The following is a 72,089-nucleotide window of genomic DNA, read 5'->3' on the forward strand; positions in this document are numbered from 1 at the left end:
GAAATGTACCTACTTTTAATGAAGTCATACTTTATACAATATGTTTATAATATATTTATTTTGTACAATACCTCACACACTACTGACGTTTCACATTGTTTGTTTTATTTGTGATGTGTTAAACAGGGCCTGAAGATGGCGCTGAGGCAACGTCGAAACTAGTAGCCAAATAAATATGAAATCTTAAATACAGCTGGAGGATTTTCATTTTTAATAAAAGTTATACCAGCTGATGTCCTACCATCATCCAATTTAAATATGGATGAACGAAAAAGTGTTACAAAGGTTAAACAACAGGTCGTAGCTTTTTCCATCAAAGCGACGACGAAAGCGAAACATGTTATTGCTGAGACGGCGTCACACAAAAGAAAGACAAAAGCAGCATTAAAGAAATTCGAAGATCATACATAAAAAAAAAACAGAGAAAAACGAACACCAATTTAAACGGCTGCGACCAGAAGTTTTACGTTCGATCGACAGTCTTGGTGACGTAGAAAGCGTTAGTGAGGTGTCGAAGACAACCACAGAATTCACTCTGGTGTCGGTAGATACTACTGTGAAGACTGCAAAATCAACAGTTGCCGATAATACGACAGAAAGGGTACGCGAAATTACGTGTGAGGTAAGACGGAAAGGCACTTATGGATGCCAGTCCGGAACCGAAAACCGCGGACGGGAAATTAGTGCAAACCAGCGTATGCCAGAAAATAACGGTAACCGTAGAGAACAGTGTGGATTGCTACCTCTTGTTGAAGGAAGAGTAACAGGATAATTGGGAATACAAGAGTATGCTTCACAGCAAGGTTCAGTACGTCAAGCACAAAGCGTGACATACGCTGATCAAACCACAGAGACGCGTTACTCAACGCCACTACTTGTAGGACGAATACCGACGGGTTACAGTACGGCGCCTAACGAGACAGAATTGCTTACACGTCAAGTTAAAGAGACGGTAGCGGGCGTTATGCACGCATATTGCGCATTGAGACCTGCAAGTGATTCTATGGCACAAATTTCACATAATGAATCAAGTTACACACGTCTGCGTAGATTTGACGCAAACCAAGGACTGAATTCCAGTCTTCAAAATCCAGAAGGTACAACACAGAGAGAAGCGAGAGGTTTTGATGATATGATGATAATCACTTACTTACAGTGCGGAAATACCAGCACTATAAGGAAGATGAAAATATTCTCTATCCCCGCACATTTATTGACAAATTTAAAATAGGAATTTCGACACATTGGTCATTGAAACAAAAGTTAGATTTCATTTGTGTACATATGAAGTGTTGCTGAAACTATGCAGAAGGTAGCAGCAACTTGCGATTCATATAATTCGTTTATAGCTGCCTGTATAGCAAAATATTGATCACCTGAGGATTAGATGGGAATAAAATTTGGATTATTACAAAATGTCTCATTTGAAAATTCGCGTGAGAAAACAGCAGTTAAATCCTTTGAGAGTATGTCTAAAAGGAATCAATACTTAGATAACCCATATAGCGACGGAGAATTGATTCAAATGTGCAAAACGATACTGCCAAGGAAGTATCAGCAAACCTTGAGAGGACGTGGAGGCGATAATGAAGAAACTTTCAGAGGTGTTTTGAGAGAAGTAGAATTCATGTATGAAAACGACACTCAAAGACGTCGCGGTTCAGCACAGAAACAGCGGAGAAACGAACCACAGATAGAGGTTGAATTACGACTACCAAATCCTGGGAAGCGGGGAAGCGTGAGGTTTGACTGACGATAGGTATTGAAGGAATTCAAACAGATAACACACTTTCTTAAGGAGCGGATGACAAGGCGACTGCAGCAATAAATAGGTTAAGGTACGATGTACAAGAATCGGAACTGCGCACAGGAGTGATAGAAAGATCATCAAAGGTGTCCGTACTGATACTGCGAATAGGGAGGAAGTCACAACTGAAGTGTTGGGACGAGATAGGTTGGATTGACAATGACGATAAGGATGAACTCCCAGCATTACCTAGTAATGAACCAATTGATTATGACGAAGCATTAATGTATATGGTGCAGATGTTTGATTCTGCACAGACGAAAAATGATTTTCAGGAGGATAATACATATGCTACTGTAACCTGTAACGCTACGATTGATCAAAACGATAGGTTTAACTGACAAAAAACGGCTCATACAGGTCATAGAAAAAAGAGGGAAGTACGGATAAGAACACCTGATCAAAAGTTCAACACGCTACAATATCTACTAAAATCCTTCCATGAAACCATGGAAGAAAATCAGAAATGATCAGAGACATCGTGGAGAACGGGAATCGAATAAAATCGGGAAGAACACGTAGATAATGGAGAGCAAAATGACAGGGAAAACATCCCGAGTGGATCGGAAAACGAACCAGATTATAAAGTATGTGAACAATCTGATAAATCAGATTCAAAGGTACAGAATTTTGGGACATACGAGGACATCATACGGCAATATTACCGAGACTATGTAATCATCACACCATACACAGAAAACAGCGTCGTAATAAATGGCGACACACCTGAAAATTTGAATCTGCAACTGCCAGTGGCAGATAACAAATATGGTAACGAGTTGGGTCAGGGTGCGAGTACAGACACACTTAACGTAGAATCTGACGACTCCCCAGAATCTAAGTGTGAAGTACAGTCACACTTAAAGAATACTTTCCACGCTCTAAAATCCCAATTTAACACGATTAAACAGATGTGTGACAAGGAGACAAACTTAAAGGAAGTAGCAAGAGTGAATATGAGGATTTAAAATCTACATTGGTTACTCTAGAAGCTGATCTAGAAGCAGTGAGACTACAGTTGGACAATTTAAAAAAAAGGGAAGTGCTTCTACCCAAACTCTCAATGAAGATCATCAAATGTTGATGGAAAATGACGCAACTATGGAAGTCCATAAACATCCAATTGTGACGGAACAGACACACATACATCGGTTAAATCACGAAGTAATTGAGGACATATTACTGGAGGAAGTCGAAGACGAGAGTACTTCAGAGATAAGTCCGATACTTCGTGTAAAAGTCAAGGGTATTGTCGTTAACGCAATAGTACACAGTAGGAGTGAGTTAACAGCGATATCAGGGCCGTTATTCAATAGGTGCAATAGTGACAATGAATTATTAGTGTTAAAACACGAAAGGTCAATGTACGCGGTCCAATTATGGGACGTTCGTCGAACTTCACAAGGCAGAGAAGACTTGCATTTGACTGCCAGCGTCATGTAATAGAAACGAATTTTGTCATTGTACCAAAGATGCTAGTCAGTATTATTATCGCAGCTGACGTCCTCAATCAACATAAAGCAGTGATGGATATTAGTAGACGAAGTGTCACCTTAGGAGAAATCACCTTAAAATTAGAGGAAAACCTGAGACATGAAGAAATGTATGGAAATTATTCACAGTTACAAATGCAAGTAGATGAAGATATTGCTTGTCAGAATAATCCGTGATATGTAAGGATGAACGAATCAGTGCCTATGGATTTGGGAATACTTGAAGACATTTACACGGAGATTAAAAAAAATGCGACGTTTAGAGGGGTTAACAGATCAGCAAAGGTTGGAATTAGATGGAATATCACGCAAGCATGTGATTGTATTGAAGGACCATAAGCCTTTTAGAGTATCTCCATATAACATCCCAATGAGATGTCAATGTGCTGTGATATTGGAGTTGCATAAGATGGAACAAGGTGGTGTTATTGAACAGGTACCGTCAACTTACAACAGCCAGTTATGTGTTGCGGAAAAGAAGGATGGAACGATTCGTTTGGTGTTAGATTCCGGACAATTTAACACAACAAAAGTTCCAGACACAGATCGTCCCGAGCGACTAGGAGATTTGATCCAAAAATTTCATAATGTACAAGTGTTCTCGTCACTCGATTTACGATACAGCTTTTGGAAAATTGAATTAGCTCCAGAATGCAAGAAATTTGCTGTATTTACTGCTTTTGGAAGGTGTTATAGGTTTAAAAGACTCCCCTTCGGATTGAACATTTCATCCGAAGCTTTCGTTCAAGGTCTAGGAAGTATTTTAACTATTGAGTTACAGGAACGATTGACATGTTATGTGGGTGACATCCTCACAACAGAGTTATCATGGGAGAAACATAAGGAAATTTTGGATACCTTACTAAAAACCCTTAAAGAACATGAGGTAATGGTAAACATGGAAACATCCAAATTTGGAACATCACACATAGACTTCTTAGGACATGTGATATCTGCACAGGGAATAAAGCCGAATCCAGAGAAACTAGAGGCAATAAGAAACTTTGTAGCACCATATCATAGGAAGACACTCAAAGGGTTCCTGGGACTAGAAACCATCTTTAAAATGGTCATCTGTATAGACACTCTAGCTACACACCGATTATGCAGTTTAACTGGTAAAAATACTCCATGGATATGGTATGATACTGCAGAACAAGAATTTCAAGAGTTGAAAAAGACGTTAGCGCAAGTACCGATACTGTCACACCGAGATCGTACCCAAGATTTTTGTATGGCAACAGACAGCGCCACGACTGGGTTAGGCATAGTATTATTTCAACACTACAAACAAGATGGACAGATAATGCATAAAACCATTGCATCTGTTAGCCGTGTGTTATCAAAAAGTGAGAAAAATTAGACCATTACCGAGCTGAAAGCATTAGCGGTAGTTTGGGGTTTCCAAAAGTTTAGGTACTTTCTATTCGGAAGAAAAACTATTGTATGCACAGATCATAAAGCTCTTGAGATTTTACTCACAGTGAAGTTGACACATTGTAGGCTAGCAAGGTGGATTTTAATCTTACAAGAATATGATTTCTGTGTAAAACATATCCCAGCATCGGTAAACACCTTGGAAGATTTTCTTTCCTGGCGTCCACATGGTGTAACCACCAGCAACACGAAGTTCGGTGCAGATAAAGACCATACTGGTTGGGTTGGGTTGTTTGGAGGAAGAGACCAAACATCGAGGTCATCGGTCTCATCGGATTAGGGAAGGAAGTCGGCCGTGCCCTTTCAGAGGAACCATCCCGGCATTTGCCTGGAGCGATTTAGGGAAATCACGGAAAACCTAAATCAGGATGGCCAGACGCGGGATTGAATCGTCGTCCTCCCGAATGCGAGTCCAGTACCAAATTGGTATATATTATATACGAGGAGTTCATTTTGAAAACTACATAACAACAGCTTTCTCAAACATTTGAAACGAAGAGAACAAAGACCCTGATGTGTTAAGGGTCAAACGTAAGTGGAAAGACAAGAACTCGGTTGACATTCGTCAGCATTATTTGCTGAAGAATGACGTGCTGCTCTACAGACTAGACCCAAGTACAAGTTTATTGACAGAATGTGTTCCTGATGAACTCGTGAACAAGTATATATGGTACACTCACTTAAATAATGGGTACTTTGAGGCAAAGAAATGTTTTATGAAACTCAAAGAGACTGCACAATTTACAAACACGGAAAGACGTTTTTGGCCATTACTCAAGAAATGTAAGCATTGCCAACGTGCCAAACACGTTAGTTATTAGACTAGACCACCATTATTACCCATAAAACCGAAAAAACGGAAATATCTTGCAGCAACAACAAGTTTGATGGGACCGTTACCAAGGGAATGGAATGAGAATACGTTTTTATTTGTAGTTTTAGAGTTAACATCAAAGTATATCACTTTGACACCTTTGAAACCTGCAACTGGTGTTACGATCAGTAAGGCACTACAATGTGATTTCCCCAAGCAGGTGGGGCAAGTAGAAAAGTTTATTTCAGATAATGGGCCCCAATATAGATATAACCTTGGTTGGAAACTTCAAAAATTCATTAAATTAAACACATCTTCATATGCAGGTACAAATCAAGCGCCAGTTGTGCAGAGCGAACGGTGAAGGATATTGGGACGCGGTGTCGTCTGTACTGTAGTTCACGACATACGACATGGGATGCCAATTTCCATCATTTATGGAGTATTACTAACGAAATGCCACACAGTACTACTCTCTTATCACGTCACAGTGCTCAAAAATAAAAGACCATTGAATAGGTTAAGAGAAGTTGTACAGTTCCCACCATCCAGAATATCATCATACCAGCAGATAGTAAAATCAGCACTCAGAAACATCGAACGACCAGCTGCAAAACAGACAGAGGTGACTCTACTCGGGTATTCACTGTGGGACAGTGGGTTCCTGTTAGATCTCACTTATTATCTAATACAGGAAAACCGGTTGATCATAAATTTTATCCCATTTATAAGCGACCCATGTTAATTAGTAAAGGGATTCATGCAAATGAGGAAAATATATGGGTCTACATCAAATCAGCCAGCTTAAGGCTGAATGATAATTCTTGCAGTGGTCATACAGCAATTAGCCATGAAAACAAAATTACAAATTGGTCACAGATGATACAGCAAAAGAATGTAGATGTATTTCAGGTAGTAGCAGATCTCCAGAGGCAGACGGGACGAGCCACACACATGTAAATATTCAAATATAGGTACGATAATACTAAACATTTAAATCATCAAAGTAGATAAGAAAAAAATAGTGAAAAACTAATTGCATGATGTACTAATTAGCTAACCTACATATCATCAATACATGCTCATTCAAGAAGTAAAGGAACTGTTATAAAATATAGTAACTTTAAGTGTAAATGAAAATTCTTATGAAAAAAAAACCATTTAAATATTCATTGTATTATTCATGTAAATATTCCAATGAAAAACGCATTGTAAATTTAGGCAAGGAAATCTCTATGTAGTAGCATTAAGCAAAAGTCACTGTAAACAGATGAAACAAAGTCACTACAATCATCTGTTGAAGAAAGTAAAGCAGATAACAAAAGTGGAAGGTCGACAGGACGCTATGGTCTGAGTGTGAGAGTTTATATTAGTGCACAATATAGCATTGGTGACAAACTGGAGACAAAAGTAAGTAATTTACTGACTCATGCTTTACATTAATGTGGAGACCCAGCCTGGTGTGTTTTGAAGAATACTGTCTCACGCCTCACCCCAGTAGTGAGAGGATGCGAAAATCCAGCAACAGCGAGGAACAAAGGACACACCTGCGAGGAAGGCGAAGTGACACCATTAGTAGGACGCACAGTAGCAGTGACTAACAGCAGCAAACCATCAGAAACAGCTCTGTAGTACAACCACCTGGAAAAATAAACTCAGAATATTTCTCTCAATACCAGGTGGAGAACTAATAACTGAAAACAGATACATCACTTCCAAAATTATCTATTCAGACTTGACCATATCTCATAACATTACTGGTAATCCTTCCGAATCGAAAGGGTGCTGAATCATTTTAGGCGGCTGCGGTGGCTGGGTGGTTCTAGGCGCTTCAGTCTCGAACCGCGTGTGTGCTACTGTCGCAGGTTCGAATCCTGCCTCGGGCATGGATGTGTGTGATGTCCTTAGGTTAGTTAGGTTTAAGTAGTTCTAAGTTCTAGGGCACTGATGGCCTGAGATGTTAAGTCCCATAGTGCTCAGAGCCATTTGAACCATTTTAATAGAATTTAATCTCAAGTACTAGAGAGAAAATGTTGTCAGATTTGTCAAATAAGTGTTATAAAGTACTGTAAGACACAAAATAATCACCTAAATAGAAAATTCCATCTAAATCAATACATTTCAAATAAAAAAAAAAATCAAATGGGTCTGAGCACTATGGGACTTAACATCTGCGGTCATCAGTCCCCTAGAACTTAGAACTACTTAAACCTAACTAACCTAAGGACATCACACACATCCATGCCCGAGGCAGGATTCGAACCTGCGACCGTAGCAGTCACGGGGTTCCAGACTGAAGCGCCTAGAACCGCACGGCCACTGCGGCCGGCTCAAATCAAAAGATAATGTTAAAACGACATCATATAGCATAAAATAGAAAAGTTGGTGGACAATGATTAAAATTATTTTAATTTATAATTTTCCACTGCAATGAGCAATGCCTCGACCTTATATCACAACAGCACAAAATTAATTCGGAAGGGATAGCATGTGTAAGGTGTCCAGATTCTATGGATCTTACATGAGCTTGATCCATAATAACACTACGATACATTATGAGATCCCAAAAAATAATATCATATTATATCAACAAAAGGCAATTGCAGTAATTTCATGTACCGAAAATTAATAAAACAATATGTACCAATATATGAACAGTGGCGCGCACAAACAAGTTAAAGGAAAATGAATTTTTTGCTTGAACCGAGCAGGTGGTTAATAGCATCAGAAAACCCCACTTAACAAGAGATCGGCATCCTTCAGCTAAGATAGAACAAACCATTATTCCTTTTCAAGTAAATATGGCCAGGACCGAGGGTAAGTTGCTGCATTGCATTAACAGGGCTAGGCTGCGAAACAGAAAGAAAAATAAAATTCACCTATAGCGAGACGGCGATTGGCTGAAGCCATACTGGGCGATGCAGAAGCGACAAGGTGGGGAGATCCTCATTATATAAAAGTGTTTTGAGAGCTAAAATTCCTTTATACACCTCTCATCTCACGGCAGACCGCACAAGTGTGGGAAAATAGCGACTGCGTTGAGAGCTTTGCTTTCTACGTAGTGTGGATGATATTCTTCATGTATTGTGGTGACAGATAGCAAAGAGGTAGTTAATTATTCATGTGGGAATTTTTGCAGGCAAAGAAATTGTGCACATCGTTCCAGCTCTTAACGAGTGTGCAATAGCCATTATTTCGTCTAGGGAGAGATTAAAGTTCTATGGAATGCAGTAAAGTTGAGACTGAGTGAATTCAGTCTAGGCCCGAATAGGGAATTAGCATTTGAGATCCAGCACAGAGACAAAGCCATTCCAGATGCCACTTGGTGAAGTATCATCGCGCATTAGGCCACAGTGAACGTTGAGTCGAGACTTTGCTCACTCCAACTTCTGTACGCTTTGGCCATTGAATATCAAAAGCTTGGGTACTAACCTAACCTCACATTGCGTACCTGTGAGTTTTTTCATTGGTTCAAAAAGTAAATTTATTCCCCAACAACTCAGTCCATTGACCAGCTACGATAATGTAAACGTAAATGAGCTGATGAAGATTTTAAATCATTCTTTCTTCTGATAAAAAGTTTTTCATATGTAGAGATAACGATTTTAATAATCGTCAAGTCAATATGCCCAAGAGTTAAGTATTTTCTTACTGAGTGTTGAAAGAAACTGAACATGATTGTTGTGTATCACTTGACCCCTGAAAACACAGTTGATAAATTACACATAGAAAAAGAGGGGAGAGCTGTTTTGTCTTTCTAGAAGAGATCCCAAGCTTTCACTTTTATTAATTCATGCTTGTAGTTAAGTGACAGCAGCATGTCTACTGAGTTTTCTTATGATCTGTCCCTTATATTAGCACCCTCACAGGGCCAGGTTCATATTTGTTTAACACCCTGGGCTTGAGAAGACAGTTCAGATGATATGTCCATTAGCGTGCTAAGTGGTAAAACTAAGTTAGCTCATCTTAGTACACTCACTCTGCAGTCACAAAAAGTGTGGACACTGACACCTTTCTTGTTCCACTCCCAAATGCAGTGAAGGAAACTGTCTGTACGAGCCTTGATTTACCTTACCTTGCTACGCAGTCCTTAAACAAAATGTACACTATGTGGTCAAAAGTGTCCTGAGACCCCGCAAAACACATGTTTCTCATATTTATTGTGTTGTGCCGCCACTTACTGCCACGTACTCCATATCAGGGACCATAGTAATCATGAGGCAACGTTGGAGAGCAAAATGGAGCATTCCGTGGAACTCGCCGTCTCTAAACGTGGTCTGGTGATTGGGTGTCACTTGTGTCATATGTCCTCGCTCTTAAATATCCCTAGGTCCACTGTTTCTGATGTGATATTGAAGTGGAAACGTGAAGGGACACGTACAGCACAAAAGCATACAGGCTGAACTCGTTTGTTGACTGCCAGACAGTCAAAAAGACATTTCTCGGTAAAGAAGTCTGCCAGCCTGACACATGGGCCTTTGAGGAACTTATGTCTGGAATGCATCATTATATGGCAGCGAATCGTGAAATGTGGGAAAACATGAAAAGAAGAGACCGAATGAGTTTTAGATGAGGTGCTGTAGAAGATGTTGAAAATTAGGTGCGCTGAATGAAGTTGTCTGCGGAATCGATGAGAGAATATGTATATAACACTGACAGGAAGAAGGGGCACGATGATAGGGATACTGTTAAGATTGTAGCCAAAAGTGGCCATGGTACTAGGAGGAATGTATTCAAGACGTAATTGGGAACATGTGCTCCTCTGAGATGAAGGGGCAGTCTCGGCGGGCCGCGTCAAACCACTCAGAAGAGTTACAACCCAAAATAGAATGAGAAAAATATAGTAAACGAAAATGCATTCGTAATAAAGAAAACAAAAAAGTAAAACAAAGTTTCCGCTATGAGCTTTTTGAATTCGAGCTGGTGTAGGTAGATAGAGTAACGCCCGTTTACAAAAATCATAGGAATATTCAGGACGAAATCTTTTTAATATGAATGCCTCAGGCGAATTTAAAAGAAGTCAGAAGAAGAACGGAACCCTATGAGCAGACAAATATGCGTCTGACAACCAAAACCGTGGTACCGGTGTTCCGAATTCCTGTCTAAAGCGCAGGCCGGGAGAGTTCGTTTGAGCAACGGGATCTCCTCTGCACGTCGCTCTGTACGGCGGAGATGACACAAGAGTTCCGAGAGTGGGTTCTGTAGAGGCCTGTCGGCGAGCTCTCAAGAGCTCAAGTGGGATACGTGTCGTTCGTTTGGTCGTTGGCAAAAAGAAAAGCGTAGGGCTTCACATAGCCTGTTTATAGGTGGAGCGGGGAATTGGATCAGAATGAGTTCGCGTCTCGTGTTCTGTTATATACCGAGTGTAAAATGAAAGATGTTCAGTTCTGGGAGTAATTTGGCTGACCAGGAAACTGTCCAGAATGATGCTATTAGTAGTAAGATTTTTCAAAAAGTCTGATTTAAAAAAAAAGAAAGAGAAAGAAAAAGAGAAAGAGAAAAAAGGAGACGTCCTTCTTGGGCAATAAATATACATATTAATTTATTATGGAAGTTAACAACAATCTAAGTAATTTACATGATTTATTATTCCCACTTTTTTTAAAAACAGTTACCTAATGAATTTCGAGGGTAGACACCAGATGTTTCACTTACTGCAAGTTTCTGTGTAATGAATATTTTATGTTTATATTCAGAATTGACATTGAAAATTATTTTGTATGACATTAAAGAATGAAAACCAATAATTAAGCCAATTCTGACACTTAAATTACCAAAATGAGCAATTGGATGTAGACATAATGTTGAGTAGGTCTAGTGTAATTGCAGTTTCTGATCGACATGCATTCGTAGGAATCTTCAGCCTTCAGTTCTACTGTGCTCTACTTTTATTTTGATATATTCTACGTAATAGAGAAGAGAATGCAATACATGTTTTTTAAGTTAAGTGATAGCCCATTTTCCGAGATACAGTCAGCAGTTTTTCTAGTTTTCACGTTTTTTGTTCCTACTTTTGTCGCAAATCTGTTGTTCTTGATTATGACTCACCAGTATGGATCACAAATTCTGCTTTACCAGTCACTTATACACAGGTTGATTCAGCTGGCCGTGCCCATGGGTTTTATGCAACATACAGCACCTTCAAATGCCACACACAAGAGTTTCATACGCTCTCGCTCCCTTCATGTAGACTATTAGCCCTAAAGAAAAAATAAAAAGGACATATTAATTGTATGAAATTTAATCCAGCTAAATTTTGTACAAGGATACGTTTCTACTAGAGGCCATAGTTTTCCAATTATTTGAGAGAAACATACAAAAGTGACCTTCAAATGCGCTTTTCTTGAATATTCAAAAATCGTGGCTTCCAGCGTATCCCAATACAAAATTTAACCAGAATAAAATTCCTATAAAACTATCCTGTTCATTTTTGCTGTGGGACTAGCAGTTTGTGCGTAACGAGCAAGTGAATATGAAACTCTTTCACGTGTTATTTGAAGGTACTGCAGGTTGCCTATATCAAAGGTGGGGGCAGCGGATTCATTCCAAGGACAGGAGTGTTCGAAACATTGAATCTTGTCGAACACCAGCTATAATCGGTAGCCACTTAGAGATTAATTGTGAAAACTGCACAATATTGTGTTTTTGTTAAACTACGCAACAGTTTCAAAAAACCATTGCCAGGCTTTTTGAAACACTGTAAGCATATTAGTCTGTTGCTTTTTTCCCGTAATGTTCTCGCTTTTCAGATACCTCTTGTAATGCCTACATATTTTATTTAATCATTGATATGACATACGAATTTTTGTACCTGGATAGCTGTCCTGTCTCCCCATCCTCACGTTAGCACTCACTGTTAATCGGTATGCCGCTCTGTGTATAACTAGCACTTTAAGCATGTAAATAATTGGTTCCTGGGTCACAAAAAGGGAACCCGCGTGCTTTTGATCATTGATACAAGAAAAACTTGATGATACCATATCGTGGCCTTAATGTCTTCTAGCTAAATGAGAATTAAAACGGTGTGTACGTTCGACAAAAGAAAAATAGTTACTGTTCAAAGTGCAGTAAACATATACTGCAAATCATTCTCCTCTATGCGGGGTGTTGTTAGTTAGCATACACACAGAGCGCAGTTGGTGGGTGTGCTTGAGAATACATTCCCTGCAGGTAGCCGATAACTGGTATCAGTTGTCAGTGCGCTGTGTAGTTATTCGCCACGTGGTCGCCTCAAGAAGACAAGCGGGTCCAAACTAACTGCCAACTGCCGCAGTGCGCGTCCGGAATGTGCGACGTGGCTGAGCAGCCACAGATGATGAAATAAAGACACAGATATGTATTAAATGATATATACTGAAACAGGTCGGAGTCACACCCTCCGTCCTTCTTTGTAAGTCACATTCTCAGTCAAACACTAGACCTGCCAGTTGCTTGTCTGCTGAGCTTAGCGTACCTTGCGAGTCAACAGTAGGCGGCAAAGACTGCATCGATCTGCGTGTCACATCCATAGCCCAGGTACTTTGACTGGCACGGGCCAGTGGGACGGCAGATTGACAAATCCAGCTGTACCAACATGCTCTGAAAGGAGTAGATTAGGTACTTCTTCCTCCTGCTCTGATGTAGTTTAGACGATCTGGAGGAAGATGGTGGTGTTTTGATGCTGCATAACACTATTTGGTATAATTTGGTAGTACGGGATATTACTGGATGACTCAGTGATTCATCAACTTTCGAATTATTTGTACTGATGATCTTTACTCTCCTTGTGTTCACTTAGCAACGATCTTTCAGCGTACAAGTAAGGACTGTGTGACGCAGATCCTGAGACTCAGTTTTCAATAGAAGTTTACTAACGTTCAGATCTGCCACATCCCACTGTTGGTAATTTCAGGCACAAAAGTCATGTGGTATCTCTTAATATGGTGTCAGACCTCCTTTTGCACGGTGTACTGCAGCAGCTTGACGTGGCATGGACTCAAGACCACCGCAGAAATTTTGAGGTATGCTGCCTCCATAACCGTCCATAAATGCGAAAGTGTTGGCGGTGCAGGATTTTGCGCACGACTGATCTCTCGATTACGTCCCGAAAATATTCAATGGGTGGCCAAGTCATTTGCTAGAATTGTCCAGAATGTTTTTCAAATCAACAATGGTGGCCCAGTGACATGGAGCATCCAAAGTTTTTTGGAAACTTCAAACCCATGATTCGCTACAGGTAGCATTCACGTAGCTGAACGTTAGCATTTCCAGTCAATGATCGGTTCAGTTGGACCTCATGCTCCACGTCCATTCCATGTAAACACAGCCCACACTATTAAGGAGCCAGCACCAGCATGCACAGTACCTTGTTGACAACTTGTGTCCATGGTGCAAATGGCTCTGAGCACTATGGGACTTAACATCTGAAGTCATTAGTCCCCTAGCACTTAGAACTACTTAAACGTAACTAACATAAGGGCATCACACATATCCATGCCCGAGGCAGGATTCGAACCTACGACCGTAAAGGTCGCGCGGTTCAAGACTGAAGCGCCTAGAACCGGTTGGCCACCACGCCCGCCCTTGTGTCCATGGCTTCGTGTGGTCTGCACCACACTCGAACTCTGCTATCAACTCTGAAATCAGGACTCATCATACAAGGTCACGGTTTTCTATTCATCTAGGGTCCAACGAAATTTTTCACGACCCCAGGAGAGGCGCTGTGCACGATGTTGTGCTGTTAGCAACGGCACTCTCTTCGGTCGTCTGCAGCCACAGCCTATTAACGTCAGCTTCCGCAACACTGTCCTAATGGGTACGTTCATTGCATGACTCACATTGACGTCTGCGGTTTCGTGCCTGTTAGCATTGACCACTCTGCACAAACGCCGCTGTTGTCCGTCGTTAAGGTCAACGGCCATTGCGTTGGCAGTGGTGGCAGGTAATGCTTGAAATCTGATATTCTTGGCACACTTCCGACACTGTGGATCTCGGAGTATTGAACTGATTAACGATTTCGGAAATGTGACGTCCCATGCGTCTAGCTCACACTCCTATTCTGCGTTCAAAGTCTGTTAATACCCGTTGTGCGGCTATAATAACGTCGGAACCCTTTTCACATGAATCAAATGATAGCTCCATCGATGCACTCTCATTATATATATCTCATGTACGCAGTAGTACCGCCATCTGTAATGTGCACATCGCTATCCCATTAAATTTGTCACCTAATGCTGCATTGGTAAAATAGTCATTAGTATTTTTTATTGGCCTACATACAACACAGTTCCTCCAGTCTTCTTGACTGAGGTTCTCTATGTGTCCCTTAATAAATAATGCCAGTGATGGTTCACCTAGCATTGCCGACGAGGATTCCCGTCCCTCTGCAATTCGAGATGATGTAGTCGTCTTCAAGATGATTCAGAGCAGAACGACCACAGTGTTATGCTTATCTCAAGCTTGGAACACGATACAAATAATTCAGTAACTATAAAAGCATCGAAGTGCAAACAACTTTCACTTCGAGAACGAAACGATGTGGGATATATCACGTTATGTTGGCTTTCTCTCATAATCAAGTTACATCTTCAGAAGTTACCGCAGCTCAAATTCTTGAATACTATTCTACGCAAAATTATTACATACTTTGAGGAGGCTTCTGTAAGAGTGTTGGTCAGCAACCTATCATGAAGCCTTTGGCAGAAGACAACACCATAGTAAATAGTCTAAGGATTTTGAAATCATGTGTCTCACATTGTCAGCACGCTCGGCAGAATCGGTGGACAAATAAGATAATGAAATGAGAGTATAGGGATGTATATTAATGTTAGACCATGTTTGCACTGAATTATAGTGAAAAGAAATGGAAAGTCCTGAAAGCAGGAAGATGAAGTACGTTTGTGGCTTTTATTACGGTCCATTGTATAGCAGAGACACTACCCGCTGCCATTGGCTATGTCGTCTCGTGTTTTAATGTACCCACTGCTGGCCACCACTATATTGTGGCGAGGCCCATTTCCAGCAAACGTTCGGAGAACCATACCGGACGGACGAGCGCTGTGCTGGGTTACTGTGCCATCTAAAGTTATGCGACCTCCGCTGTTACGTAATGCAGCATTCCTCAACAGCAATAGCCGCCTCAGAGTAACGATACGTCCTACATCTGAGCGCTCCTAAAATCTATGGAGCTCACGTTAATGACCAAGTACGTCCTGTACATATGGCAACTCACAACACCCAGCACAGAGGAAAAAGTTTTCACAGTATATGTTGGGGGTAGTTTGAATAGCTACGAGTCATCGAGTCCTTCTCTTTATCGACTGTATATACCGTTTTAAATTTCATTTAGCTAGAAGACAAAGGCTATATACGACATCACCGGCTTTGTTTCTCATCAAAAGCAAGCGGTTTCCCTATTTGTGATCCAGGGACTAACTATTTAAATGCTTAAAGTGCTAGTTATACACAGGGTGGCTTGTCGATTAACTTATTTGCGGAAAGTCTAACCGTATACCGAAATGCTAGGCTAACGATAAATGCTGTGTTGCAGTAGATAAGAAACTCAGATACAACGAAATTGAAACCGCACTCGAAATTGTCTGGACAAGATTTAGTATCAAGGATGGGCATACATTTGCATCCGGATCCAGCTAACGGCCATCCGACATATCTCCTATTCCACAGTCGTATAGCTTACGTACTGGGTATCTGAAAACTGCACAATGGGATTAGCTCTAACAGTGAACTAGAATTGCCTCCCCAGATACTGAGCAAGCAGAGAAATGTACAAGGTACCTACCCACGATAATCACCTATTATATGGTCACCATACTCCTCCATCATGTCTGACGTCCAGGAAAAAATTCATGTGGACAACATGTCCATCCAAAGCGTGCTCTACAGATTTTTGATCGGGGGAGTACGCAGGCCATACTATACGTTCAGACGTTCAGTATTTTCACTTTCCAGTGTGTCCGACACCTCAAAAATCCTGTGAGCCCGAGCACTGTCGTCCATAAAGAGAAAGTCGGGATCTACCGCACCTCTAAACAGATGGACATGATCCAGAATATTCTCCCTGGGGTACCACTGTGCTGTAGCGCTACGTCGCGCAAAGGTGTGCAGCGGTGTTCGGCTGCTGTGCACAATGCCTTCCCACGCTACAGCGCGCAAGCCACACCAATGACGTCCATGAACATGGTACGGTGTTTAACATGTTCCCTTTTATCTCCGTACTAATTGGTGGCAAGAGTCATTAGCCACAGTGAAACAAGATTCGTCGGAGAATATCACTATAGACCACTGCGGATTGACCCCAACCAACACATAAACGTAGACTTCCGCGGCCATTGTAACAGCCAATAAAATTTTTCTGGGTTCGTGACCGCATGGTCAGTATGTAAAATTACAGACGTTTCGGTCACTGTTGCAAGTAACCTTCTTCAGGGAGATTTTGTTTACACACTGAGGAAGGTCACTTGCAACAGTGACCGGAATGTCGGTAAGTTTACATTTTGACCATGCGGTCACGAATCCAGAAAAATTCTATTGATCCAACCAACATGCTCCCTGCACCAACGAAACCTTTCTTGACGAAGCTGTAATCTGATGCTGTGACACTAATAAACAATCCTTCAGCTTTAACCGGAAGGCTTAAGGATAAGTTTTCCAACCATACAATCATGGTTAGGAGTGATTTTAATCACCCAAGACTCATTTGGGAAAATTATACTTTTCTAATTGATGGGCGTGCAAACCATTACTAAATGCGTACCAAGGCCGGGATTCAAGCCAGGTCTCCTGATCACTAGGCACATCAGCTAATCACTACGCCGCCCTGCCACAATTGCTTTTCATAACGCACAGATTACCGTAGCACGCCTCCCTCCTCAATCCAGATTCCCATTCACGCCTCAGCACGCTTGGTATTCCCCTAAACTCGAACTGCATTGCAGGGGCTCTCCAAATATATTGGAATGGCCCTCCAGCACCGAAGAAAACGGGGGATCCTGTCTGAAACCCAGGCATAGGTGCTTTAATCAAATGAAACTACATGGTTCCAAGCATCTATGATGCATACTGAAGCTGCAGCCGTCATCAAGAATCGGTGGATCAGCCGAGGTAGCCCAGTGTTCTGGACACGCAAATCACCTGACCTCGCATGTTGGATTTCTTCCTCTGAGACCATATGAAGCAGCTCATGCAGGAAACGGTTGTGGAAATAGAAAGAGACCTCGTCGCTACAATTGCCGTCCATGCTGGCCCCATTGCGGAAGTGCCTGGAATCTTAGAACGAACACGACAGTCAATGGTCCGGCGATGTACTACGTGCATACAGACCAATGGTTACACATTCGAGAAGTGCCTGTGAGTGGCATTGTTGTAATTGGCGTGCCGGCCGCTGTGGTCTCGCGGTTATAGGCGCTCAGTCCGGAGCCGCGCGACTGCTACGGTCGCAGGTTCGAATCCTGCCTCGGGCATGGATGTGTGTGATGTCCTTAGGTCAGTTAGGTTTAAGTAGTTCTATGTTCTAGGGGACTGACGACCACATATGTTAAGTCCCATAGCGCTCAGAGCCATTTGAACCATTTTTTTTGTAATTGGCGTACTAAACAACCTTCTGTGAAAAATTCCATAGCAACAGCAATTACCGTCAGGGACCTATGTACCTTAACAAAATATATTTGTTTTGATGCTCTCTACCTTCTATATCAATCTGAATGAATAGTTTCTGAACATTCTGCATACACAAGGTGTGTCAGGATGACTGGTCAGCATTCAGGGATATGACAAGAACGATCATCGAACAAAAACATTCCAATAAACGTGGGCTCTAAATAGCATGTAATAAGAGTTACGAGCAATTTTTCAGTAGAAATGTGTTACACAGTAATCAAGAGAAAAAGTGCTCATAGCTCTTAAGGTAAGCATTTTAGAGCCAATGTTTACGACATTGTTTTGCTTCGTATGATCGTTTCCGTCATATACCTGAATACTGATGATTCCTCCTGGGACAACCTGTATAATAAGACATTTTTGGAATTTTAGAAAGAGCCCCGACCATTGTCTTCTGCGATTTACGGAACCCACAAATAACCAGATCTGATGGGCACGTCGAAACCTGAATCCCATTACTCTCGAAGGCTGTTCTAGTGTCTTACCACTGCGTCACCTCGATCAGCCACGTGACAAATGAAACATACGAAGTTGTGAAGTCGAAAGTTCTTGAGTAAATTCACTTGCACCTCGTCTGAAGGGGTGCTTGACCCTTTTAAAAATCCATCTTCTTCTCATATTTTTCTGTGATGGAAAGTCTAGAAACGGGTCCACTCTGGATCGTGAGGCAAACGAGAAGCTGCGTGGAAAATGTACGTACGTACAGACATGCACACCGTCTAAGTGGCGTCAAATCGAAAGCCTTCACCGGATAGAGAACCGAACAACATAAGATAGTTTCTAGTGATGTTGTTGTTGTCTTCAGTCCTGAGACTGGTTTGATGCAGCTCTCCATGCTACTCTATCCTGTACAAGCCTCTTCATCTCCCAGTACTTACTGCAACCTACATCCTTCTGAATCTGCTTAGTGTATTCATCTCTTGGTCTCCCTCTAAGATTTTTACCCTCCACGCTGCCCTCCAATGTTAAATTTGTGATCCCTTGACGCCTCAGAACATGTCCTACCAACCGGTCCCTTCTTCTTGTCAAGTTGTGCCACAAACTCTTCTTCTCCTCAATTCTATTCAATACCTCCTCATTAGTTATGTGATCTACCCATCTAATCTTCTGCATTCTTCTGTAGCACCACATTTCGAAAGCTTCTATTCTCTTCTTGTCCAAACTATTTATCGTCCATGTTTCACTTCCATACATGGATACACTCCATACAAATAGTTTCAGAAACGACTTCCTGACATTTAAATCTATACTCTGTTCTTCAGAAACGCTTTCCTTGCCATTGCCAGTCTACATTTTATACCCTCTCTACTTCGACCTTCAGAAGTTATTTTTCTCCCCAAATAGCAAAACTCCTTTACTACTTTAAGTGTCTCATTTCCTAATCTAATTCCCTCAGCATCCTCCGACTTAATTCGACTACATTCCATTATCCTCGTTTTGCTTTTGTTGATGTTCATCTTATATCCTCCTTTCAAGACACTGTCCATTCCGTTCAACTGCTCTTCCAAGTCCTTTGCTGTCTCTGACAAAATTACAATGTCATCGGCGAACCTTAAAGTTTTTATTTCTTCTCCATGGATTTTAATACCTACTCCGAATTTTTCGTTTGTTTCCTTTACTACTTGCTCAATATACAGATTGAGTAACATCGGGGAGAGGCTACAACCCTGTCTCACTCCCTTCCCAACCACTGCTTCCCTTTCATGCCCCTCGATTCTTATAACTGCCATCTGGTTTCTGTACAAATTGTAAATAGCCTTTCGCTCCCTGTATTTTACCCCTGCCACCTTTAGAATTTGAAAGAGAGTATTGCAGTCAACATTGTCAAAAGCTTTCTCTAAGTCTACAAATGCTAGAAATGTATGTTTGCCTTTCCTTAATCTATTTTCTTAGGTAAGTCGTAGGGTCAGTATTGCCTCACGTGTTCCAGTATTTCTGCGGAATCCAAACTGATCTTCGCCGAGGTCGGCTTCTACCAGTTTCTCCATTCGTCCATTCTCCATTCGTCCATTCGCGTTAGTATTTTGCAGCTGTGACTTATTAAACTGATAATTCGGTAATTTTCACATCTGTCAACACTTGCTTTCTTTGTGATTGGAATTATTATATTCTTCTTGAAGTCTGAGGGTATTTCGCCTGTCTCATACATCTTGCTCACCAGATGGTAGTTTTTGTCAGGACTGGCTCCCCCATGGCCGTCAGTAGTTCCAATGGAATGTTGTCTACCCCCGTGGCCTTGTTTCGACTCAGGTCTTTGAGTGCTGTGTCAAACTCTTCACGCAGTATCGTATCTCCCATTTCATCTTCATCTACATCCTCTTCCATTTCCATAATATTGTCCTTAAGTGCATCGCCCTTGTATAGACCCTCTATATACTCCTTCCACCTTTCTGCTTTCCCTTCTTTCCTTACAACTGGGTTTCCATCTGAGCTCTTAATATTCATACAAGTGGATCTCTTTTCTCCAAAGGTCTCTTTAATTTTCCTGTAGGCAGTATCTATCTTACCCCTAGTGAGATAAGCCTCTAGATCCTTACATTTGTCCTCTAGCCATCCCTGCATAGCCATTTTGCACTTCCTGTCGATCTCATTTTTGAGGCGTTTGTATTTCTTTTTGCCTGCTTCATTTACTGCGTTTTTTTATTTTCTCCTTTCATCAATTAAATTCAATATTTCTTCTGTTACCCAAGGATTGCTACTAGCTCTCGTCTTTTTACCTACTTGATCCTCTGCTACCTTCACTTCTTTATCCCTCAGAGCTACCCATTCCTCTTCTACTGTATTTCTTTCCCCCATTCCTGTCAATTGCTCCGTTATGCTCTCCCTGAAACTCTCTAAAACCTCTGGTTTAGTCAGTTTATCCAGGTCCCATCTCCTTAAATTCTGACTTTTTTGCAGTTGCTTCAGTTTTACTCTACAGTTCATAACCAATAGATTGTGGTCAGAGTCCACACCTGCCCCTGGAAATGTCTTACAATTTAAAACCTAGTTCCTAAATCTCTGTCTTACCATTATATAATCTATCTGATACCTTCTAGTATCTCCAGGATTCTTCCATGTATACAACCTTCTTTTATGATTCTTGAACCAATTGTTAACTATCATTAAGTTATGCTCTGTGCAAAATTCTACGAGACAGCTTCCTCTTTCATTTCTTAGCCCCAATCCATATTCACCTACTACGTTTCCTTCTCTCCCTTTTCCTACTCTCGAATTCCAGTCACCCATGATTATTAAATTTTCATCTCCCTTCACTACCTGAATAATTTCTTTTATCTCATCTTACATTCCATCAATTTCTTCATCATCTGCAGAGCTAGTTGGCATATAAACTTAGTTGGCATATAAACTTGTACTACTGTAGTAGCCATGGGCTTCGTGTGTATCTATTCTAGTGATACTGGTGTAGAAATCTGTGGAGGGGAGTCTGTTTTACTTCCAGTCGAACACGAGATAGGGACGGAGAAAGAGAATGGATATTGCTAGTTTTCCGTGTCTGTTCCTATGGAAACATCGTCACTCGATTTAGGGAATGCAAGGAAAACTTAATTCTGTATGAACTGTCAGGGATTTGAACCCACGCCTTGAGGATACGAGTGTGGTGCACCACCTTGCTATAGGAGAGACGTCGTGGATTCAACCCAATGAATTTTATGTGTTTCGTATGTATGCCGGTGTGGAAAATGGATTATAGAGGAATGTATGAATATTTGGTATCAGACGCATGTGGTAAATTAGTGCCACAATTACATCTTAACTACATATTTTGCAAGTGCATATTTCTGTAGCTAGCGAGAGCACTGTACTATCAATCCAAAACAAAACTTAATATTGCCATGACAACGCTAGCTGCTAAATACACATCTCATGCCCATCCCATGAACACAATTTGAAATGCAAACACGAAATAATATTCATGATGATTATAGTACGACCGACGGACCGAGAAATGGATGTTATAATGCGTCACTGATGAAACACCGTTATTGTTATCTGTGAATTATTAATTAGTCGCTGTCCTCGAAATAACAGTCCGTATGGTGGAAGTAATACAGAGAAATGTGACTAGTTAACATTCTGAACCAATGTTTAAAATACTTATTAACTCGCCCTCGTGCAAAGCTCACTCACAGCAAATTCGCTGCATAAAATGGGAACTCATCTGATAATCTAACGCCTTTCTCCACCACGGTGTTCGTGCGTTATCCGATATTCCAATTAACGCGGTATTCTCGAAACGCAAACCTTACTTACAGGCAGTTCGCTTTTAATTAAAACATTGGAAGAAAGATGTGTTTCAAACGGGTTTCAAATAAAAATTTTAAATGAGGTTTACCTTTTTTGTATTTTTTCTCTAACTAGGCAATTGTCATTTTGGGCAGTCCGTCAGATAGTTGATACTAACTGCTCTTTCCTGTTTAGAGAACGATGCGTGTATAACCAATGTTATTGACAAACTCGAAACGCTTCTTGCATATTTTTCTATGTAAGATAAGCTGCAGTGATACAAGAGCTGAGTCCCTCATATTCAGTTATTGTCTGTACGCAGAGTGTGCAGCAGGATATAGAGATTTAACGAGTTGCGAAATACTGCAAAAATGCACAAATACAGGAAATAATATTTGCATATATGTTCCAGTTATGGACCGCAGTTTTTAGGTCCGGTTATGAATTTCAGTCTATGATGAACATCTTCAGACCAGAGTACAAAGAATTTTTCCAGCATATCATGCCAACATATTTCTTTTTTTCTTTTAACTTTCACTGCAGCATATTTCCATATGTTAGCTCGATTAGATCGAAACACTGTTGGTACTCAGGTGATACTTGATTGAAATTGATAACATGGCGAAATAAATATAAAATTAATTTTATATGGAACTCTTCCGCGAACAGGTTTTTAGGTAAGAAATGCAGAATGTTTTGTAAAGATTACTGAACCTGAATATTTACATGCTTTTCCTGTCCCATTTTGGATCGTCAGTTCATTGCTGTCCTAGTTTCAGAGATGAAAAATAACTTTAAATATGGAATACTCATGTAAAGTAGTCCCCAATAAGATAGTTTTGAAGAAAACAAATTTCAGACACAAAATGGCAGCTATATGCTTTATCACACCCATCTCCTCTTATTAATCTGCTAAATTAGTTAGTTACATGTTCGATAGATCATTTGAACGATTCTTTGATCGAAATGACGTGGGCAAAGATATGTATACTTGATTACTGTTAGCCTTAACGAAATTATTTCCAAGTCCTACTCGTATATTTACACTTAAAAACAAGTTTCCTCTTCCTTTTTTAAATAATGGAAGATTTAATAATGGCTACTAAAGATTGTGTTCCCTATAGTGTTGTCACGTCACTGTTCTTCTCAAATTATGGTGTATTATTTATGGCAAATTTAACTGGCACTTATCTGCATTGTAACAGCGCAGTTAAAATGCCAAGCTTCTTGAATAGGTACCTACATGACCTCCGAGGATTATCGCATTTATTATTGCTCGCTTTTGTGCCATCAATACTTTCTTTCTAAGTGGTGAGCTATCACAGAAAGTTAATCCATAGGATATTACCGGGTGGAAAGATACAAAATATGTCATGATGTTAATTCATTTGTTTCCATGACTAGCAATTATGCGGAGAGCAAAAGTATCTGAACTTGTTTATTTGGGCAGCTGAGTAATGTGGTTCTTGAGGTTCAAGTTTTCATCAATATGTGCATCCAAAATTTTGGGGCATCCTACACTATTTACTGACTCCTATTCATGTTCTACATCAGTTATTGGTATGACTCTGTTTGTGTTGAACAGAACTGAATATAGTGTGTTTTCTTTTTAAATTTTGGGGGAGGCCATTTTCAGAGAACCACTTCATAAATCTTTGTTAAATCGTTAACAATCACTTCCGTTGATTTGTCTCTAATGGAATTTCTCTTAGCACTAGTATTACATCGCATAACAAACACAGAAGACGAATAACATTGCTAATAAGAATGACATTCAGTCACGTTCATTACCTAGTCATTTACATCGAGTCAACGTTACTGAGTCCCCTTGTTGTGTGACGGAGTATCAGTTGCAGATTCGTAGTACAATTTTTATTTTCCTGCCGAAGCGCAACAATTACTACTGACTTTTTCAATAAAATCTGCTCAAAAGTCGTAAGCTGTTGTCGACTACTCTCCAGGCACTAACAATCCGATAGTGTAAAAAAAAAAAAAAAAGGGAAGTTTTAAAGCAAAATGTAGCATATGCATGAAGAGATAATTTGTAATGTAATGGTGTTAAAAATCCTTGTATGACGTGGATGGCTATCTTGGTCAATCTGAAAAAGTATTAAACCTAAAAAGTTTCGCACCAACGACGAGATGTCAGCTGCAGTTTCCTTGTTTCCATCACGGTGTGTAGTACGGGCGTTTTTCTGTTCTCTCGCTATAAAATGGCCGCTTCGGCGCACAGTCCGTAGCACATATATCTGTTGTCACACTTTCCAATTTATAAGAGCACTTGGATGAGAGAGAAAAAGATATGGATGGAGTAGACACAGATCTTAGTCCACACATCAAGCAACTGAGACACAATCATCAAAAAGGATATGTAACAAAAATGCATGGAAACGGGGGGAGGGGGGGGGGAGTATGTCTTGAGTTATACATCCAGATGGAGACAGGGACACTGTGAGTGTCGTTTCACCTTTGCCACTAACGTTATCACTATTCACGGAAGGCGCTACTACATCATCATTGATTTCGTTATTTATTTATTGCGTAGTCAAGGGTTGACGATGAAGATTTTTGTATTAAATGAACAGGACAGATGCACGGACATCATAAAGTTCTTCAGTACTTCATAGGACTCCACCGGGCCAAACATGTTCCAAATGGCGACTTCGTCGCATTACGTTGCGATCGTCGTAAACTCAGTGCTCTAAGTCGAGAAAGAAATTGCATTCAAGATTCATTTTTTAAGATAATGGTGCTCTATGTACATAAAATAGAGCCGTCATCATGTTACGTAAGAGCCCTGAAGCAAATTCGTGTAAGACCAAACAAGAGGACCTAATAACTAATAACAGATCATGAAGACACAAATTGATAGCAAGAACGAATTAAAATTTCTTAGGAGTTATGAGTAAAAAAGACAAACAAAAATACATATATACGTGTTTCTGACTTTCACTGACTTGGGTTTACGATTGTTTTTTAAATGTTTGGGCGCTACTACTGTGCAGATGTGTCAACGACCTACAACCATCAACACTTTTTCAGCCGTTTTCTGACTGGTTGTGAGACCCACCACGAATTTCTCTCCTGCGCCAAGTTCTTCATAGCAGTACTTTCATTTAACTCCAATAGTTGTTTTTTGGGTAAATTCCTATCTTTGTCTTCCTCTACACGTTTCATCCTCTACAGGCCCCTCACGTACCATGGAAGTTATTCCTTGATGTGTTAAGACATGTCCTGTCGCCCTGACGCTTCGTCTTGTCAGTGCTTTCCATATGTTCCTTTCCTCGCTAACTCTTCGGAGAACATCCTTTCTAATCCGCCCAGATAATTTTCAACATCCTTCTATAGCTCCAAGTCTCAAAAGCTTTGATTGTTGTTTTTTTTCGGATTTACAGTCCATGATTCATTTCATACAGTTCGTTGCTCCAAATGTACATTTGCAAAAACTTATTCCTCAAAGCAAATTTCTGATACTATTTGATTTATTTTGGCCAAGAATGCCCTCTTTGCCTATACTTGTCTGTTTTTGATGTCCTTGTTGTTTCGTATGTGAAATGTTATTTTTGCTTTCAGTGTAGTAGAATTCTTTCACGTTGTCTATTTCGTAGTCCCCAATTTTGATGTTAAGTTTAACGTCAGTCCTACTTCTGTTGCTCCTCGTTATTTTCCGTTGACCGTCAGTCCGATTCTGTGCTGACTAGACGGTTCATTTCATACAACAGATCCTTCTGTTCTTGCTCAATTTCATTGAGGACAGAAAAAAACATTAGTATCATTGGTATTTTTTCATCCTAACTTTAATCCGACACCAAAACTTTGATTCCTGCCATTCTTTCTTCAACGTATACGTTGAATATATAATGTCTTACTATGTTTCTAATCCGAACACAACCATAATGGTCTTCCATTCTTAAGTTTACCTTTTATTTCTTACACATTCTGCATTTTACCTGTCTTAGCTTACACCTGTTTTCCTGAGAATTTCGAACCTCTTGCAACATTTTTCACTGTCGAATGCCTTTCCTAGGTCAATATATCCTATGCATCTGTCTTGACGTTTCTTAAGACTTACTTCAGACATCAAGCACTGCGTCAGAGCTGCTTCTCTGAGGCCTTTGCGTTTTCCTAAAAACATTTTACAGACTTTCAATATTCTACTGTATTTTCAGCAGCTTCGATGCTTGAACTGTTAAGCAGACTGTGCGGTAGTCTCCACAATTTTCTAGCGTTGATGTTTAGTGTGGTTGATACTTTTCCGAATGTCTGATGGTATGTTTACAAAGCAGCGTAAATAGCCGATTGGTTGCCTCTTCCCCCAACGTGTTAGAAATACTGAAGAAATTTTACATGCCATTTGCCTTATTTGATAGTAAGCTTTTCGGAAAAATGCAAGTCACTAGAAAAGCTTGATGGAAGTGCTATAGAAATATCAAGGCTGACACTGTGAGCTCTTTTGAAAATTCTGGGTTAGATAATAAAGTTACATGTACCTAAATTATTGTGCTTATGAGAAGTTCCCCGTCTGCAATGAGATGATTAAAGCAGCCGTCTAAATAAACCCAGTAAGATAAGGGCTTATGAAACTGGAAGCGTGTAAAGCTCAGCTCTTACCTTCAAACACGCCGGACGAAAGGAATGTTTTGTAGCAGCGTCAGTTGCCATAGTGATTCGTATTAACACCCACTGCTGCAACCAGGCAGGCGTAATGCCGTAAAATGTGATCAGGTACACGACAGCGAACTTCTGTTCCTGACGCAAACCTTGCTATACGACTCTCAATCTCAAATGTAGCGTCCAAGAAATAAACTCGCAAAATTTCTTAGATTACCCGAAATTTTTTCTAGTTTCGGAACAATGTGGAATAAAGAATATTCTCGTTAGTTGAAAATATTCCGAACTGCGTGAGAATTAGTTTCAACGTCAGTGGCCATACGTAATTAAAACAACTGGAATCCATTGTTCCAGTTTGATGTCACAAATCACAATACACCTACAAAGTATGGCCTAGGAGTCAATTCGCTGCAGAGTAATTCTCCCCCGCCCCATCCAAACCTTCTGAGCGCTTCTCCTATAGTTAAATATTTTCAAATCAATAAATACATACATGTAAATAGTAGAGATCTACATAGAATTTATGGAGTGCGTTTTACGTAACTTGTAATGTTTTGTGAGAGCACAATCAGTAAAGTAGACTGTTTTAAATCTGGAAGTGTTGCAAGACCAGAATAGGAAACAATAACGGCACTAACGTTTCAATAAGATGTTCAAATTTAACGTCTCAACAGGTCTCAGCAAACATGTCTCTCGATTTTATCTTATGTGCGTAATACATTTCATGTCAGCATAGGATAGGACTTGCACTTACGTGATTTAATTTACTTCTAGGAAATCAAGAGAGACTTAATCGAAAAAACTTCCTTAAGCATTAAATCCTGTGCTTTAAAAAAAGTGAAAAAACGTAAATTTCGTATAACAATACGTGTGTAACATAACATTACAAAACACAAGTGTAATTGTACATTGCAGCTTTACCTTACGACAGATTCTTTCAACTAGAGCCTTATCGTTGCGAATCTGTCGGCTAGACACTTTGTTCTTTGTGCAACGGAGAGGTTCGGTGTGTGGCGAAACTGTTAAACATTCTACGCAGCAGTTCCTACACTCACACGACTGGACCCCTTCCACGCATGTAGGTGTGATAAGCAGGATGGGCAGTTATGACTAACGCTGGCCGCTCCTTGCTTGCTCACGTTCCTCCCGCTCACTCACCTACACACACACACACACACACACTCACACACACGCACGCACACACACACACCAATATCACTAGCATTGGCCACGTTCATCATTTCACACATCTACCAAGGAACTAGGTACAAGGCAGTTAATGCTTTCATGTTCACCAGTTATATGTTAGCTGTCAATGCTTGTTCGTTATTATCTGTAAAAATGATAGTTACAGTCAATATTACTATAGATAATAGGAGCTGCCTAACGCGAAACACAATAATTTGTATGTTTACACAAATATTTTTGTGCCCTATATCTTTACCAGAGCATCACGTTGTTGCTCTTGTTGTTGGCGTTGTAATTCTTTCATCACGTACTGGTCTGTACAGCTAATGCTATTTCACATTAATGGCTTCAGTTTTCTCATTCGCCCCCTGATCATCTTAATGGAATTAATTATGCATATTACTCTATAATAGTGTGCGTGTTATTTTACGCTAGAATAGTGTTCGTGTTGTCATAAAATTTATTACAGTAATTTCCTCGTTAATCTTACCTTTCTGTTTCGTCTTTTGTAACTCGTGCTTCTTCTGCAACGCATCATTTCTGGTATAGAAAATCATTTCTGCTGCGTGCAAAGTACAACATTCGTCTTTCATTGGAATCACTATCTCACTTCTAAGCATAAGATAGGCATAGCTACCGTTTTGTAAAATTTCATTACAGTATCTTTCAGTAATTTGAATTTTTGTATAAAACTGCACAATATTGCACTTAAAAGATAATATATAAAGCTTCCGTTTATATATACCCACTTCTTCTCACCGACAGACATGCGTCTTTAGTAAAACAATGGTATTAGTGGGAAACGATTCTTCAGATCGAAACGACGTTTCAGATTCCTGTCTGACCAAACAAATTTAAGTTCCCTTTAGTTTTTCTAAGTCGCTTAAGGTATTATGATGCTCATTAGTTCTTGACCTTTTCATACCTGTTTCTTAAAATGACAACATCTAACACATGAACGCCAGGTCACTTCGGTATTTTCTTAGTAATTACGTCTCATTTGCATTTTCAAAGGGTAATCATAAAACAGTAAAATTTTTTGGCGTTTCTCTAAGTTTCCAAGACGAAACTCGTCGTCCCTCCTCTCGTCAACTGGAGCATTTCCCTGTCTCTCGAGGCAAAACGCAGTAACAAACACTATGCTATCGTTTCCAGTACGACATAATGGAAAGTAAACACGCGAACATGGGAGCGCTTTATACATCATCACTTCTGAGACAAACATATTATCATTACACCAACAGTTTATAGAAAGCATCCATAAATTATTTGGACGTGGCGATGAATTTTTATAGTGTCAGTGGTACTGGATGACAATAGCCTGCAGAACACTTTCAATACTGAAGTATCAATATGTCCTGTTAATACCCTCTGAACGGCGCCCCATAACCAGATGTGGTACCAGCTAATGACCCAGTTAGTCATAATTATTTGTCTACCACACAAAGTGGTCAGATTAGTCTGGGAGGCCAATAAAATGGGGTAGTAGACAAAATTGTTCGGTTCAAAGCAACAAAATGAACCGAATACTATCGCACAGTGCCTATTGTGTTAAATATCGTAGAGTTGTGACCGTTGATACATTGGCTTTATTATGCTCCAGTGCTGATTTCACACTTATATACTACAATTTAACTGCTTCGACAGTGTTGGTTACCATAAAATGAAGTTATTCTAGAAACGTGACAGAAAGCCCCATAATTAACAATATACAAATCTTTATACATTGCACAGCATCTATAATCCAATAAACCTATCTTGAAAAAAAAAAATACTTCATAATCATATTGACGTAAACAAACCTTCCTTACATAAATTAGATACAACGATTTATTTGGTAGCTTCAGAGTCTATTATAAGCTTTTAGTTTTATTTCTTATTGTTCATGACGTAACTGTGACTTGATTGAAGTCTATGTTATAAATAATTTGTTTGGAAACAGTCTATAGAGGAAATATTTAAAGGTCTAGGTTCTAAAAAGCGCGCGCTCATAAAATTTGCTCCAGCGCTGCTGTACCTTATTTGGAAGCACTTATTATTTTCTTTATAAAGAACACTATGTCTTGTGACTTTTCAAGCTTTCCCGGCGGATGTGTTATAAGTAGTCTTTACGAGTTTGCCGCCGAACCACGTTATGCAAATTCCACAATATTTCCTCGGAGCAACTGTCCGACATCTTCAAGTGGTTCAACCTTGCTGGTGGCTAGGTATATTGTGGAATTTGCACAACGCGATCCCCCGGCAAACCCATGAAGACTACTTACAACTTTATGTCTTCTTCGAAACGTTCGTAATCTAGAAAACGTTTTCCAAAATTGTTACTGACGTAATAAATATGCAACGTTAGAATTTTCAAATAGAATCGTTTTCTAATTTCAGTATTACTATTTTAGCTGCTTGTAGAGTAACTCCTCCACATTGAATGTTACAATACTCCACGGAAAATTCTCATATCAACTAGAGAACAGACGACAATATTGCATCCATCTTACGTACCACAAGCTCCTAGCTCGGTTAATTAGCTGAAACTCTCGCAGCTCGTCTCGTTGTTAATTGAAATCACATTTAAATTACGGAAAGAGTTTCTTCCTCTCCAACTTGTTCCTACAGGCTTGTAGATTAAATTTTACAATGCAGCTCGGTATTTTCATAGCAGGCAACTACGGATACTCAAACAACAATCTGAACCATGGTTGCCAGGGGATGTGAAATTTGTTCTCAGTATCATACATCATATAAGTAACTATTAATCAATAACTCTGGGATTTTGACATAAAAGTCAGAAGAACCCAGTATTTCAACCTTTTCATGCTTCATTACAAATGCATCATCATCTCAGTGGCTTGAAACCTGTCCTCCTATTTTTAGCTAATCCTATGGAACCAACAGAAGAAACAACAGAAAACTATTGAAGGCTACGCCGTGGCTTTCTGGTGGTTTGAGTGCATTTGCTTGTTGTACAGTGAGGGAACATGGTCCGACGTGAATTACTTTATATTTACAGTGATAACTCACCATAAATGATTGTAGATTTATACCTAGACTCCCAGCTCCTTGTTCTCAGCTATTATGACTATTTATTCTCCTTCTACACTGAAAATTAGGTGAACAGAAAAGGTTAAGGATAATGAGGTGAAAATGAAATGGTTCCTTCTTTATAACTCAACTTTCAAAAAATAGCGAAAACAAGGGACGCAAGAGTTTCTAAAACCGAACAAATAACAACAGCAACAAAAATATTATAGCAATAATTAATTAAGTTTGGTACATTCTAACATTCAGCTGATGGTTATAACAAGAAGCTTGTTCACTCTACATAAAAACTGCAGTACGAACTGAGAGATTTTCTTAAGACGGTGTTACTGAACTTCATTCTGGTCCTTTCCACCTGCCTTAGAGAAGGGACAATACAAATGACTTTACATGCGCCACATTTTCAGCAATGCTACACTTTATAGTAAAAGTGTAATTCGCATCGACAAAGAAACTTAACATCACGGAGCTAGCGGAGCGCCGATGCGCAAAACATTCTCTCAGTGCTGTAGTAGCAGTTAAGGTCGAAAGAATACTGTATTGTTCACTAAGCGAAATGTAAGAGAAACTATAGCCATTTAAGAGTAAAATGACTTTCTTGCAGTTACAAATTAAATTTTCTCATTGTCACTTATTACGTTTAGAACGTTTCATAAAAGTTACAAGAAAATAACCAATGAATTTGGAAGGATAATTTAACTCTATTTCTAAGCAAAAGTCGACGGTTACAGAGCTGCAAAAAAAAAAAAAAAAAAAAAATGTTACATTTCCAAGTCTCATATTTTCCAATGGCAAGAACCTATTTTTGTATGGCTCCCAAAGTTTCACTCTAGTGCTGCTACTCAAATCTTACTTGACATCTTGGCTAACAGATGTCATCTTGAGTGCGGGCTTCATTCGGCACATCTACAGAATACATCACTGAGTTTATGTAGATTCTACATGATACAATTATCTGAATATGTATAAAACCATAGAAACATTGCAAATCTAAGTAAAGTAGCCAGTGATCTATGTAATTGTGTTATTATATGTTTATATGTGTAATTGTATCATGAAGATATAACTGTGTCATGATAACTGACAAAGATGAAAAGTCTTATGAAAAATTTTTGGACTGAGCCGTTCCTATGGTAAGGATAGTGTGGCAATATTTCTAGGATTGTAAAACACCGAAATCGTACAGCATCTCGGCTTTTGGCAGTTTTTCTAAGAAACACATCATGTAAGGTAGAGCCAGTGCTTCGCAAGTGAGCCGCAGAAGGAAAGGAATCTAAAGAACTGCTTTATGCTATTGGAGATGTTCAAAGAGGATGAATTAATAGTAAGTTGGGACTCAAGAGTTGCTGGGGATTCATATCTGCTTTCATTTTAGTGCAGCAGTTAGTCTTGTAATCGGCCAGTGGCACGATTTTTTCGGTTTTTGGAGACAATGCAGTCATCAGACGTAAGTTGCTTGATTTTGTAAAGGGCAGACAGAACTGCATTCGTTAGTAAAATTTGGAACAGCGAAAAAATATTGCAGTGAGATCGCTGCTCATTCAAATAAACACTGTTCAGTAAAACTGAGAATAGCGATAAAAATATTGCAATAAATTAAGGATTAGACCTATCGTAAACTCTTAGAGCCTGAACAGTGACTTTTATTCGTTTTTATAACAAACGACACGATTTGTTTTGGAAATTTCTACTGATTTAACATATTAAAATTATCTGACACTGTCAGTGTTGTGGGAGGAAATCTTTAAATATAATGTTATAGTCTTTCTTATGAGAACTTTTTATTTGCCAAGATCACAAGGAAGGATAAATCGATTGCTTGTTTCGGCCACTTAAATGGTCGTCTTTAGATAACATAAGCGAAAGCGGTACCTACATCCACTTCTGAAGTAAGACTCTGTGTTACAATCGTGTTTACAATTCCAAAGTAAAAAATTGTAGTTTTGATTTTGTGAGTTTGGAATTCTAAATAAGATTGTGACAAAGCGTCATATTTCAGTAATGGATGTAGACACTCCTTTCTATTATGTTATCTGAAATTGGACATTTTACTGGTTGAAACTAAAAATTCATGTATCCTTCCTTGCGATCTTGGCAAATAAAAAGCTATCGTAAAGAAGACTACAGAACTAGATTTAACATACTTACCACAAAACTGCAATTTGAATCTCGTTTATCGCACAACAATTGAGATTTATGTTTGTTAGGTCAGATTATTTAATTTGATGCCATCTTCAAGAGACGTCCTTTCAAATTCACCTTTGGTGGTATTTTTCAAACAGCACTAGAAGACTTAATTCCAGTGTGAGAAATATTTGTGTCATTCTTTATGCGAAACTACTATTTATGACATAAATAGCATAAATAAATCATTTATGTGAGAAACCATACTCGTGAGGTAAAGATTGTGTCTATGCATTCTGTGTTAAATAGTATAATTTACAATACGGTTTTTACTTAATTCAAACCGAGCAGCGACTAAAATCTCTCGGTACGCAAGACTGTTAAAAATTTTAGGAAATGTGGCAACAATAACGGGTAGCAGATGGATATTCTGCTGACGTTGTAGCAGTGGGATCACATATACAAGATTTCGTCAACGCTCGCGACCGCGCTTTCAATATAAGTCTCCAAATGAGACCATAGTGTTGTGATGACATTAGTTGTCATGTCTATTTATCGTTCTATCCTTCAGTTAAAAAACAGCTGATCAATAATGTTTACAGACTTTTCTTACTGGTTTTGGTCATGTCTACCACTTCAGGGGTTGAGACCATGCAGTTTTATTTACAAGTGAGAAGCCTTCTTTTACATTTCTTCACCCAACCTAAAACGGGAAAATACAGGATGGCGCTGATAAAAGTAGTTCATGTAAGTATAAAGGAAGTGCAGTGAAATTACAGAAACGAATAGTTGAAATGGACCTACCGTTTACTTTCACCGAACAATACAGTAAAAAATAAATTTATGGAAGATGCTGAAAGTGCCCCCCTGAAACATCAGTACGCAGCCGTGCACGTCAGATTCTCCCTGTGTGAAGTTCGGATATCGATGGCGGAAACTTCACGGCTGAGATTGTCTTTCAGTTACTATATTGTGTGTAAATTTGTGTCCCTCACTGGAAAAATTCACATGTTCTTAGATCCGGAGAACGTGGCGGCCATAAACGCTTGCTGACAGTTCGTTCCTCAGTGAAGATATCATGCACTCGTTCCTGGGATACCTTAGACGTGTGGCGGCATGTTGCCCCATCTTGCTGGAAGAAGCAGTGCTGTCTTTCGTATCCGGTGAGTTGGGCACAGAATCTAACACAAATTTTCATATATGCGACCATTTTGAGGGTAGTGTCAAAAATATCGGTCCAGTGGTGCGCATTCCTTTTACACCGCAATAAACGTCGACTTTTCCACCCTGGAGTGGTTGCTGATACACAATGTTAGGGTCCTCCGATGTCCAGGTCCTCGTGTGCTGCAAATTCTTGTGCCCAGAAAGATGAAACTATGCTTCATCACTCTTGAGGTAATGGAAAGGGTCTAACAAACCATCACTGAAGTTATTCAAAAGTCACCTTCAGTAATCTACACGTTCCTGACTGTCGTTCTCCCATAACTGCTGCACAACCATCACGTGGTAGGGCTTCCAATTAAGACTTTTCAATATCAGCTCGTAACTCCTCTAACTTACATACACCTGTTGGGCCAGTTTTCGTGTAGACTATTTTGGGCTCTGAATAATTCTTCGGCGAATGTCTGCAAATAACTTCCGATGTGAGAACTGTAGGACTTCTTTATAGTTTTACATTTTGTACAGATCCGTAGGTGCACCAGTTTTTATACAGACTCTGTATCGCTCTCTTCGCTGATAGTCCTCCATCCGTATCCTTGACACCGAAAATTTTGACAGTTTTCTTAATAGAACCTGTTTTCAGATATGCTTCCCTAATTTCAAATATTTAATCTATCGAGAACGCCAGTTTGCAAACCGCAAACAGAAATATCTAACTTCTCTGATGAAATACGCTCAAATGCTGACCGAAAAATGCTAACAATCGATTAGTGCATAACACTGTCCATTGTTGTAGCTGCTTATTTGAGAAATCGAAATATTGCATTCGACTTCAAAGGTGGACGGGCCACTTTTAATTGCACCAACTTGTATATTCACATAACAGAACATTAGCCTGCGTTCAGAATCATAGTTTATGAGAAATCCACAGCCGAACTGCGAAAAGGAGTAGTGCGGGTGCACAGTAATGTGACGACCTGTTACTCGTATCAATTCCCCAACGAAGTGTGAATCTGAAGCGGGAGATATTAAATCGTCCACAGGAAGGCTTAAGCATACGGTATACTGCTGTGATTAACAAGTATGAGTGTCGGGTGCTACATAAAGTGGCACAGGAACCTGCAACCAGAATGCGTATACTGAAAATTAACTTCTCACGTCTTTAATCGATCACCAACAACGACAATCCACTTGTAAAAAATTTATGTTTTACGCGTTTGGGGCACTGTCCATCAACAGAACGTCATATACAAGCCCTGAATACAGTGCCGTGCCACATGATTTCAGTCTTAACATTGATGCTGAATTAAGGTTGAAATGGGGTGATACAAAAGTATGGTTTGTGATTAACTTTGTAGATCGTTTAACACAAGGGACATTCAATAATTAAAGAGACATATTGATGTAGAAGAAACCAGTATATTTTTACAAACGAGGCTTTTACTGCTTCTCAACATAATGCCAGGAATATATGTACGCCTCTTCCCACAATGAACTAGTGTTTTTTTATTTTTTATTTATTTTTATAACTGATGCAAAGAAGTCTTTCTCTCGTTGTTTGAACCACTTTCCCTTAAAACAATGTTACATGCTTTGTATTTTGGACTCTGGTTTAAAATGGCGAATCGAAGTTCCATCACACGCTAAATCTTGTTTAGAGAAGCATCACAATCCCTTTCGTAGCGTACCTTTAAGTCTGTAAGCTTGGAGTCTTGATTCATTTTGATGTTGCACAACTCTTTCGGGGCCAACCCTGCACTTCTTTCTTGAGCTTTTTGATGGTAGGGTTATGAACTATGCCATCATCTCTGGAATTATTTTTGCGGTATGTTCACCTATATCACGTCAATCTTCACGAGTAATGTCGTCAAACCAGGTTTCCAGCCACCAAGTCATCACTTTTTCTGACCGGTCAGAACGCTCCTCACCAGTTACTGAGTTTCGAACGGCTGTGTACTGTTCTGCCCACTTGCAATAATTTCTGCAGTTCATCCAACTTCCACCACAGTATAAAAGTGTTTGAGAACAGATTTTAGCCAGTTTATCATCTTCAGTAAGCCAAAAAAGAAAAACAAATGAGATCACCAATTGTTGTGCAACTAATGTGTAAAGTCTAAGCACCCACGGCACTGTTAAATGCAATATTGAGATTATAAACAGAACAATTTTTTCAGGTATACTCAGTGACGAAAATAGAAGACCATGACAAGCGTTTTCATTTCTACACCCATTTTTCTCTTTAATTATTGAATTTCCCTCATATATATTATTATTTATCATCTCTTTTCGGGTACTGTCGTCATTAAAACGGTAACTCAAGTCTTTTTAAAAGACGTTGTGGTGAGCCGGACGCGTGGCCGAGCGGTTCTAGGCGCTACAGTCTGGAACCGCGTGACCGCTACGGTCGCAGGTTCGAATCCTGCCTCGGGCATGGATGTGTGTGATGTCCTTAGGTTAGTTAGGTTTAACTAGTTCTAAGTTCTAGGGGACTGATGACCTTAAAGTTAAGTCCCATAGTGCTCAGAGCCATTTGAACCTTTTTTTTTTTTTTGACGTTGTGGCGATGAGCCTCGACCGAAACACGTAAACAAAGAAATTTTTGGTGATAAGTAGACTTGCACCACTAGCTACCGTATAAAAGAGGGAAAATAGACATGCTCAGTATTAGCTACTGTAACAGGGGACTGTTGTGTGTCGATGACGTTGACACGTTATTCAGTAACTTTCAATAATTACCTTGTTGGCAACGCACACTATTAATGAATCTCGGTATTTTAACATTATACAGCTACACCTTCAGGACAGCCTGTACAGGTATGAGACCGTCTGGCCATCCATAGCGTCGAATCGTATCCCCAGGTATAGCTGTGGATCGCTTACTTTAAGCGCCACACCAAGCTGCTTACTGAATTTCTTATTGTTTCAGGACTTGAGGTGATTGGGCAATTCATTAGAAAAAGCGCAGATTTTTCCCATTCAAACTCGACTTAGCAGTCGTTTATAACAATTACTCCTGAATAATTCACAAATAATATTCTGGTAACTTATTATCTAAAACAAACAAAGAAATAAACGACACCTGTGAAGAGCAAGGCCATCCATTTAATCTCACCTGCTCTTAATGTGTGTTGTTTCTGTTGAGTTACACACATAGATAACACTTTTAGTATTTTAGGAATGTGTCGACTTGTGAGGGGCTTCCGCTGTGTCTTCGCTGTGCAAGCGTTACTGCTGGAATACTAGCCTGATGATGGAAATTTATTTTGAACTTCATTCGTTGTAAATAGCAATACGTGTCTGTTTCGACCCCCAGAAAGACACAGATCTTTTCGTCACATCATTTCAAGTTGAAAAACGCTGCTGCTAACTACTGGTGAAAAGGAATTCGATATTTAACGTGTCTTCATGTGTGGCCAACAACGATATTTCGGAGGGTCACTACCGAGTCATCATTGTACTCCTCGTCATATCACGTCTAGTTCAAACATGCGCACCTCTCGATACTGGTGAAAAAAAAAAAAAAGAAAACCAGATTTAATGTCCATTCTGTGCTAGAAAGCAATGGCGATAAGTGCTGGATTAGAATACGTGGAAACAGAAATTATTCATTTTTTTCGTCACTGCAGTTTCAAACGTGTCGCTACCGCTGAGAAAATTCGGCGGTATCTGTAATTTGTTTGTGCTTACGTAACAATCGGATTAGGTACTGAGTTCTAGTCGCCTTCCAACATACAAAAGGCGTTCAAAAAGTTTTGCACAGTTATTTAGCTATACGTTGGTGTATAAAAGTATTTTCTTTTATTTACAGGTGAGCCATAACGAACCGTGAAGTAGATGTCAGGTTGCGACAAAGGTCGGTGGTGGAGTTCCTCCTCAAGACGGGCGATGACTCTGCCACATCGATTCACAGGAAGTTGAACCCCGTTTATGTGGAGGACACAGTGGATCACAGCAGTATCCAGCGGTGGTTGCAGAGGTTTGAAGAAAGTGATTTCTCTGAACTGGACAATCCACGATGCGGTAGGCCATCGATGGCAATAGGTGATGTGAATAAGTAGGCCATTGATCAAATCATCCAAAATGACAGATGTGTGATGAAACGACAACTTGCTGAAATGACTCATTGGGTAGTGTGGTATCACTGGTACAGTTCCCCTCGGAAGAAGAAACCAAGACTTTCACGAACGGCAGGCCGAAAGGTGATGGCTTCCTTCTTCTGGAATCAGTATGGTGTCATTTTCATTGATTTCTAGTGAACCTGGCTCCACAATTAACCGGGACCGTTACTGTTTGTCGTTGGATAAGCCCCGACGTGCCATCAAGACCCACATATCACAGATTCAGGGTCAGCTCATCCGGTTACACCATGACAATGCCGAACCCCATACAGCCCTTATGAGGCAGGAGAAAATCAAGAAAATGGGTTCCAAAATTGTTCCTCATCCTCCTTACAGTCCGGACTTGGCTTCGTCTTATTTTTACCTCTTTGGTTGTGCGAAGGCCCACCAGCGCGGTATAATATTTGATAGTGAGGAAGACCTTACTTCCTGTGTCAAGGAATGGTGTAAAAGTCCATACCTAGAATCTTACCAGTGTGCATTTACATCATGGAAAGAACGTTAGGCAAGATGCGTCACAACTGACAGAAGCTACACTGAGTAGGCTCAACGTATAGCTAAATATTCCAAGTATGTTCACAAAAAATTTCGCTCTCCTCCCGCAAAAAATAAAAAAATTAGAGACGACAACGCAAAACTTTTTGAATGCCCTTTGTATTATGTCATTTCAAGTTTGTTAGTTGGAAATGAAACCAACATTTAACATCTTTTGTGGTTAGTTAATAGGGACAACAATTTTTGGACAGCGGGCCTGGTTCAAATGGCTCTGAGCACTATGGGACTTAACGGCTGAGGTCATCAGTGCCCCAGAACTTAGAACTACTTAAACCTAACTAACCTAAGGACATCACACACATCCATGCCCGCGGCTGGATTCGAACCTGCGACCGCAGCGGTCGCGCGGTTCCGGACTGTAGCAACTAGAACCGCTCGGCCACCCCGACCGGCGGTCCAATACAAAAATTTTCATCATTTAATTTGCTAACTGTTAATGGCTAATATTGTGCTAAATCATCTCTCTTTATGTTTAGTCAGGAATTACGATTAGTGTTGTGGTCTATTCTCACAATACATCAATAACTCACATTTTTAATAGAACCTTTTGTTAGTTAACAATTCCGGTAGATGGTTTTCGAACTGCGAATAGACCAAAGTGCCGTCATGAATAAAGTGAATTTGCTAGCGAAACGTTGTTGGTTGTAAGACTTCGACAGAGCGCTCGACGCAGTTAATCCTGGTTTTTCAAAGTGTTAAGTTCATTAATAAGTTTATGCAAAAGCACTCGTCAAGAGAACGACGGTTAATAGATAGTTGGAAAATCTGTTAGAGGGCAGGAATACAAGAATGACTCACGTGTTAGAGTTACGGTCTTTATTTCTGTCAGGTACTAAAGAGAGTAGTAACACTTTCCAAACGTCAATTCCTGTAATAAATATGAGTTTACAAGCGTTAGGACAGACTCAAGTGTTCGCTGATGTTTGTAGTATCGTTGTATTAATTTATATTTTGAATTATCGCCATACAGAGCTGTGTTTTCTACTGGTCGCTTGGGCCAACCATTTTATACAGTCCAATGACTATACCGAAACTAGATTAGAGGACCTGCAAGAAAATTACGTTTTGTTGGTTGCTTGAAAATCGGACGAAACGCAATTCATTTCGTTCAGATCGTTCAGATGCTTTTGAGCATGATAGTACACTACCATTGTGTCTTTTCCTAAGATTTGCATTTTACTTTATAATTTATAAGCAGTCAGATAATATTGTTCCGATCCACAACGTTTTATAGTTGTTGCCTGTTCTGTACAGGTATTAACTGAACTATTAATTAAATATAGTTTTTGATGCTTGGTGCACGCTCTTGGGAACACGTGCTGTATTGGATTTTTGTTGTGGGAGAAGTACCTGAGATCAAAGTTTACACTGTCACACAATTTCTAATTGCAATGTAAATTTCAGATGTTAAATATTTATGGATGCATTTTACCGAACTTTTTTAACAGCAGCATGGAAAATTTTTTATTTAGTAACTGTTCCTTGTTTCTGTACAATGTGTTACATTTTCGTGGTCTACCACCTTACCAGTCCCAGACACCTAGCAGTGTATAGCTGCAGGACTGTGTGAACTGTCATGCCAGAAAAGGCATAAGATGGAAAATTTAATTTTATGACGTAATATTGTGGCCTGTGTACTGTTAAAGTGTGTTTTGGTTCATGAGTGATTCTACTTTCAGTCATGGTTGTAAGAGATGTATTAGGGCTTGTGCACCTCAAGGAGGATCAAACGCTGTACTAATTACAAATATGTTGCCAGCAGATCGAGGAATATTCAAGAAAGTTGTTATGTCTTAGAATGCACGTATGTTAAAAACTGAACTTTAGTGTCTTCTCATTTGATAGATGTTGTGAAGATAATAATAGAAAGAACATTTATATGTAAAAATCCATCTAATGAAAGACAATATTAACTGCATAACCAGAAGCTCTATAGCTGGTGAATATAAAGCACCTGAAGTAAATCAGAGTTCTGTTCATTGGTCACCGTCTTGCTGTCTTGTCTCTTGTTCATGGGAGGTCTAGCTGAGCAGATGTAAGTGAGATAACTCTGTATATTTTTCTGGCTAAATATTATACTACTATAATCTGTCGAGTTCGTTATTTCATCAGAACAACCAACTTGTCTCCTTACCATTTAATGGATTTACTTTGTACGTATTTTACATCTATTTCCGAGAGGAAACAGTTGAGGTTGTGATGATGATGATGATGATGATGATGATGGTGTTTGTTTTGTGATTCGCTCAAATGCACGGTCATCAGCGCCCGTACGAAGTCCTAATTTTTACGCAGTCCAGTTTTCTCGCAACCCAACATATCCACTGTCACAAATGATGATGATAATGATGAAATGATGAGGACAACACAAACAACCAGTCCCCGGGCAGATAGAATCCCCAACCCGGCCAGGAATCGAACCCGGGACCATCTGATCCAGAGGCAACAATGCTAGCCACTAGACCACGAGCTGCGGACGTCGAGGTTGGTGACGGACTGTTCGGTATCGAACAGCCGGACACTATTCGTGTTCTTTTGTTAACTGCTTTTCAGTTGACACCCAGAGTGACATCTGTTATCTGACTTTTCCTTGCTGTGTGTAACCATTTATAGTTAAAATTAAGTAGGTCTCTTCGGTTACAGGGTCAGAACAATGATGTCTACCAGCCTGCTAATTGTGAGACTGGAAGTTACGCCACTAATTAAGTGTTATACGACCAGCATCCTACCGGTAGCAGATCCAGGCTCCCTCCATTTTCAGTTGGTTCAGGGGATAATTATCCTAGACGCAGTGTGCCTCTCATCATTGAAATTATGTAAGGGATCGGTTGGTAGGACATGTTCTGAGGCATCAAGGGATCACCAATGTAGTATTGGAGGGCGGCCTGGAGGGTAAAAATCGTAGAGGGAGACCAAGAGATGAATACACTAAGCAGATTCAGAAGAATGTAGGTTGTAGTAGGTACTGGGAGATGAAGAAGCTTGCACAGGATAGAGTATCATGGAGAGCTCCAACAAACCAGTCTCAGGACTGAAGACCACAACAACAACAACAATCTATAAAGATCACAAATTCCCTGGCTGATACCACAAAAGTTGATTACCCATTCACCTGGCAAATGATGGGATCAAACAAACGTAACGGTATAACGACTCGTGGACTAGCATTGTCACAGGGGTAAAGGGGCGGAGCCGGCCGCAGTGGCCGTGCGGTTAAAGGCGCTGCAGTCTGGAACCGCAAGACCGCTACGGTCGCAGGTTCGAATCCTGCCTCGGGCATGGATGTTTGTGATGTCCTTGGGTTAGTTAGGTTTAACTAGTTCTAAGTTCTAGGGGACTAATGACCTCAGCAGTTGAGTCCCATAGTGCTCAGAGCCATTTGGACAAAGGGGCGGCGGTCTGTCATCTTGAAGGCAATAGGAGTTCATAGTCGACGGTGTCCTGTATTGATCCGATCTCTTCGTTCGCTTACTTTGATACGGATCATTTCTTTACTCTTTCCCATTGTTTTTCCAAAGATCATCAAATGTTTTGTCGACCCCGGCGCTACTAGAGCATTTGTGGGCACAGTTTTTCTAATATCTTTCCTCAACCTTTCGAATTGAGTGAAACATGGAGAGAGGAATGGTAATTATATGACATTTTTCAGCAGTATAATAAAAAATAATAGAGCAGAAGCCATAACATCTTAATAATTGATGTATATGGACTAACTGATGCTGCAGAATAAACAGAAAATATATTTTTTCATAGGCGGGCAACTGTGCTTTATGAGCCGGATCAAAAAGGACATCGTTCACATGGGCAAATGAAGTGCACCATTAACGGAAGTCCCACTAAGCAAACATGGGGTCACATTAATTGAGGTTTGTAGCCACTAATAATTAAAAAGCTTAAAACAGACTTCGCACACCCAAATAAACTTGGATTCTGCCCAAAATTTAACAACTTTCACTAAATTTTCTTTAGGTCATGACCGTTATCTTCCCCCAATTTCAGTTATTATGAACACTGTCATGTTATCTTGTACGACGGAGATGATGAAGAAATACATGAACCATTTCCTGTAATGTATTTTAATTTGAAAATAGTACAAATGTGCAAATGTGAACTAAATACATTAAAATTACTGTATTCTGGCATTATAATTTGTGGTTACGTGAACTGAAACCAATGCAGAGTGAAAGTTTCACTGAGCAGCGGTGCGTGCGCTGTTGTGAAACTTCGTAGAAAAGGTGTGTTGGGCATGGACTTGACAAGTAATTATGGTCAAAGTACATCCCTTGCTATTTTCACTGGATCCTTACCTGCCTTACACTTTTTTTGTGGCCATCTTGGAAATTAAACTCGCTGAGAAGTAATTTTCATAAAAGCTGATACTTGTGTATTTCAAAGATTACGGAATACTTCTTTATTGAATTCGATAAAAAACTGAATAATCATCAAAAAATAAGTACATAATGTTCGAAAAATAAATTCTTTAGAGATAAAAGGATTTTTAATGGCAGTGTCATCTACTGATCTGTTATTAGGTTAAAAAAATACCCTTGTGGCTCACAATGTGTTGGCGAAACCTGAAGAAAATCAGCCCAGTGTCTGTTTTCAGAGACATCCTGAAACATTGGAGGATCTACGTAAATACGAAGTTGGCTCTGCGGTTGACTACTGCGAGAGCGTACAGGAAGTCCAATTTTCCGGCCCGGAAAGCAGTGCAATTTTCAAAGCCCCGGGCGCTGCCATCGTGTGAAGCTCGCCTTTAAACATTCATAGCTCCATCAGGGGCACTCTCTGCAGTCCCCTTCTGATTGGTCGCCCAGTAAAATAAAAAAAACCTCTGTGACCTAATGACCTTGAAAGTTTATTAATTTCGCTGCAGTACAGATTCCTTTAATTTCTGGTTGCTCGCCCAGTAAAAGAAAAAGCCTCTGTGACCTAATGACCTTGAAAGTTTGTCAATTTCTTTAACTCTAATTTACTTTTAGGGCTTGTATCCTCTATATTTATCAATGGAGTATCTGTGGTGACAAAGCATAACTACCGCCAAGTGATGCCACACAAAACATGAGACTACGCTCTAACATCTTCGCGAATGATGTAACGTATCGGTTAAGTTCACCTTAAGGCGGTTCATTATTTCAAGGCAAATAGGAATGTTATTTCTCAGTCGACAATGGAGGAGGATGTTTGGTTTTCCTTCATTCTATGTATCTGCTTCAGATTATTTTTCATTTTTCGACAAAGTGCGAAAGGCTTTTAGTTAGTTACAATAAACCTAAAAGCGGAGACTCCCGCTTATTCAGCCTAAGTTATATTACTCACTGTCGCACTAAAAATTTGTTTAATAGATTTCCTATTTTAAATCGTGTCAGTGTCATTAGTAACAGTTGAAACTAGAAAGGAATGGAAGTTATTGAAATGTGGTGTTACAGAAGAAAGCTGAAGATTAGATGGGTAGATAGCGTAGCTAACGAAGGGATACTGAATTGAATAGAGCAGAAAAGAAAATTATGGCAAAATTTGATTAAAAGGGAGATCGGTTAATGGCACACATTCTCTGGCCTAAAGGAATCGTCAATTTGAAGTAGACTGAAGCAGCTGTAAAGGGAGGGGTGTGGGTTAGGAGGGGACGTAAACATTGTGGAGGGAGGCTGGAATTCAGAAGGAAGTTCAAGTGCATGTAGGTTGCAATAGTTAAGTAGACGTAAAGTGGCTAGCACAAGATACGGGGTGGCCAAGCGGTTAAAGGCGCTACAGTCTGGAACCGCGTGACCGCTACGGTCGCAGGTTCGATTTCTGCCTCGGGCATGGATGTGTGTGATGTTCTTAGGTTAGTTAGGTTTAAGTAGTTCTAAGTTCTAGGGGCCTGATGACCTTAGAAGTTAAGTCCCATAGTGCTCAGAGCCATTTGAACCATTTTGATACGTAGATTAACGTGGAGAATTGCATCAAGCCAATCGCTTTAGAACTGAAGACCCCAACACCAAGAACTGGTGACATAGATTCGCAAACTAGCGAGAGCATGAGGATCTTTCTTAGCAATACTGCGGTATTAAGAACACGGCATTCAACAGCGTTTTTATTTGGGCAACCTTCTAAACGTGTTCAGTGATTCTTTATGTGCCAGATACACATTATTTTTGCTTCTGTTTCGTAGACTCTTCTATTAATTAATACAGTGTTATTACACAGTTTGGATAGAAAATTTCCGGTAGGAGTTTTCTCCTATACGATGTTATAAATAACTTTCTTTTTCAGTAGTTGTTTGAAAAATTTTCCATTACCTCTAGAACTTAATGACAACACACTGGCATCAGCCACGATTATGTCCGAAAAACGGCTTCGCTAGAAAATTATCAGCGACTTGCCTTTCAGTGCTGAATCTGCGAAACTACACTCCTGGAAATTGAAATAAGAACACCGTGAATTCATTGTCCCAGGAAGGGGAAACTTTATTGACACATTCCTGGGGTCAGATACATCACATGACCACACTGACAGAACCACAGGCACATAGACACAGGCAACAGAGCATGCACAATGTCGGCACTAGTACAGTGTATATCCACCTTTCGCAGCAATGCAGGCTGCTATTCTCCCATGGAGACGATCGTAGAGATGCTGGATGTAGTCCTGTGGAACGGCTTGCCATGCCATTTCCACCTGGCGCCTCAGTTGGACCAGCGTTCGTGCTGGACGTGCAGACCGCGTGAGACGACGCTTCATCCAGTCCCAAACATGCTCAATGGGGGACAGATCCGGAGATCTTGCTGGCCAGGGTAGTTGACTTACACCTTTAGAGCACGTTGGGTGGCACGGGATACATGCGGATGTGCATTGTCCTGTTGGAACAGCAAGTTCCCTTGCCGGTCTAGGAATGGGAGAACGATGGGTTCGATGACGGTTTGGATGTACCGTGCACTATTCAGTGTCCCCTCGACGATCACCAGTGGTGTACGGCCAGTGTAGGAGATCGCTCCCCACACCATGATGCCGGGTGTTGGCCCTGTGTGCCTCGGTCGTATGCAGTCCTGATTGTGGCGCTCACCTGCACGGCGCCAAACACGCATACGACCATCATTGGCACCAAGGCAGAAGCGACTCTCATCGCTGAAGACGACACGTCTCCATTCGTCCCTCCATTCACGCCTGCCGCGACACCACTGGAGGCGGGTTGCACGATGTTGGGGCGTGAGCGGAAGACGGCCTAACGGTGTGCGGGACCGTAGCCCAGCTTCATGGAGACGGTTGCGAATGGTCCTCGCCGATACCCCAGGAGCAACAGTGTCCCTAATTTGCTGGGAAGTGGCGGTGCGGTCCCCTACGGCACTGCGTAGTATCCTACGGTCTTGGCGTGCATCCGTGCGTCGCTGCGGTCCGGTCCCAGGTCGACGGGCACGTGCACCTTCCGCCGACCACTGGCGACAACATCGATGTACTGTGGAGACCTCACGCCCCACGTGTTGAGCAATTCGGCGGTACGTCCACCCGGCCTCCCGCATGCCCACTATACGCCCTCGCTCAAAGTCCGTCAACTTCACATACGGTTCACGTCCACGCTGTCGCGGCATGCTACCAGTGTTAAAGACTGCGATGGAGCTCCGTATGCCACGGCAAACTGGCTGACACTGACGGCGGCGGTGCACAAATGCTGCGCAGCTAGCGCCATTCAACGGCCAACACCGTGGTTCCTGGTGTGTCCGCTGTGCTGTGCGTGTGATCATTGCTTGTACAGCCCTCTCGCAGTGTCCGGAGCAAGTATGGTGGGTCTGACACACCGGTGTCAATGTGTTCTTTTTTCCATTTCCAGGAGTGTAGATATTTACCTGTAACGATAGTTCGGTGAGGTAGGCAGGAGAGGGTCTGTGAAGTTTGGAATACAGGAGAAGGATACTTGTAGAAATAGAGCTGTGTGGAGCCGCTGGATAGCTCAGTAGGTCAGCGAAAGGCAGTGCCTGGCAGTTTTAATCGGCCAGGAAGCACCATGACAGCACATATTCTACTGTCGAATGAAATAATTTTGCAGGTTCTTAAGTGATGTTTTCTGCACTTTATCATTATAGCTGTAGTATAGGTTGAATAAATCAGCCAACCGGTTGAAAACTAAACGTTTTTTAGCCCTTGATCTAGATTTCGATATTACTAAAAATATCTTCTTCAGAGGGAGTGGGTCTTGTTACATCTCATGGTGGTAAACTGCATTAGCTGAAGCCGCGCGACTCTTGTCATATATAAAATTCAAATAAAAACCAGAAACATCACACGCCACGGGTTAAGACAGCAGTCTGATTACATTCAGCGTACGTCAGAATAAATGTACAGATGTTTTCGCCCACTGGTAAAGGCTCTGGTCAATGTAAAACTATAACAGGAGTCCAAAGGAAAAAATATTTGCGTAACTAAGTGTTCATCATGCCAGAGACGAAGGCCAACTAATGTAATTTACCACCACGTGATGTAACAAGGTCAATTCTTTCTGAAAAAGATATTTTTAGAAATCTCGTAACCTAAGCCAAGGGCTGAATAAACCTTTGGTTTGGAACTGGTTGGCTGATTTTTTTCAACTTCTTCAAATTTATACAGTTACTGATTTGCGGCCATGTTTAAGGTAGCTGTAGTACTGTTGGAAATATATGATTCACAAGAATTCCTTTTCCGTTTTACACTAGAACGTACTGAAACAGCCAGATACGACCTGGTTAAATATGTCCTATAAATTAGTAAAATGATGCTGTTAAAGATATCCACAGGCGTACAAAAGCGAAGGCCATACCTGTTTCATTTTTAGACACGACTGTATTTGTAAATGTTCCAGCTCGCTGGGTTTGAGGAATTACATGACACTGATATTTAAGTTTATGTGCACGAATAGACTGTCAGTAACATAAAATACTTACCTTAATCTGTCAATAGCTGGATATAGCTTGACCTGCTATCACATACCTATCATTGGTGGCCCGCCATACTTCATTTGTAATAAGTAAATACAAATGCAAAAACAAATATCATACCAGAAAAAATATTAGTCAACCCCTAAAAAGAGAACAGTGTTCAGTTCTGAGCGGTGTAGACGGTACAGAACAGGTGGCAGGCGGTCATGGGACAGCTCCAACGCTGGCGTAGGTTATGGGAGTGACGTGGTGTGTACGTGCGGGTAGTGTGTATGGAATCAGTGCAGTGAACCGAAATGGCAGAAAAGAGTTGCCGTGTTCCCTGCGGCCAGGACCACAGCGTGCATGAAGCTGCCCATTTGTTGATGTAACAATGTAACCGAAAGGAACTGGAGTCTAGTGACGCACATTATCAATGACATTAAGTCGCGTGCGCCTCAATAATTCCTATTGTAACTGAATGCGGGTCACATTTGACTCGTACTCAGGAGACCTAAGTTTCAAATACCCGCCTGGTGAGCCAGGTTTATGTTTTCTGTGATTTAAGTACACGGCTCAGGCAAATTCCCCGATGATTCCTTCGAAAAGGCCATGGCTGATTTCCCTGCGCATCCTTTCGTCATCCAAACTTATGCTCCGTGCGCTATTGACAGGACGTTAAATTTTAATCTAACTTTCTTCCTTCCTTCGATCCTTCCTTCCTTCTGAATGTATGTCCATGTTAACCAGCTTCCGAGCGAAAATGCGACGTGACGAGAACTGCATGCAATGAGACATTTGAAATCAAGTACCTCGCAAGCTGCACTTCTACATTTGGCTGAATCACCCAGAGACTGGACACTAGCTGACCGAAGGTGTGAAATGTAGTTCGAAGAGTCACGATTTGGTCTGTTTTCATACAATGTTACGCACCGACGTCACAGTGAATCGTTTAATCGCACCGGTTTGGAGAGTGTAGTTCAGATGGTAGTGTGGTGTCACCGCCAGACACCATACTTGCCAGGTGGTAGCCTTTAAATCGGCCGCCGTCCGTTAGCATACGTCGGACCCGCGTACTGTCAAGAGGGACGTTCATCATTAATGGATTAAAGTTAAGTATCAAACTAATTATGTCCGTTTTCTGAATTCTAATTCCTTGTCATGTTCCAGACCTCACGTCAGTATAGATCTTCCCTCCTCACGCCAGCCTGTGTGAGCTAAAACGCGTGCAATTCGGCCTCCTCTAGTAACACGGTGTTGGCTCTTCTGCCAACACAACAGGTAGACGAGTGTCTGATGTTTCAGAGGCGTTTCTCGAACCAAGATCTAGAAGCCAACTCATTCGAGGTACTGTGGACATAAACCAGGAAGAAACTTTGTGGCATCTTAAAAGTCCATTGGACCGGGAATCGAAATTGGGATCTTTGCTTTTCGCGGGCAAGAGGTCTACTTAACTGAGCCATTCAAGCACAACTCAAGCCTGATCCTCGCAGCTTTACCTTCGCCAGTACCTCATCTGGTACCTTCCAAACATTACAGAAGTTCTCCAGCAAAACTTCCGGGTGTAGCACTTTTGGAAGAAAGGATATTGCGGGCATTTGGTTAATAAATGTTCGAATGTGTGTGTATTCCTAAGGGACCAAACTGCTTAGGTCATCGGTCCCTAGACTTGCACACTACTTAAACTAAGTTAAACGAACCTATGCTAAGAACACCACACACACCCATGCCCGAAGGAGGACTCGAAGCTCCGGCGGGAGGGGCCGCGCAGTCTGCGACATCAGGCCATAAACCGCGCGGCCACTCCGCGCGAAGCGGTCATGTGGATTGGCCTCAATCTAGAGGATTGTTCCTAGAATGAATGTTCACTCTGTGAGACAGGACGATTATTTCAAATTGTCGATAAGAAAGTGTCGATTTTTCTTCGACATATCCATGATGCGTGTGCAGCGTACGCTACAACATAACAATGTTCACTGGGTGGTGTCCGTACGTCCTTAGATAGGTGATCGGGCACCTGATTGCACCTCGACTCGCACACTATAATACTCGAGCTTAATGGAATAAAGCCGCCTGGGCCATTTAAAACAGCATGTGAAATATAGTAGCATATCTGCAATTTGATAGGTGTACGACATGTAGTCGTCAATGAATGACTTTACCTTCAAAGTCTCCTTTAATTGCTATTACGCTTTTTGCTGCCAATATAATGACATTTTTTATTGTTGATTTTTTGCAATGATTTGTATGCCTCTTCAACAGTCAGTTTCAATTATTCGAAATAAGGTCTTTGAGCAATCTCCTTGTGTCTTCCCGATGCATTTCGTTTATTTGGGGATCGATTTAGGCTGCAGCCAGTGAGAAATGTTATGGGGTTTTTGGAACAACATGGTGCTACATTTCGAGTTTACAATCTCTATTGTATCTGTTCTCTCTTGGCTTCCTCAGGTGTTAGTGCGGGCTGGTTTGAAGTTTCTACAATGTTCAAGAAACTGCGTAAGATCTTTTAAGCGAATGTATGTGAGCCTTTCGGGCTCCTATCGATATTGATTTCTAACGGAAGTCATTATCTTTGATTGAGAGCCACGTAGGGGGGGGGGGGGAAGAGGGCATGTATGGAGAGCGGAAGGAGGTTTTAGCCGACAGTGTTCGGGCGGGCCGGAGGCAGGTGTCCCGTCTCGGCCAGGCACCAGGAAGTGAGCAGCAATACTGAAATACTGAATTAAAGTTCGGCCAGTTGTTGTGTAGTGGCTGAGGGGTGGGTTTTAGGGGGTCGGCTCCCTGGGATCGCATAACAAGTCACCTGCGTGGTTATTGGGATGTACCGTGCAGTGCTGCTCAGAGGAACGCCTTGCTCTGGATTTGATGCTTTCTGATGTCAACTGGCTGTATCAGAAATGCGCATGTGTTAGTCCATTGGGCTATTTCAAGTCTAAAATTGATTTGGTCAGCGGTCCTGTTGTGTGTGTAACTTGAAGCTGGATTCTTTATGTGGTTTTCCAGCATGTGATTCGATTTTAGACTGACTGTAGAACCTGCTGTAGAAGCTTGTTTTACTGCATTATAGGAAACGGTACAGATTTAAATGGTAATCGATTCTGCCCGGGATTAGCCGAGCGTTTTAAGGCGCTGCAGTCATGGACTGTGCGGCTGGCCCAGGCGGAGGTTCGAGTCCTCCCACGGGAATGGCTGTGAGTGTTAGTGCTTAGGATAATGTAGGTTAAGTAGTGTATGCTTACGGACTGATGACCTTAGCAGTTAAGTCCCATAAGATTTCACACACATTTGAACATTTTGATTCTGCTCGTGTTTGTGTTCTGGCAGAAGTTGCAGTTTGGGTGAATGCAACGCAAGGTATATGAAAATAGTTTTGCGTGGTTGGTATTTCCTAACTAACGTTCGAATACGAACTGAGGCCAACCTGTTAAGCGAATATTTAGTGTTTGGTTTAAATTGCACTGTACTTAGTAGGAGCAGTTAAAATATAGTCTCTTATAGCATTTTGGAGAGTAATTCAGTTACAAACTTTGGATATCGTAATCTTAAGAAGTATGTGGTTCTCACATACCGATTAGAACACCTTTGTAGCCTAGAAAAGTTCATTTGTTTCTTAAACTGTAAAGCTGCTGTGTGGTCTGAATCAGACGTTGGAATTGTTACATCGCACTGTGCTATGGGTTTAATACCTGTTCCATTAAGTAGTTTAATTCACGAAGACAGTTACCACTGAAGGTCTGTTATACGGCATGTTTCATTTGTGGCTAACCAAATCAGTATAAATTTTACTGCACTGCTGGCCATTGCCGTCCTGAATTTCTTATAGTTGTTAAAACTCGAGTATTATTAAACTTTTTAATTATTTGCCATACATTTATTATGTTGACTGCCGTTTGAGCTAGAGGTCTTTTGGAAGCATATTGAAATTTTGTTAATGAGACTGAATTTAAAAAACTTAGAAGTTTCAAGTATTTGTGAGCGTTTATGCCGAGCCAAGCTCAGTGTCCAGTCTCTTTGTTCATATTTATGTGAATATGTATTTAAGATTTTACAGGATTTTAGCCTTATAGTTAAAACAAGTTATTTGGGGCTCTGTTTATTTGAAATGTAATCTTAGTTTTTACGCTGTTGGCCTTCTACCATTGTCTGTGGCTCCTCCTGTTGACCGATCCTTTTAAGGCGCCGAACCCTGCCGGGTTGTGACTGTCTGTGACGGTGCCAGTTTAAAGATTCTCGTTCTAAATTCGATTTTGTACTGTTTCAGAAAAAGTTTACAATGAATGTCTTTTATTTCATTATGGGTAGGCTGCACAAAAACCTTTTAAGGAATGTAGGTACTGACAAATATAATTTAGTTTGTTGTACTGGCCTGACGCCAATTATGCTGACGCCAAAGTGCCGTACTATTTCGTACTGTAATGGTAAAAGAGAGGCAACTCTGACGTCACTCTTTATAATGGAAGCGAAACAAAAGGCAAATCAAGAACCGTCTATGAGATTTGTCGACCTATAAAAGAAATTCGACGATGTAAAATGATGCACGATGTGGGAAATTCTCAGCCGGCCGCGGTGGCCAAGCGGTTCTAGGCGCTTCAGTCCGGAACCGCGAGACTGCTACAGTCGCAGGTTCGAATCCTGCCTCGGGCATGGATGTGTGTAATGTCCTTGGGTTAGTTAGGTTTAAGTAGTTCTAAGTTCTAGGAGACTGATGGCCTCAGATGTTAAGTCCCATAGTGCTCAAAACCACTTTTTTTTTTTTGAAATTCTCAGAAAAGTGGATGCAACCAATATGGGAAGACAGGTGCTATACAATCTTTAGAGGAGGGAGAAATATGAATCTAAGACGAAGAACGAAACGTTGGGGACAGAAAGGGCGTATGACACATGTTTAGTCGGAATTATTTTGCGCATTTCATTTATTACCTTTGTTTAATACAGCTGCTGCTTAACAACTGTTGTCACCAGCTTTATGACGTACATACGCAAATAAGATGTGAGTATGAAACTTCCTGGCAGATTAAAACTGTGTGCCCGACCGAGACTCGAACTCGGGACCTTCGCCTTTCGCGGGCAAGTGCTCTACCAACAGAGCTACCGAAGCACGACTCACGCCTGGTACTCACAGCTTTACTTCTGCCAGTACCTCGTCTCCTACCTTCCAAACTTTACAGAAGCTCTCCTGCGAACCTTGCAGAACTAGCACTCCTGAACGAAAGGATATTGCGGAGACATGGCTTAGCCACAGCCTGGGGGATGTTTCCAGAATGAGATTTTCACTCTGCAGCGGAGTGTGCGCTGATATGAAACTTCCTGGCAGATTAAAACTGTGTGCCCGACCGAGAATCGACCTCGGGACCTTTGCCTTTCGCGGGCAAGTGCTCTACCAACAGAGCTACCGAAGCACGACTCACGCCCGGTACTCACAGCTGTACTTCTGCCAGTACCTCGTCTCCTACCTTCCAAACTTTACAGAAGCTCTCCTGCGAACACGATTCCACTATCTTGGCTGTTTGAATCGGTGCATTATCATCCTTAAATGTGGCATCGTTTTTGGGGAACAACATTTGAATTATGGGGTGCACATGATCACCTGAAATGTTCACATAACCGTTGGCTGTAACACGGCCTTTGAGAGTAATGACGGGACCAGCAGAATGCCATGATACGGCTGCTCACTCCATCACACTTCCACCTCCATGCTTATCCGTTGGAATCAAGCAATCAGGATTGTTGGCTTCTTTTGGGGTTCTCCAGGCGTAAACCAGGCGCGATGTTGGAAATAATGAAAACGTTGACTATGCGGACAATATGACGTGTTTCCACTGATCAGCCGTCCAAGATTTATGATCGTGACACCATTTTTTACACTTCTTTGCGTTAGTTGTAGTCACTAATGGTTTCGATATAGCAGATCGTGAATTTTCGCTTTATGCAGTTCTCGGCGGACAGTGTCGTTAGATACGTGGCTATGGAACTAACAGTCACTTTAGACGCCATAGTTTTGTGTTGTTTCGTCACAATTCGTGTTAGCATACGACGATCTCTGTCATTTAGTTTTTATTTGCGCACACTATTACATTTACTCGATTATGTCTTGTGTAGGCTGTCATGACTGTTGAAAGAGATTCTATTGAAACGTTCAATAGGTTGGCTGTCTTGGCCACTGATGCTCCATCTAATCGGACCCCCACAATCTGACGTTTTTGTAACTGTTAGGTCTTTCATTGCACGTAGACCTCGGCCTCTGAATGCAGATATGAAATCTGCTCTCCTCGTGAACTACCTGCACTGATGTCTAGTTTGTAGTGAACACGTACAGTCCAGCACAACACGTGCCTTACTGCGTTGTTGACCATCAAACACAACCATCCCATTACGACCACTGTTCACGTTACTTTTCCTATCCCCTGTATGTGCATCTCTGCTAGTTTGGCATGAATTGTCTGATGTACAACACCGAACGTCCCTATAGTTCATCGTTGCTTGTGACGAGAAACATTGTCTTTATGCTAACATAAGGGGAAGGGAAACAAAGCCGCAACTCCTCCTACAAAGACCAGCGCGTATCCGCGAAAGATAATGTTATGCATCTGGTGGAACAACGACGGCGTGGTGTGCTACGAATTTCTTCCCTGAATTGTAATCAATACTGCTGATATTTATTGTCGGTATTGTGTCCAGGAATCCTGCATACTCGGTTCGCCAGACAATCAAACAACTCGAATTAATGAGTTTTACTATAATAAGACAAGACACAATTACTCAACTTTGATAGATGTATCGCAAGCAAAGGGCGACATAAAAAATAATCAGTCTTCTTCAGAATAGACAAACTCAGGTCTGTGCTATGCAGAGAGTACTAGTGAATTGGCTAATGTTGAAGTTGCTATCGAAGTGCGCTCCCACCAGTTGGGCGCGGCGCTTATGTCCTCTTCACCTACGGGCCGCTACTGCCGCATTGTCGTCCTGGAAGGAGGTCGGTCAGCGTGCGATTGGCTGACTGCTTCTCACAGCCGTCTCTTCTCCTTCATCCCTGACTGGCGTGCCGGCGCTGACTTCACGTCTCAACAGTCAACATCTGAGACGTATTACAGACGGAGGCACAGAACAACGACGAGGAAGACTGAATGAATGCTACTTCACGGTAACGCCCACCGACAGTGTGCTAGACAAAAAACGCTATACAGGAGGAGGGTTGGGAAGCCATTCTGTAGCCACATTATTTACCTGATTTTTATGCACTCGGACTTCTACGTTTCCCATTGTCTATTGCACAATCTTCAAGGAACTTCCTTGTCCGATGGGAATGTGCTGCAAACATGGTTTGACGAGTTCTTCGCGTCAACACAACGTTATTTCTACAGACGCGGAAGTCGCGAAATCGAAAAGTTACCTAAACAGTAAAGGAAAATATATTATTAATGACTTAAGTCTTTGTTAAGTTTACCTCTTGTGTTTATTAAACTCATGGGAAAACGCTAGGAGCTTATGCACCAACCCAATAGTTCAGGGCTTTACTTAGTAAAGTAGTTGTTCAGCCTTTAACACACACACACACACACACGCACACACACACACACACACACACACACACACACACACACACACACGCGCGTGCGCGCGCACAAGCCTTGCAACATGGATAAGGCATACCTGAAAAAAAAAAAACTTGTAAAGTCTTCGTTACTGTACTAAAGCCTACATCGATATATCGAGGTGAGAGGCGATGTTACACTGTATTATCGTGCTGCCTTGTAGTGTTATAAAAGATATAGTGTTGAAGATGTAATGAAATTTTTTGTGTAACTTGGCAACAGAACCAGAGATTCGTTGTATTGTCTTATCGTAAAAAGTCACTGTAATGATTATTTCACCTGATAAAATTTTTTTAAATACCTGACATTCTTTGGGCATAGAGCAGCAGATTAATTTATTTGACATTGAAAGGAAGCAGCATTATCATTTCCACGCGTTTTCATGAACATGATTCTGTCATACCCGGATCGATACTAAGGGACCAAAAGATTTACTGGCTTTAAAAGAAAAACAGTACACGATTAAAAAGGATTGATTCAGAAATGATAGGAAAACAATGTTGCTCCTGCCTCAATGCCGCGTTCGGTCCATCGGCGTGATCCTAAGTTCTGATACAAAATGGTTCAAATGGTTCTGAGCACTATGGGACTTAACTTCTGAGGTCATCAGTCCCCTAGAACTTAGAACTACTTAAACCTAACTAACTTAAGGACATCACACACATCCGTGCCCGAGGCAGGATTCGAACCAGCGATCGTAGCACCAGCGCGGTTCCGGACTGTAGCGCCTCGAACCGCTCGGCCACTCCGGTCGGCGATACAAAATGATTAACATTGAAGTAATGAGGAGATGGAGAAACTTAAGGATAATTTGTGTAAATAAGCACACTTCATATGTAACACACGCTTTTTTAATGCTACGTACCTTTTTTGTATTACAGTTATAGTAGCTGGTGCGTATTAAAAAATAGCTTTGCACATAATAGGCAATACTTGAGATTAATGTCCTCTTGATGGTGCCTGCTGGTAATTAATTACATAAACATATACGTTCTCTGACTGAGTTGACAAATAGCACATTTGCAGGATATTTCCCACAAATTATAGAACAGATCGCGAATGCAGCAAGTCCGCGTCCACCTTTCATGGAATAGAAACAGTAAAAGGTGAAGCGCTCAGGGCCTCATTTGTCTGGGAACAACAGAATTATTTTTATTTCGTTAATCGATACGTGTATATAGAGATTTACAGCAGGAGCGGCAAAGATAAAGAATAATAGATTCTGTCGCTGCTATGCGTCGGTTCATTTCTTTTACATTACAACTGTTACATAACTTCAGGCCATCAGGCGTTTGCTATTGAGCGTTTAATAATGTTCGTGAAGTGAAAATTACCAATATTATAGCCTCTAGAGCGAGACAAATTTCTTGTCCTATGGACTTAGTACGTTTAAGGGTTCACAGCGCTAACATCGCCTCACAGAGGTGTGTTTGACGAGACAGTGTGCCTGCTGTTTGCTGGCGAATTGGCGGAGTGGGGCGGCCCGTGGAGGCGCACCTAGCCCGCAGAATAATTCAGCCTTAGCGTCTGCCGCGCCCCGCGGAGCCGCCAGCCCGAGGCGTCGGCTCGTAGTTTATGTACGCCTGGGAAGCGGAACTGCCAGGGGCCGGCAGCAACACGCGATGCGGTGCGCCACTCACCCACCGCAACACGTGGTCCGTCGTGCGACTGAGCACTCTCTGTTAATTTGCGCCGTCGTGGCACGTGTATGATTCCTGTGAACCTAGTGCTTCAGATACAGAGGAATTAACTCTCGGTTCCCTGCGATGACAATTTACATCAGTATCTACATTACTGGCCATGAAAATTGCTACAGAACGAAGTTGACCTGCTACAGACGCGAAATTTAACCGTCAGGAAGAAGATGCTGTGATATGCAGATAATTGGTTTCTCAGAGCATTCACACGAGGTTGGCGCCGGTGGCGACACCTTTATCGTGCTTACATGAGAAATGTTTCAAACCGATTTCACATACACAAACCGCAGTTGACCGGCGTTGCCTGGTGAAACATTATTGCGATGCCTCGTGTAAGGAGGACAAATGCGCACCATCACGTTTCCGATGTTGATAAAGGTCGGATGGTAGCCTATCGCGATTGCGGTTTATCGTATCGCCACATTGCTGCTCGCGTTGGTCGAGGTCCAATGAGGTCCAATGAATATGGAATCAGTGGGTTCAGGAGGGTAATACGGAACGCCGTGCTGGATCCAAACGGCCTCGTATCACTAGCAGTTGAGATGACAGGCATCTTAGCCACATGGCTGTAACGGGTCGTACCGCCACGTCTCGATCCCTGAGTCAACAGATGGGGACGTTTGCAAGACAACCTCTACACGAACACTTCTACGACGTTTGCAGCAGCATGGACTATCAGCTCGGAGACCATGGCTGGGGCTACCCTTGACGCTGCATCACAGACAAGAGTGCCTGCGATGGTGTACTCAACGATGAACCTGGGTGCACGTATGGCAAAACGTCATTTTTTCGGATGAATCCAGTTTCTGTTTACAGCATCATGATGGTCGCATCCGTATTTGGCGATATCCTGATGAACGCACATTGGAAGCGTGTATTCGACATCGCCGTACTGGCGTATCACCCGGCGTGGTGGTATGGGGTGCCATTGGTTACACGTCTCAGTAACCTCTTGTTCGCATTGACGGCACACTGAACAGTGGACGTTACGTTTCAGATGTGTTACGAATATTGGGTCTACCCTTCATTCGATCCCTGCGAAACCCTACATTTCAGCAAGATAATGCACGACCGCATGTTGCAGGTTCTCTACGGGCCTTTCTGGATATAGAAAATGTTTGACTGCTGCCGTGGCCAGCACATTCTCCAGATCTCTCACCAATTCAAAACGTCTGGTCAGTGGTGGCCGAGCAAAAAAATACAAATGTGTGTGAAATCTTCTGGGACTTAACTGCTAAGGTCATCAGTCCCTAAGCTTACACACTACTTAACGTAAATTATCCTGAGGACAAACAAACACACCCATGGACGAGGGAGGACTCGAACTACCACCGGGATCAGCCACACAGTACATGACTGCAGCGTCCCGGACCGCTCGGTTAATCTCGTGCGGCCTGGCCGAGCAACTGGCTCGTCACAATACGCCAGTCACTACTCCTGATGAACTGTGGTATCGTGTTGAAGCTGCATGGGCAGCTGTACCTGTGCATGCCATCCAATCTCTGTTTGACTCAATGCCCAGGCGTATCAAGGCCGTTATTACGGCCAGAGGTGGTTGTTCTCGGTACTGATTTCTCAGGATCTATGCACCCAAATTGCGTGAAAATGTAGTCACATGTCAGTTCTCGTATAACATATTTGTCCAAAGAATACCCGTTTATCATCTGCATTTCTTCTTGATGTAGCAATTTTAATGGCGAGTAGTGTAAATATAGGCTTTGCAAACATGTAGGGCACTGTACAGCACATAGCGGAGGGTATATCGTACCAGTAATTGCAGTACTTTGTCCTATTCCATTCATATCGTGAGCAAGTAAAAATAAAGACTTTATATGCTTTTGATTCTAGTGATGCCTACCATAGATATACTATGACAGCAGCGTTCCCGAGAACTCTGTCGTCTAATTTCAGAGGAATCCCATTTAAGTTCTTCGAGAATATCTGTGATTTCTGAGTCGTTCGTGCTTACGATATGTAATCGAAAGCGCAGTTTAGCCTGTAAGCATCGGCCTGCTTAGTGTCAATCAAGGGGCCACATACGCGGTCAGCCGCGTAGGCTTACATCCATCTCGGATGGGCTCGGTTTATATTGTTCCTCACAGATAAAGAAATATGACCATCCAAAAGTAGCTCCTAGCACTTGTGTGGGACATGAACGCTACATGCATGTGCCGAAAATGCGTAGCAGTTTGAGCTCATGTCTACACTTTCACTCTGTCTATTACATGCCTGAAATATACGATGCTTAAATCTGTTGGAAGACGGCCTTGATTCAATGTCTGCTGCGTCGTATCTACAGAAATTACACGCAGCGTTGACTGGTTGAGCTGTATGGGCTTACATGGTGCGCACCTTAACCCGTAGACCGTACGTGGATCTATTTGGAGTTATCTGCTGTGCTGTGGCGTGCTTATACCGTGCATGTTAGGTTTCAGTTAACCCCAGTGATATTCAGAGGCGTTTACCGGTACTTATGTTGATAAACTTACCATAACTTTACTCTCATTTCTTTCTGTGGCCATTATGCTCTTTCCCCTAATGTGCACACAGCGCAAAGGCAAGTTAAATTCTTTTGCACCTTACTGCTACCACTAAAATATGGAAAACAAAGAACTACCAGTGGAAGCAGATTGTTTCACAATATCCAATATGAAGAAGTGCTCATAGCGCTTAAGATATGCACATGTTTACAAGACTTCTCTGCTTCGAATTATTGTTTCTATTATACCCTTGAATATTGATCATTACCCCTGGGACATCATGTATATAAATAAACACGTTACTAGTGTCGGCGAACAGCTACTACCATTCACTGAAGACCTTCCCACAGAATGTGTAAACGAACTTAGGCACTTCCACGAACATGAAGTCAATCAAAATATTTAAATGGATGGTGACATTGGTAATACGTCAATTTCCTAAAACAATATTATCAACCATTTCATAAAATAAATTTTCAGAATTTACAACAGACTTAAAGTTGTGGAATATAGGGGACAGGCAAACTAATAGCTGTGTACACAGGACCCTCTCAGGAGAAAAGAAGCAATATTTTTCGCACAGAGCTGACAAGAGGCGTACTGATCTTAAAACCGATCGCGTCAGACAAAGTAGTTTCTTATATATAGGACAGAAGAATGAAGGAGACTGGACAGCAAAATTTGAAAATGGAGGGACATTGGACAAGAACGACGATCATAATAAACTAAGGATAAATTGACACGGAAATCGGAGTTCTCCGATTTCAGTTTCCACCCTGTAGCATAGAATATGCATAATTCAAAAGTAGGGGTATGATCTCCGATTAAAACAAGATTTTTGAGCAGAGTTTCATAAAATTAGAATCCAAAGGAGAATGCCGGTAATTTTTTGTAGTATTCAAATACTCATCACTTTACGAGAAAATCAGCGAATGGTGAAAGGACTAAATTTTCTTTCATTGGGCTTGCAGAACTAGCACTCCTGGAAGAAAAGATATAGCGGGGACATGGCTGAGCCACAGCCTTAGGGGATGTTACCAGAATGAGATTTTCACTTTGCATCGGAGATTGCGCTGATATGAAACTTCTGCATGGTTCGCAGGAGAGCTTATGTGATGTTTGGAGGGTAGGAGATGAGATACTGCCAGAATTCAAGCTGTGAGATGCTTGGGTAGCTCAGTCAGTAGATCAATTGCCCACAATAGGCAAAGGTCCTGAGTTCGAGTCTCGGTCAGGCACACAGTGTTAATCTGTCGGGATGTTTTATATCAGCGCACACTCCGCTGTAGAGCGAAAATCTCATTCTGGTAACTGGCACAAAGGTTCCAACAAGAAAAGAAAGTTTAGAGCCATTCAGTACTAAAATTCTACTTTTAAGGAAATCGATAATTTGAAAAACTTCTCTAGCTTATTCTCTGTAACAGGAGACACATTCAGGAGAGTAAATACAACTATCAGATCAACTCTCTAAGCCGAGAAGCTAAAATTGTGCAGAATGATTTTGACGTTAAACTGGTCTACGGGATCCGCAGATTGGAAAGATAGGCACTGTCTACAGACTGAGAATCTCCTGCCGCTGTTACGCACACCGGCTGGAATTTCCAATGTGTATGTTGCGTTTACAGAAACCAGGAATCCGGTGGAGCTGATCGAACGCTCTGAAGAGACCCGAGCTTGCTCTCGCGCTTGGACAACCCCAGCCGAAATTGCGTAACAAATATGTTCATCTACATCTACGTGATTACTCTGCTATTCACAATAAAGTGCCCGGCAGAGGGTTCAATGAACCACCTTCAAGCTGTCTCTCTACCCTTCCACTCTCGGACGGCGCACATGAAAAACGAGCACTTAGATTTTTCTGTGAGAGCCCTGGTCCCTCTTATTTTATCGTGATGATCATTTCTATCCCTGTAGGGTGTTACCAACAGAATGTTTTCGTAATCGGAGGAGACCACTGGTAACTGAAATTGCATGAGAAGATCCCTTCGCAACGAGAAACGCCTTTGTTTTAATGATTGCCACTCCACATCACGTATCATATCTGTGGCACTATCTCCCCTATTTCGCGATAATACAAAACGAGCTTCTTTATATTTTTTCGATGTCAACCGTCAGCCCCACCTGATGCGGATCCCACACCACACAGCAATACCCCAGAATAGGTGGACAAGCGTGGGTTAAGCACTCTCTTTAGTAGACCTGTTGCACCTTCTAAGTGTTATGCTAATGAATCGCAGTCTTTGATCAGCTCTACCCACAACACTTTTATGTGATCGTTCCACTTTAGGTTATTTGTAATTGTAATCCCTACGTTTTTAGTTGAATTTACAGCCTTCAGATTTGTGTGACTTACCGCGTAATAGAAATTTAGCAGATCTCTTTTGTTACTCATGTGAATAACTTCACACTTTTCTTTTTCTGAGTCAATTACCATTTTTCGAACCATGCAAATGTCTTACCTAAATCATTTTGCAGTTCGTTTTGGTCATCTGATGACTTTGCAAGACGGTAAATGACAGCATCATCTGCAAACACTCTAAGACGACTTCTCAGTGTCTCCTATGTCGTTGATATAGATCAGGAACAATGTAGTGCCTATAACACTTCCTTGAAGAACGCCGGACATTACTTCTGTTGTAATCTGACTTTGTCTATTACTACGAACTGTGATCTTTCCGACAGGAAATCACGAATCCAGTCGCACAACTGAGGCAATATTGCATAGGCACGCAGTTTGGTTAGAAGACGCTTGTGAGGACCGGTGTTTAAAGCCTTCTGGAAATCTAAAAATATGGAATCAATTTGATATCCCCTGTCGATAGCAGGCATTACTTCATGAGTGTAAAGAGCTAGTTGTGTTTCACAAGAACGATATTTTCTGAATCCTTGCTGACTATGTGTCAATAAATCGTTTTCTTCGAAGTAATTCATAATGTTCGAACATATTATATGCTCCGAAACCCTAATGAAAATCGACGTTAGTGATATGGGCCTGAAATTCAGCGGAATACTTCTACTTCCCTATTTGGGTATTGGTGTGACTTGAGCAATTTTCCAGTATTCAGGTACGGATCCTTCTGTGAGGGATCACTTGTATGTAATTGCTGAATAAAATGGTTCAAATGGCTCTGAGCACTATCTGACTTCTGAGGTCATCAGTACCCTAGAACTTAGAACTACCTAAACCTAACTAAGATAAGGACAGGACACACATCCATACCCGAGGCAGGATTCAAACCTGCAACCATAGCGGTCGCGCGGTCCCAGACTGTAGCGCCTAGAACCGCTCGGCCACTCCGGCCGGCAATTGCTGAATACAGAGTTGTTGGATCAACATACTCTGAAAGGCACCTGACTGGTATGCGATATGCACCGAACTCCTGCGTTTATTGTGATTTAAGCTGCTTTTGTACACCGTGGATATTTACTTCTGTTTCTCATTTTGGCAGTTGTTCTTGATTGGAATTCAGGAATATTTACTTCGGCTCCTTTAGTAAACGGTTTTCGGAAAGCCGTGTTTAATAACTCTGCTTTAATGGCACTGTCATCAGTGACTTCACCGTTGTCATTGTGCAGTGAAGGTAATGCTACTGGTGTGGTTTATGTATAACCAGAATCTCTTTGGGTTTTCTGCCAGAAATATGAGAGGTGCACCTGAGATAAACAAAATCCTCTTAGTTAAGATAAAAGTACCAAACCTTCTCATGACCCTCACAGAACGGAAGAACAAGGTACTGTACTAGAGCCTGGGTACAATAACGGTAAACAAGTTTGCATGATTATAGCCTCATGTTCAGTTTCCTATGACAGCAGGAGCACTCTTATTCCATGTACCGTGACTGCAAATTTTTACGTCAGTCTGATGATTTGATATGTTGTGCTGTCTCTCATGAACAGCATTCCAGTGGTTGTTTTTCCCAACAGGATAACTCTCTCCCATATACCCATGCTGTAACCCAACATGCTCTACAGAGTTTCGACACGTTAGCTTGGCGTACTCTATCACCAAATGTGCCTCCAAATGAGCACATATGGGATATCATCGGACGACAATTCTAGCGTCATCGATAACCATTATTGACCGTCCCTGTATAGACTGAGCAACAGGCGTGGAACCCCATCCTACAAACTGACATCGGGCAACAGTACAACATGATGCATACACGTTTGCATGCTTGCTTTCAACATTCTGGCTGTCACACCGATTGTTAACGTACCAGCATTTCACATTTTCAATGGCTTATCTCGCATTGACATTAACCTGTGATCTTGCAAAGTTGGTCACTTGAATATGTTACCTAAATAAATGTATTCCCGAAACTTCATTACTCAACATTAATTATTTTTGGTTGTGCGATTTCTTTCCGTCAATGTATAAAGTAAGAAAACCCTCTATACAATTTTCGCCTTGGGCAATACAGCAAGTTGAATGAATACAGAGGGTATTCTATTACAATGAAAAAGTCCGTTAAATGGAATAGTATAAACAACTCAAGACCATGGGAGCCCTCTTCCACTGACAAGTATTCAGTAACATTTAGAAAGTGAGAGAAATGGAAAAACTCAACTAGCATACAGTTTGCGTCTCTCCCGGCAGCAAGCAGATAGGTAAATAACACGCCCTGGTCATCAACCGGTGACGTTGGACACACGATAAACATAGTGAGCTCTGTCTACATTCTAAACTACACATGAGTCAGTCATGCAAACAAAGCGCTCTAAGGATTCAATTAAAGCAACACGTATACACTCTTAAGAATGATAGCACATCATATATAGTTATAAACACTAGAATTTCTGCGAGGCAACAAGATTCTAATCGTAACTGAGAGGCTATCTGTTTCTTATACTACCAAGAAGTGAAAGATCAGGACAAGACATGCAATACCTTAGCTTCCAAAATACTAATTTTCATTCTTTTCACGTACTGCCCGAGACACCAGGAAGGAAGGCCGAAGAAAATAAAATCTTGCACTTACGCAACGTGTAACAAAGCAACGGTGCCAGTTTAAGGATGATGACGACAGCAAATGCACTGCCAGGCCCGGAACAACACGGGCCGCAACTGCCGAGCTGCATGTTGTTGTACAGGCCTTCACACTCTCTCCAGATCACGGTTCGATTCCAACGACCCAGCCTAACCAGTTTCTCGGGACTCTCTGTCTGAGCGCCACCTGCTACCCTCGTTCTGCGGTCGGCGAGTCTCTGCTTTCGGTGGAAAATCGACTCTGAGCGAGCCGCCACGGCTCAAGGGGATCATTTGTCTTTATGACAATGCTTGTCAACATGTTTGAGAGTCAAACTCAAGAAGTCTTCCGATCGCCCTCCTTATAGCGCCGATTTAGTGACTGGTGACTACCACGTGTACATCCAAAACGATCAGCCAGCCCCTTTGCAACACATAAAAAAACCTCCAGCCTAAAAGCATTGGGGTAGGGAACACAGATGGACAAAGGACATGCACTAAAACTTAGATGGAACGATAAAATCACCCCTCACGTATAAAACGTAAAGCAAAATCAGCCGATGAACGGGGTAGGCTGGGGGAGGGAGAGAAACAGAGAGAGAGAGAGAAGAGAGAGCTTGTGTTTTGACAGGAATTTCTCAGGTATCTATATCAGTGTGTTGTTACTGGAAGTTACTGAAGGGACAAGGGGAGGGAGGAGGGGATTGGAGGGACGAGCAGCGGGTAGATTGCTTCTCCCAGTGTCCTCTGCCGGTGGTATTGTGAACTAACTCAGGCAGTATCTGCACAAGAGGGAAAGCTCAAAGAGCAGCTGCTTCTACTGACCTGGTATGGAAAGAGTGTGTTTGGGAGCAAAACAGGAAGGGAGTTTGGTATCAAAAGGAAGAGGGCACTTGATGCTTTGTTCATGAATTAAGTAGCGGGTGGCCAGAGGTCCGACATTCCCGCAGGCCCTGATGACTGTTCAACGCGCGTGCGTCCGCGACCCCGTCATCAACCAATAGTGCACTAAGAAGCAACTGTGTGCAATCGGAAATCTGTTTTCACCAGGTACGTTTAGCGCCATATGTAATAGAGTAATTATGTGCTTTGAGTGTTATATGTCGATGGTATTCATTGCGCGATCAGATAGTCACCAATTGTTTGAAGGTTCCACACATTGTCTTGTGTTCCATAAATTGCTTAAAACGATATTCCATACATTGCAATATATTGCTGGTACATTTCAATCAATCAAGTGTTTCAGTATTTTCAGCAGGGGTGGGGAACGAAGCGATTGTGGGATCGAATTTCAGTGGAGGCAGTAAGGATTTTGACCTAAATGTGTGAGAAAAACACATGAGGTCATGAGAGTGGACGACTTATTTCCCATAAATTTTATTAATTAGTCAGCTAAGTAGATACCGAAAGTGGTATAGGATTTCCAGGAGGGGGAGAGGGGGGGGAAGGGCTGCTGATTTCCCAGAGAGGGGCAGTGACATTGAAAAGCCACTTAACGGAACAACAGATTAAGGAGGAGTATAGATTTAGAAACGAAGCACAGTGGGGTGAGAACCGAACAGTATGTTAGGGGAGGGTGGAGGGGGTGACATGGAATAGAACAGTAAGTTAGGGAGGGATTAAAATTTGGCTATCATGCAGAGTGGACTCATGTCCCCATTCCATATTGAATAAATTTCGCAACAATTCAGTGTGGTAGTGCCGCCATTACCCTACTACATGTGAAACTATATTGTAAAAGCTTCTAATCTCAAACTACGTATATTGTAAAAGCTTCTAAACTCATATTTCTATGTGTCTGAGAAAAATATGTAAAACATATTGTGTTATCGAAATACATAAATCTCGGTGCAGGGTAACAGAATTGTGTTAAAATTAAATTTTGAACTGAAATATGCAGAGCTCACCCGACACAATCCGAAACACAGTCAAGCCAGTACATCAAACAATTCGTCTATGACAGACCAATCCGTTTTCAATGAATTTTTGTGTATGCTATTTGACTGCAAAACAAATTACTAAGATTAAAATGTTGGCCCTGTACATTGTTAATCTGTATCTTTAGTCTCGCAAACAATAGCTGTGCCAGAGCTTTTAGTATAATTACACAGGAAATAAACATAAAATCTGATGCATCTGACCATTTGTTAAAACTGCTTGAAAACTCACAAGACAGTTCTTTACTGACACCTTCCGCTGCTATTAATCCTCTGACTTAATATATCATTATCACAAATAATACTCTGATAATCACCGTGCCCTACAATGGGCATGGAGTTTGATGATCATTGAATTTCTTGGCTTACCTGTGCAAGCGGAATTCTCGTCTGTCTGCTTCCTTTTACTGTTAAGATTATGATGGAACTGTCAAAATCAGATTTAGTTTGCCGTAATTGCGATGTGCAACGCAACTGTACAAAAACATTTCTACAGATAAAGAATGGAAAATGAGGAACTAAACTTAATGAGTGATAATTGAGAACAAGAGTCAAAGTTAAGCTACGCATCATTAAGGATTTTCATAAAGTTAGACAAGTTAGCAAAATATTCATTAATAATTTTCCTGTGCACAATTAATTTCCTTGGCATTTTTTTCAGGTATAAGACAAAATCATATCTTGCATTATAAAATTTCTACACAAAACTCCAGACATACGCAATGTTCTAACAATGAGAAACTACACAACTACAAATGAAAAAGCTAGATTATCTTACACGTTGTTTTACACAATTCATCCACTGATATTTTAGAAGTCCACCTACTCAGTATTTTTCATCATTTTGAAAAATCATTTCTAAATACAGCTTCCTCCACCACACAGCAGTCCAACTTCCATCCTTTTGAAACCAAGTACATTGGCAGACTGTCTAACACACACTGACTGCTTCTTTGGAAAAGTAAAACTAGCCCTTCTGACCAAGGGCTGTGGTCTCAGAAAAAGATTTACAAAGAATATGGTTATATCGATCCTACAGAGATTGAGTACATGTGTTAAATTCACAGTTCCATTCACACTTACGGCTAAAACATCTTGAAAATCGTCAAGCGTGAGGAAAGTTTCCAACCGATTTCTGATACACAAACAGCAGTGGACCGGCGTTGACTAGTGAAACGTTGTTGTGATGCCTCGTGTAAGGAGGAGAAATGCGTACCACCACGTTTCCGACGTTGATAAAGGTCGGATTGTAGCCTATCGCGATTGCGGTTTATCGTACCGCCACATTGCTGCTCGCATTGGTAGAGGTCCAACGAATGTTAGCAGAATATGGATCCGTGGGATCAGGAGGGTAATACGGAACGCTGTGCTGGGTCCCAACGGCCTCGTATCACTAGCAGTCGAAATGACAGGCATCTTATCTGCATGGCTGTAACGAATCGTGCAGCCACTTCTCGATCCCTGAGTCAACAGATTGGGACGTCTGCAAGACAACTCCATCTGCACGAACAGTTAGTCCATGCTGCTGCAAACATCGTCTATCAGCTCGGAGACCATGGCTGCGGTTACCCTTGACGCTGCATCACAGACAGGAGCGCCTGCGATGGTGTACTCAACGACGAACCTGGGTTCACGAATGGCAAAACGTCATTTTTTGGATGAATCCAGGTTCTGGTTACAGCATCATGATGGTCGCATCCGTGTTTGGCGACATCGTGGTGAACGCACATTGGAAGCGTGTATTGGTCATCGCCATAGCGCGTATCACCCGGCGTGATGGTATGGGGTGCCATTGGTTACACGTCTCGGTCACCTCTTGTTCGCATTGACGGCACTTTGAACAGTCGACGTTACATTTCAGATGTGTTACGACCCGTAGTTCTACCCTTCACTCGATCCCCCCGAAACCCTACATTTCAGCAGGATAGTGCACGACCGCATGTTGCAGGTCCTGTACGGGCCTTCCTGGATACAGAAAATGTTTGACTGCTGCCCTGGCCAGCACATTCTCCAGATCTCTCACTAATTGAAAACGTCTAGTCAATGCTGGCCGAGCAACCGGCTCGTCACAATACGCCAGTGACTACTCTTGATGAACTGTCGTATCGTGTTGAAGCTGCATGCGCAGCTGTACCTGCACACGCCATCCAAGCTCCGTTTGACTGAATGCCCAGGCGTATCAAGGCCGTTATTACGGCCAGAGGTGGTTGTTCTGGGTACTGATTTCACAGGATCTATGCACCCACATAGCTTGAAAATGTAATCACATGTCAGGTCTAGTATAATATATTTGTCCAATGATTACCTGTCTATCATCTGCATTTCTTCTTGGTGCAGCAATTTTAATGGCCAGTAGAGTAATACACGTACGATTTTCCAGATCAAAATAGTTCATAGTTCAACGTGATGATTCTCAGATGAACATATGCGATGCGAAGAACAGTAACTAATGCTCTGTGTAGTCACAGTTCCGTGAATCAATCGGCTGAAGTTTTCCTCTGGAGTACATTCAGTCTTCTCGAAATATAAAGTCCGTTAAAAAGTAAGTGTTGTAACGGCCGTTCACCGTCCAGAAACAATCACCTGTATGTCTGAATCGCTCACATTTCTATAGGCATGTCTGCCTTCTTCCAGAACTCTTCAGCAAACGTCCAGAATCACTCCCTTGTGCTCTTCAGTCGAAAAGTCTGTCTCCAGCAGTGTTCCCCACCAAAAATGCATCGTTCTCAACCTCTACAGACATGATTTGATTCAACATGGCTAATTAATATGTTACAACAATATTTAAATAAAGCAATTTCATAAACAATACAATCAATGTAAGTAATAATTGGTTCATAAATGAAGAAACCAGCATTCTTGCGCAAGTGCGCTTGCTTTAAATGGCAACATATCGTTGCTAAAATTGCTTAAAAAATAATTTGTCTGTTTGACAGAAGCGTCTTCTGGCACTCTTTTGAGTTGTGGTATTCGCTAACACATATGACTGACCACTTTTAAATTAACGTAGTTTTAAAAAAGTAATTGGCGTAAAAGTAAACTATTTATTAAATGAAAACTAAGGTATGACAAAATATGATATATTCATGTTGTATTCATGTTCTGTGTAAATGTGGAGATTACGATGTTCTGACAAACATTTGCATAATGAAAAAGATATAAAAGTCGTCGTCAATAAATAAATAAATAAATAAATAAAGTAGATATAGATATGTAGTTTTCAGGGATGATAGCTTCAGTGCAATGCTATAATCTGAGATCGTTTGTTGAAATCTCCTGAAGCGATTAAAATTGTTAATTAAGGTCATTGTGAAAATGTTTATTCGCATTGAGATATTAACGTCTCTAGTTTTAAAGATATTGAGATACTGATGCGTCAGTGGATGCGCCTCATCTTTCTGAGATCGCAAATGTATTCAGATTTGCATTAATATTTGATGTGAGCTATTGTCGAATCTCAATGAGCTTTAACTTGGACATCCATAAGAGTGTCTGCCACTCCGTTATTTACTGGAGCATATTTTGTACAAGGGCAATGCTAACATCAGCCGTCCCAGTTCGCAACTTTGGGATTTACCCATTTCCGGCGACACAGTCAATGTTTCTGCACCTGAGCTCGCCTAGGGGGAAACGGTCAACCAGCCAAGCTGGTCGCGGCGCGTCCTGTTCCTTTGGTTCGATAGCATTCAGCTGCGCAAAAAAAAAAAAAAAAAAAAAAAAAAATTCGTCTTACTTGATTTCAGTACCGAGTGGTCGACTACCTCGCCTAAACCCAAGTAACGCTATAACGCATTGCGTATGCTTATTTTACTCTCCTGACTTCATATACGCAACGTTCAGAGGATTCTGTTTAGTTTTTGCCATGTGGTGTATTGATTTTCTTGTGATCAATTGGCGGTAGAATTTGTTCAGAACAGAGTCCTCTTTTGCTTCGCGTAGCTAGATGAATTACATTAGTAAGACGTTGGGCGTTTAGGGCTCCAAGAAGCATTTGATAGAGTCCAGTAAGTACTGCTTTGACCTCTCGACCTTACAGCACATCGCCCATGCGCCCTCTGAACAATATTTCAGCTACCCGAGAATTCATTTATTGACCATAAAAGGGGCAACAAACTGACTGCACTAACCCTAATTCTGCTGTTATAGTATTCACAGTTTGCGAACACTAACTTGCCTATTCAGCCTGCTATTTGTAAATTCTGTCACGGTATTCTAAAAGTACATACATACGTGTACTTCAGTGGCTATTGTTTACGGTTTGACACTACTTAGAAAGAACTCTTTATGTATCTCTCTCTCTCTAACGCGCGCGCGTGAACAAGCGAGTGCGGGCGCGCACACCTACACTTACGCAACCACACACACACACACACACACACACACACACACACACACACACACACACCGACAGCAGCAGAGCAGTAGCAGCAGCAGGAGAAGAGGACCATTAGCGTTTATAGCAAGTACTCATATCAAATCATGCAGTTCCATTTATACCTTCCAATGGACAGAACTTAACCGAATGTCAAACTAATCGTACAGAGAGGAATGTATATAGCTACACGAATTCCAAGTAGTGATGCCACTGTGGTACTATTAAAGAGCAGCTTTATACTTTCAAGTAAAAGAAATATCTCTATCGAATTCTATCGGGTATTACGACTCAGGGCTCTAATAAAATTACATCTGCAAAAAGTGAATTATTTCGCTGCCCGAATAAGACATACATTTTCAAGCCAAGCACGTACCAGCAGTACATCAAGGCGGCTAGCTCGTGTCGTGCACAGCTGTGGTCTCTCGTTCCTACATATCAGGTATTTCCGCCATTCCGAATCTATTATATTCCTAAGGAACTTCATTTCCCTGTGTTCTTTGACAGACATCCCCGCGCCAAACAAAAATTTATCGGTATACTGTAACCTTTATGCAACATCAGAATAATACGACCTCTGGAAAAATCAGTAACTATAGGCAAGGGATCATAGAAATTGTAGGAAATTAAGAGGAAACTCACATCCACTAAGTTACAATAAAAATTTTATTTGTCCTACGCTAACACTTTCCTCCACGATCGAAGTTACTGTTTTTGTGACGAGTAAATTGTCACTCCACAGTCACCTAATAATTATGTGCCTTCAGAAAAATTTAGTTTTTACGTGAAAGGTACACTAGTTTTAGGTTCAGAGCTTCCAGATTTTAATTTTCATCAGTGTAGCATTAAAAATCGTTTTTTTTTCAGATGAAATTTATACCAACTACGGCAATTTTGAAGGTTGATAAACCAATGAAAACATCAAGTATGTGTCCTATGTGATGTGGCGCCGGCCG

The sequence above is a fragment of the Schistocerca cancellata genome, chromosome 2 (genome assembly GCF_023864275.1).
Source record: "Schistocerca cancellata isolate TAMUIC-IGC-003103 chromosome 2, iqSchCanc2.1, whole genome shotgun sequence".
In the NCBI taxonomy this organism is placed as follows: domain Eukaryota; kingdom Metazoa; phylum Arthropoda; class Insecta; order Orthoptera; family Acrididae; genus Schistocerca; species Schistocerca cancellata.